This window comes from Salvelinus namaycush, chromosome 19 (assembly GCF_016432855.1).
Source record: "Salvelinus namaycush isolate Seneca chromosome 19, SaNama_1.0, whole genome shotgun sequence".
NCBI classification, from domain to species: domain Eukaryota; kingdom Metazoa; phylum Chordata; class Actinopteri; order Salmoniformes; family Salmonidae; genus Salvelinus; species Salvelinus namaycush.
Window position 1 is genome coordinate 38,913,403 of NC_052325.1, and position 72,089 is coordinate 38,985,491.

General features: G+C 41.3%; 1 protein-coding gene across 4 annotated transcripts; it reads left to right on the top strand.

Annotated features, from left to right (window-relative positions):
- Positions 1-3,518: 3,518 nt before the first annotated feature.
- Positions 3,519-46,410, top strand: LOC120064407 (growth factor receptor-bound protein 14-like). Of its 4 annotated transcripts, XM_039014968.1 has the most exons (15): positions 3,519-3,649; positions 4,072-4,286; positions 5,799-5,931; positions 29,336-29,492; positions 39,482-39,603; positions 39,759-39,833; positions 40,064-40,201; positions 41,681-41,791; positions 41,968-42,063; positions 42,167-42,226; positions 43,378-43,494; positions 43,626-43,695; positions 44,276-44,363; positions 44,535-44,628; positions 44,708-46,410. In XM_039014968.1, exons 2-15 carry the CDS (start codon positions 4,099-4,101, stop codon positions 44,852-44,854), a joined length of 1,596 nt encoding a protein of 531 aa, XP_038870896.1. In that variant the 5' UTR covers positions 3,519-3,649; positions 4,072-4,098; the 3' UTR covers positions 44,855-46,410. The 4 variants fall into 4 exon arrangements, with proteins under 4 accessions (XP_038870896.1, XP_038870895.1, XP_038870898.1 ...); XM_039014967.1 differs by having other exon boundaries at positions 3,519-4,286; XM_039014970.1 differs by lacking the exons at positions 3,519-3,649; positions 4,072-4,286; positions 5,799-5,931 and adding an exon at positions 23,995-24,075.
- Positions 46,411-72,089: the final 25,679 nt, after the last annotated feature.

Here is a 72,089-nt window from a genome sequence, read left to right on the forward strand (position 1 = left end):
CATCTTTACCCGGTCTCCTCCCCTTCATCGACACTGATTTGAAGTGGATTTAACAGGTGACCTCAATAAGATTGCATAGCTTTCACCTGGTCAATTTGTCATAGAAAGAGCAGGTGTCCTCAATATTTTGTACACTCAGTTTATATTTGTATTTTAACACAAATGTTTTTCGACCAGTGGACAGCCAGTGAAAATTGTGCTCTTGCAACCGCTGCATAGTGCGGATAAAAGTTTGAGGGATTTCCTCCCTTCCTCTGTGGTATTGTGCTCCACATACTGTCAAAAACAAGTTTTTATTTATGAAGACCACAAGTCGGGCTTTTATTGCTCAATCTAGTTCGTGCTGATAAAAAAAAAACATAGGCCAAACAGACACATGCTCAAACTCGCACACTTTTGATAGACTTAAACAGCTGCAAATTGTTGAGATATCAAGGTGACACCAACAAAAACGTTAATGGTCCTATAGAAAATGCAGCATACGGCATTCATCTTTCACATGCAAATAGCACTTATCGGTAGTGCTCAAAGCATGCAATCCACGAGAGCAGCATTTATTTTTCAACTCGACGCAATGATAACAATCACTCCTCCATGACAACAAAATCCTTAACAGGGTAGGCTAATAAGCTTTTAGTTTGAGTTATGCTCAGGTAATTTTGGGCTAAGCTATATTTCAAAATCCTTTTCTTGAAGATCAAGGGGTATTAAATTAACTGGAATGACTGGAAATCTGACCGACTTTGGTTTTTAATGTAAAGATATAACCTAATAGTATTAGTATCTGTATTGTAAAGCAATGGGTTAGAAGAAACCTACATAAAACCAACCCATAAAGTAAAATGCAACATCCATTTATGGCCACCTATGTAAACTCTAACATTGATTTATCTTGTAATATATGTTGTTCAATTGGTAATATTAATGTTTTTCTTCTTCTAATGCTTCTCAGGGGGAAAGTAATCTAAAAGTAACAAAGTAATCTGATTACGTTACAGAGTTTGGGTAATCCAAAAGATATGTTACTGATTACAATTTTGAACATGTAACGGCAAGTAGCCTAGTGGTTAGAGCGTTGGGCCGGTAACCGAAAGGTTGCTGGATCGAATCCCCGAGGTGACAAAGTAAAAAAAATGTCGTTCTGCCCCTGAACAACTGTTCTGAGGTTGTCATTGTAAATATTAATTTGTTCTTAACTGACTTGCCTAGTTAAATAAAAAATGAGTTACTGTAACGGATTACATTTAGAAAGTAACCTACCCTAGCCATTAGTAACCCTAACATGTAATCCATAGATTTTTATTTTTAACAAAATATTGAAAAGTATGTTAAAAATATATATATTTTTTAAAGTGTTATATTCTCGTTCACAATTGTGACTGATGGGTGTGCTTATAATACAATGAACGTACATTGACCTCAATTCCTCAGCCCCAATATCTATATACCACAGCCCACTTACCCACACACCTAAACCCAATTAGCCAAACACCCCATGCCCTGACCCTAACACCCACATGCCAATTCCCTAATATTGATACAATCAAGTACTGATACACCCATATCATAGCCCTAAATGCCCTATTTGTTACTCATAGACTCCAGTTCCTTTTCCAATACTCTTCGTCCCTCATAGACTCCAGTTCCTTTTCCAATACTCTTCGTCCCTGATACCCACTTTCCTTAGGCCTGTATTCCCCAAGGGTAACATATCCAGCTATTTGCTGCACACCCAAACCCTGTTATTTGCATATCATAGTCCTGTGATCTCTGACCTGTATACGCTAATCATTTCATTGATAAACTCATAGTATAACACGTGCCCCATTTTTTTCCTACCACAAACTTGTTGCCAGAGGATTTGAATTGGCAATAGACGTCCGTCCAGACCCAGCCATATGAGCCTTGTGTATTTCTACACTCCATTATTCATAAACCAGGTAAATCCATGGGCATACTCGTATATAAAACAGGTGTGCCCAAGCCTCAACATTCATACAAACAAGGTGTACAGTTGTACTTTAGCCCCAATATTCTTACAGACCAGGTGTACACCTGCATGTGTAACCCCCATTTTCTTTTCTTTTTTAACAGGTCTACTGCTACGTGTCAGGCCCAATTGTCAAAAAATAGGTGTACTTCTCCATTTCAGCCCCAATATTTATACAAACAAGGGTACACCTGTAATTCAGCTCCAATTTAAATATCTACAAAGTCTGCACCTGTGCTTGAACCCCAATAGTCAACTAAGCCAGGTATAAACATGTGCCAAAGCCTGAATACTCATAAACTGAAAACCAGGTCTACACCTTTTGACTGAGTCCCAATGTTAATATTAACCAGATCTACACCTTTATATCTCAGCCCAAATAGCCATACAAACCAGGTTTACACCTGTGGCTATGTCCCAATGCTCTGATACCAGGTCTTTCCCTTGTGCAAGAGACACTAAACAAACCTACTGACATTCAATATTTGTTACATTATTACACTAATTCAGTTTATGTATCTATACATGGCCAATTCCCCCTGAAATGACAAAATACGACTTTCTACTGTCAATCAAATTAAACATACAGCATGTAAAGGCTAATGGATAATCGTCTGTAAGATCGTCTTGATGAAGTATATCCATAACCCAACTCGACTTCAATCTACTGAGAAAATCAAGACTCTGCTAAGATGAATGAGTTAGTGCCACTGTATTTTCCCATTGGTCACACGTGTGACCACTAAAATATGTCCATATACCTCCAGCATCATTGATTCCATGAATTGAAAATGGAAGGGAGATATGTAAACTAGACCCTTTTAAACATATTTACAAAGAAAATATTTTTAAATGCCAACAATGTGTTTGTTTTTTAAGCTGTTGAATACAGACTTCTGGTGCCAAATGTCTGTAAAAGTACACCTTTGAGATTTATGCTTGAGGTCTCGAGACCATTAGAGAAATCATATTAAACTTCTCTGAATCATACTAGACACCTTTTTACTAATGCATAATATATGACTAATTTGTTGATCTTCTCTAGAGCCTGTAAAGTACAAACATTTCTTTCCACTATTGTGACCGATGGGATTAAATGGGTTAATAGCATTTGCCATAATTATTTGTTATTGCAATTTTAAGTAGCTTTTTGAAAAGTTGCTCCCATACAGATAATGGCCACTTTTCAGTTTTGAAGCACATAACATTAATAATCACCCTCAGCAGCCAACAACAAATTCATGTTCAATGTCTACTTACTAATAAAGTAGAAATTGGAGTTAGAAACATTTGCAAAGGTTTGTATAGAATGAAGTTCTGCCATCTGGATTTCTGGTACTGCAAGTAAACTGGTACTGCGACCAGATGTTACCATAATGACTGCCTGCATGTGATTATCTACAGTAGCCTCTCAGCCCCAGCCCAATCTCTGTTACACATTACCTTTCAGATAGATGTTATCACGCCAACTATCGCCCCACATAATGCTTGGCTGGCTGTCACAGAATGACATAACCTACCACACCACAGCCCACTACATCATGGCTGAGTCATGGCTTGGATAATCTCCGCTTCTACATTCATCCAGTCCAGCACAGGGCTCAGTTTTAAAGTGCAGTCGGGACCTCAGTGCGAAGTCTTTGACAAAAGGAACAGTTGGTATTACAGTCTGGTAGCCATCCAGGACTCATAACATAGCTAAGTTACATACTAACAACCCTTTGCGTAGGTGTGCTTTCTGTGCAGGTCTGCTTTCCAGGAAGTGGGAGAGGAAAAAAAGAAATAGAGGGAAGAATTAACAACTAAAATCTCAGAGTTGGTGCATGCATTTTAATACACCACTGTGTCAAAGCCAGGGCTCATTTGCGAGTCATTGAGTTAAAAATAACTTTATTGTGGTGGATCATGTTTTGCCCCACTGGGCCAGTCGCACGGGCAGCAGATGAGCCTTGCGGAGAGGCTTGTGTGTGCTGTGAGCAGACAGAGGATCCCTTCCAGCTCTTGCTCCTTCTCACTGTGCTCTACTCTGCTACTTCCCTGTATACTCCATTCCAACAGCTCGTCTCTTTTCTCTGCTCCAGATGATGCCTTGGATATAGCCGGCCCCCATGAGTGATATGAATAACACACTGGAAGACGCACACACCTCTGGCAGCCTCGGAGAGAAGGCAGAGATTTTTGGGAGTGGGAAGGGTAATGTGAGTGGCTTTTCCAGCCCATCCCTCATCCCTTTGCATGGTCCTTTACAACCACCAAATGCCCAGCTCTCCAGGAATGCTGTCTGCCAGGGGAATAGGTATTGTTAATTTCTCCTTTGGAATGGCTGGTGTGAATGAATGTGATTTAGTGTCACATTTTTCTTTTTAGTCATAGTTATGTTTTCAATGAACAGTCTAAAACACAAACCTTGTGTTGGTAATATATATCCCCAAATTTCCTCCAAAAGTCTCAGCGTATCTATCTTACTTTATACTGTAACTCGCGACTTGAAGTTAATATTTAACATATGTGATTAGTGCGCTTGTACAATGTGCTTTCCTACAGAGGAATAGTACACCCTTTGTATTCGCAACAGCAGGGCACAGAGGTCCCAGTTGAACAATTGCCGTAGACTTTGTACCGGTAAATGCAGGACTGTCTGCGAGAGAATAGTTTTACCCAATTTTGAGAGTACGCTGAAAGAACTGGACTCGACTCAAACACCTGTTACTTTGATGCTTGTAATTAGTAACTTAGTAACTGCTGTGTGTTTACATAGCAGTAAGGAAATGTCAATGTGAGCCACCTTTTACCATTCAAGGCCCTCAAATGTATTTGTCAAATGCGCCGAATACAACAGGTGTAGACTTTACCGTGAAATGCCTTCACATATATAAACCATGTTAAATCTCAATTTCATATCTTCTCATGATACTAATGGCAAATGTGGTGATCGTTTTTGTCAGGCCGGTCTTTCCCACACGGACAGGGTTGCTTTTTCTGCTCGTTTTTGTAAGAACAGATTAAACGGACACGCTGGCTGAGTTTTTGTGAAGTAAACAGCGTAACGGCCATCAGGGCCTCTCCCTCATACAGACACGACCAGAAATCCATGTCAGATAAACACAACGATCATAGGCCTGTATTTCCGTTGTGGATTCACTGCATGAACGGGGTGACCCGGCTCTACAGTGTGTAGCCTGTAACGTATAGAGGTTAGCCAAACTCTGTCTTAAATGATGTCAAGTTCGAATGTTCTTTATGCTGACTTAGAGCGAGCTAGGCTCCAAGTGCTCTTTCTAAGCTGCACACTGCTGAGGTGGAGGGTGCATCGTCTCGTCAAAAATCAGTTTGTCCCTCTGCTTGGTGTGTCTTCTGACTGGCTGAGAGCGGGGGGGTCACACAGTCGCAGACATGGCTAGTCTCACTGTCGGTCAGCCATGTCTGTGTCTGTCTGGGAGTATCAACTGTTCAGTCCTACTGACCCCCTCGAATGTACAGAAGACACATTATTCACAACAGAGGCACTAACAATAGCTAGGAGGTGTACAGTAGAATCTGGCAATACACATGCTTCAGTTTGGGTATTGACAGTGATATATGATGTCTCAGGTAGAGGCTAAGGAGATCCCATGACTGGCTGTAGGCTCCTAAAGCTCCAGGCATCTAATATCTGATATATCATTGCGATGACATTACCATGAATGCTTATCTCTCCTCATTCCAGATGGAAAGACTGCCCGACAGACAGCATGTTGTTTGTGTTAAGAGTCGAGCTCAGCGGTTGTCAGTATAATGTTTTATATACTTATTCTTTGCCTTTCTCCAGGAAAATTGAAGAGGGAGAGGAGTCTCTGCTGGCTGCTCCTGTTCCAAGCCTTTTCCCAGAACTCATTCCCTCAACCGTCTCATCCCTCGTCTCCGATTGTTTATTACCCTCGACCAAAAGTGGCGCAACTCAGGTGAGCAGATATTTTATTTTACATAGACAAATAGAAAATGCAATGTCTCCCTGTAATGATTTCCAGTTGACATCCTCGGGCATTACATGTGATCCTAGAAGGGATGACACTGCCAGAAATAAAATAAAATAAAAACCAAGCCGCAAGACACGTGTACGTTCAAATTCTCGCATGACTCGGTCATACTTGGCATGAGCTAAAAGTCTAAAACTGCAGGGCGTGAGGACGCAGAACCAGTTGTGTGAGTATGCGAAGCACACGCTGCAGAGAAATCGCAAAGAACATGTGACTGTGAGATCCTGACTTTGTAGCTAGATTCTGCATCAGCAATAGCGTTGCAATGAACAGCGCACTTGTTCTAATGGCACAACATGTACAACCGAAGAGCTCAGACAAGGGTCGGTGACCCAGTATTTATGTAGGCCTATGTGGTGGTGTTGTATCTGCATGCTGTTCTTCACCCTGCCATGGTCCGCATCCCAAATGGCATCCTATTCCCTATATAGTGCACTACTTTTGACCAGCTCTGTAAAAAAATGGGGGGTGGGGGGTGGGGGGAGAAGAAAGCTGTCACTGGATCAGTGTTCACTCCTCACTGGACCCTGGCTCTGTTCTGTTCTGCTTGATCTCATCATATGGAGTTCCTGTGCTTAAGTGAATAACTTTCAGTGCATGCTTGGGTAACACTGTTAAATGTAAAGTGAAAATGTAGATATACATTCGCACATCCAAGTCTTCTCTTGAGTTGGGCTCGGGGATGGAACAACTGTTGAACATCTGATCTTGTGGTGTGTGTGTGTGTGTATGTATCCCACATCTGTTGCTATGGGGTAATGATGTTGGGGAAAATACAGGATTAATCACAATAATTGCTTGCCAAAATTTTATTTTTGTAATGCCAATCCTGGTTATAGGTAACATTCCTTCATATGAACTGCTGACATTATTGAGCATATTATTCGTTAATTGTGGAGATAAAGTAAGATATGCAAGATTTTTTTGAATATATATATATATATATATTGTATACAATCGAGGTGAGCGCATTGGAAATGCTTTTGGCAGTTAATCTGCTTCTGTTCTGTTCTGCGTGATCTTTTTAAATGATTGGTCCCAGTCTCTCAAAGGCCCTAGAAGCCAGGTGGACAGGGGTGGTCTGCCAGTCACTGGGACAACAGTCCAACTTGGGATGGGGGGAGGTTTTAGCAGGTGGAATAGTGGAGAACAATTGGAGGTTTACTTAGTAGCAGTGAGAATTCCATGGTATAGCTATATGGACACAATCATTATGGTGTTTTTATGGTAAGTTTACAAACATATATATATTATGATAAATAGAATTGAAACTTGTATTTCATTATGGTGATATAAGTATAGCCAATTATAATTGTAATGGCTCAGCAGATAATGAGAAAAGATGATCAGTTTTTACCTGGCCAAAAGAAAAGGAATATAGAGTGCCTTTGGAAAGTATTCAGACCCCTTGACTTTTTCCACATTTTGTTAGGTTACAGCCTTATTCTAAAATTGATTAAATAGTTTCCCCCCCGCAATCTACAAACAATACACCATAATGATAAAGCAAAAACAGTGTTTTTTTTTGCTAGTTTATTAAAAAAAAAATATATATATATATATAAAATTTCATTTACATAAGTATTCAGACCCTTTACTCAGTACTTAGTTGAAGCACCTTTGGCAGCGATTACAGCCTCAAGTCTTCTTGGGTATGACCCTACAAGCTTGGCACACCTGTATTTGGGGAGTTTGTCGCATTCTTCTCTGCAGATCCTCTCAAGCTGTGTCAGGTTTGATGGGGAGCATTGCTGAACAAGTATTTTCAGGTCTCACCAGAGATGTTCAAGTCTGGGCTCTGGCTGGGCCACTCAAGGACATTCAGAGACTTGTCCTTCACCCGTCTGAGGTCCTGAGAGCTCTGGAACAGGATTTCATCAAGGATCTCTCTGTACTTTGCTCCGTACAGCGTTCCCTCGATCATGACTAGTCTCCCAATCCCTGCCGTTGGAAAAACCTCCCCACAGTATGATGCTGCCCCCGCCATGCTTCACTTTAGGGATGGTGTCAGGTTTCCTCCAGACGTCACGCTTGGCATTCAGGCAAAAGAGTTCAATTCTGATTTCATCAGACCAGAGAATCTTGTTTCTCATGGTCTGAGAGTCCTTTAGGTGCCTTTTGTCAAACTCCAAGGCTGACATATACCTTTACATGAGGAGTGGCTTCTGTCTGGCCACTCTAACATAAAGGCCTGATTGGTGGAGTGCTGCAGAGATGGTTGTCCTTCTGGAAGGTTCTCCCATCTCCACAGATGAACTCTGGACCCATCGGGTTCTTGGTCACCTCCATGACCAAGGCCCTTCTCCCCCGATTGCTCAGTTTGGCTGGGTGGCCAGTTCTAGGAAGAGTCTTGGGGGTTCCAAACTTCTTCCATTTAAGAATGATGGAGGCCACTGTGTTCTTGGGGACCTTCAATGCTGCAGAAATGTTTTGGTACCCTTCCCCAGGTATGTGCCTTGTCCGTAGAGCTCTGAGACAGTGTCAATTCCTTCGACCTCATGGGTTGGTTTTTGCTCTGACATGTACTGTCAACTGTGGGACCTTAAATAGACCTGTTTTACCATTATGGGAATTGTGAGTAGATTGAGGAATGTTTTATTTCCTCCATTTTTTAATAAGGCTGTAACATAACAAAAAGTGGAAAGACAAGGGGTCTGAATACTTTCCGAATGCACTTTATAATAATTTATCAAGCCTACAAGCAATACAAGACCCTATTATTATGGTGGGAGATTATAATATGGTTTTAAATACCTCAATGGACCGTAAAGGAAATCGCACTGCAAACGATCACCCTTATGCACTTAAGGAAATCACGAATATAATGGAACAAGTGGATATATGGAGGCTTAAATATCCTGACCTAGTGAGATATACAGTTGAAGTCGTCTGAAGTTTACATACACCTTAGCCAAATACTTTTTTTTTTTTTTTTTTTAATTATTTTTTTGCATTTTCCAATTAACAACATTCAAGACAAACGTGAAAAGATATTAGACAACAATAGGACAAAGTGACAATAACAGATGAGCATAACAAAGAAAGAAAAAATAAAACAAATTATAATTATATATACAGACATACAATAAATAAAAATGTATAATGAGACATTGGATCATATGGTCACCTGCCGTAGGCACACGTTACGTGTGAAACATTATATAAGGATAATATATAGATTCATTCAATGTGATGTGGGGGGAGATTCTCCATATAGTCAATAAAAGGTTGCCAAATTCTGTAAAATGTATTTAACTTATTCCTCAAGCGGTAAGTAATTTTCTCCAGTGGGATACAACTATTAACTTCTGATAGCCACATTGCAACTGGCAGGGGGGAATCCATTTTCCATTTCAAGGCAATCGCTAGCAATATTTCTGTTAGCTTTATAGTATGGCTTTGCCTAAGATTGGTGTTAGTAAAGTTGCCCAGTAGACAGACCTCCGGGTCTAGAGGGAATGCAACCCCATGAATTGAGGATATGGTATCGCATACCCCCTGCCAGAAACCGTGTAGTTTTAGCCAAATACTTTTAAACATTTAAAGTTTTTCACCATTCCTGACATTTAATCAGAATAAGAATTCCCTGTCTAAGGTCAGTTAGGATCAACACTTTATTTTAAGAATGTGAAATGTCAGATTAATAGTAGAGTGATTTATTTCAGCTTTTATTTCTTTCATCACATTCCCAGTGGGTCAGAAGTTTACATACACTAAATTAGTATTTGGTAGCATTGCCTTTTAAATTGTTTAACTTGGGTCAAATGTGTTGGGTAGCCTTCCACAAGCTTCCCACAAATTTTCTATTGGCTTGAGGTCAGGACTTTGTGATGGCCACTCCAATACCTTGACTTTGTTGTCCTTAAGCCATTTTGCCACAAATTTGGAAGTATGCTTGGGGTCATTGTCCATTTGGGAGACCGATTTGCGACCAAGCTTTAACTTCCTGACTGGTGTCTTGAGATGTTGCTTCAATACATACACATAATTTTCCTGCGTCATGATGCCATCTATTTTGTGAAGTGCACCAGTCCCCCCTGCAGCAAAGCACCCCCACAACATGATGCTGCCACCCCCTTGCTTCACGGTTGTGATGGAGTTCTTTGGCTTGCAAGCCTGCCCCTTTTTCCTCCAAACGTAACGATGGGCATTATGGCCAAACAATTGTATTTTTGTTTCATCAGACCAGAGGACATTTCTCCAAAAAGTACGATCTTCGTCCCCATGTGCAGTTGCAAACCGTAGTCTGGCTTTTTTATGGCAATTTTGGAGCAGTGGCTTCTTCCTTGCTGAGCGGCCATTCAGGTTATGTCGATGTAGGACTTGTTTTACTGTGGATATAGATATTTTTGTACCCGTTTCCTCCAGCATCTTCACAAGGTCCTTTGCTCTTGTTCTGGGATTGATTTTCACTTTTCGCACTAACGTATGTTCATCTCCAGGAGACAGAACGCGTCTCCTTCCTGAGCGGTATGACGGCTGCGAGGCCCCATGGTGTTTACATTTGCGTACTATTGTTTGTACAGATGAACGTGGTACCTTCGGGCGTTTGGAAATTTCTCCCAAGGATGAACCAGACTTGTGGAGGTTGAATTTTTTTTTCTGAGGTCTTGGCTGATTTCTATTGGTTTTCCCATGATGTCAAGCAAAGAGGCCCTGAGTTTGAAGGTAGGCCTTGAAATACATCCACAGGTACACCTCCAATTGACTCAAATGATGTCAATTAGCCTATCAGAAGCTTCTAAAGCCATGACATAACTTTCTGGAATTTTCCAAGCTGTTTAAAGGCACAGACAACTTTGTATTTTAATTTCTGACCCACTGGAATTGTGATACAGTGAAATAATCAGTCTGTAAACAATTGTTGGAAAAATTAATTGTGTCATGCACAAAGTAGATGTCCTAACCGACTTGTCAAAACTATAGTTTAACAAGAAATTTGTGGAGTGGTTGAAAACGAGTTTTAATGACAAACCTAAGTGTATGTAAACTTCCGACTTTAACTGTACATGGCGGAGACAAACCAAGCTAGTTGTCTTGACTACTTATGTCATTCTTGCTGGCACTGAAAGTAAAATAAATTGTTGATGGGGACAGAATGTGGTCGGACCATCAAATAATTGGCATATAAGTTACTCTTACATAATTTCCACGTCGGCGAGGATATTGGAAATTTAATCAAAGCCTACTGGATGACAACTTGTTTTTAACCAGGACAGCAGAATTTATAACTGACAGCAGATCACCTTATTGTATGGGACACTTTTAGATGTGCCTTTAGAGGCCATGCAGTTCAATGCTCATCTTTAAAACAAAAGCGATGTAAGTCAAAATAATTCATATTAAGAAAGGAAATATAGGAGCAGAATCCGTTAGAGGAAAAACAAAGGAGAAACTTTTTCAAGAAAAATCAAGTGTAATGTATTTTAAAAATAACGCGAAATGGATAGCATATGGGGAAAAATGCACTTTCTTTTAAATGTTATCTTCAACATAGAAATTCTACCAAAAATAATTTACTGAAACTTGTTACAAATGACGGCGTCACCCATGATTCACCAAACAATATTTTGAACAAGGAAGCAAAGTACTTTAAGCATATGTTTTAGTTTGTCTCCTCCATCTCTACTAACCAAAGTTAATTGTAAGTATTTGTTTTCTATTAATAATGTACAATTAACAGCTGTACAGAAAGACTTATGTGAAGGCTGAATTACAGAGGAACTTGGAAAACTCCAGGGCTGAATGGCATACCAGTGGAGGACTGTTATTAGCATTTTTTAACCACTCCTATAAAAATGGTAGATTATCACATACTCAACAAGGTCTGATTTCATTAATACTGAAACGGGACCCAAGTGGTAAATGTATAGGTCCATTAAAAAAATTGGAGGCCCCTTACACAATGCAAACTGCATAGCGCATAGAATTAAACAGGTTTTGTCGGATATTATTCATCCTAATCAGACAGGTTTTTTACATGGATGATACATTGGATCAAATAGAAGACAAGTACTGAAAACAGTATAACACTATGAAAAATCTGGAAAACCAGGGCTGTTTATGATATCTGACTTTTTGAAAAGGCTTTGGATGAAGTACCACTGCAATTTATAAACTCAGCAAAAAAAGAAACGTCCTCAATGTCAACTGCGTTTATTTTCAGCAAACTTAACGTGTAAATATTTGTATGAACATAACCAGATTCAACAACTGAGACAAACTGAACATGTTTCACAGACATGTGACTAACAGAAATTGAATGTGTCCCTGAACAAAGGGGGAGTCAAAATCAAAAGTAACAGTCAGTATCTGGTGTGGCCCCCAGCTGCATTAAGTACTGCAATGCATCTCCTCCTCATGGACTGCAACAGATTTGCCAGTTCTCGCTGTGAGATGTTACCCCACTCTTCCACCAAGGCACCTGCAAGTTCCCGGACATTTCTGGGGGGAATGGCCCTAGCCCTCACCCTCCGATCCAACAGGTCCCAGATGTGCTCAATGGGATTGAGATCCGGGCTCTTCGCAGGCCATGGCAGAACACTGACATTCCTGTCTTGCAGGAAATTACACACAGAACGAGCAGTATGGCTGGTGGCATTGTCATGCTGGAGGGTCATGTCAGGATGAGCATGCAGGAAGGGTACCGCATGAGGGAGGAGGATGTCTTCCCTGTAACGCACAGCGTTTAGATTGCCTGCAATGACAACAAACTCAGTCCGATGATGCTGTGACACACCGCCCCAGACCATGACGGACCCTCCACCTCCAAATCGATCCCGTTCCAGAGTACAGACCTCTGTGTACCGCTCATTCCTTCGACGATAAACACGAATCCGACCATCACCCCTAGTGAGACAAAACCGCAACTCGTCAGTGAAGAGCACTTTTTGCCAGTCCTGTCTGGTCCAGCGACAGTGGGTTTGTGCCTATAGGCGACGTTGCCGGTGATGTCTGGTGAGGACCTGCCTTACAACAGGCCTACAAGCCCTCAGTCCAGGCTCTCAGCTTATTGCCGATGGTCTGAGCACTGATGGAGGGATTGTGCATTCCTGGTGTAACTCGGGCAGTTGTTGTTGCCATCCTGTACCTGTCCCGCAGGTGTGATGTTCGGATATACCGATCCTGTGCAAGTGTTACACGTGGTCTGCCACTGCGAGGATGATCAACTGTCCGTCCTGTCTCCCTGTAGCACTGTCTTGGGCGTCTCACAGTACGGACATTGCAATTTATTGCCCTGGCCACATCTGCAGTCCTCATGCCTCCTTGTAGCATGCCTAAGGTACGTTCACGCAGATGAGCAGGGACCCGGGGCATCTTTTTTTATGTGTGTTTTTCAGAGTCATTAGAAAGGCCTCTTTAGTGTCCTAAGTTTTCATAACTGTGACCTTAATTGCCTACCGTCTGTAAGCTGTTAGTGTCTTAATGACCGTTCCACAGGTGCATGTTCATTAATTGTTTATGGTTCACTGAACAAGCATGGGAAACAGTGTTTAAACCCTATACAATGAAGATCTGTATAGTTATTTGGATTTTTACGAATTATCTTTGAAAGACAGGGTCCTGAAAAAGGGATTTTTTTCTTCTGAGTTTACAATATTCTTGCAGCCGGTAGGATGTTACAGTACTAGTCAAAAGTTTGGACACAACTACTCATTCAAGGGTTTTTCTGTATTTGTACTATTTTCTACATTGTAGAATAACGTCAAAACGATGAAATAACAAATGGAATCATGTAGAAACCAAAAAATTGTTAAACAAATCAAAATATGAGGTTCTTCAAAGTAGCCACCTTTTGCCTTGATGACAACTTTGCACACTTGACATTTTCTCAACCAGCTTCACCTGGAATGCTTTTCCAATAGTCTTTAAGGAGTTCCCACATATGCTGAGCACTTGTTGGCTGCTATTTTTTCACTCTGCGGTCCAACTAATCCCAAACCATCTCAATTGGGTTGAGGTTGGGTGATTGTGGAGGCCAGGTAATCTGATGCAGCACTCATCACTCTCCTTCTTGGTCAAATAGCCCTTATACAGCCTGGAGGTGTGTTAGGTCATTGTCCTGTTGAAAAACGAATGACAGTCCCACTAAGCGCAAACCAGACGGGATGGCGTATCGCTGCAGAATGCTGTGGTAACCATGCTGATTAAGTGTGCCTTGAATTCTAAATAAATTAGACCAAGACACCAGCGAAGCCGCATCCACACAGTCTCACCACCACCTCCATGCTTCACGGTGGGAACCACCCCTGCGGAGATTATCCGTTCACCTACTCTGTGTCTCACAAAGACAGCGGTTGGATCCCCACATTTTTGGGGGGACTCATCAGACCAAAGGACAGATTTCCACCGGTATAATGTCCATTGCTTGTGTTTCTTGGCCCAAGTAAGTCTCTTCTTATTATTGGTGTCCTTTAGTAGTGGTTTCTTTGCAGCAATTTGACCATGAAGGCCTGATTCACGCAGTCTCCTCTGAACAGTTGATGTTGAGATGTGTCTGTTACTTGAACTCTGTGAAGCATTTATTTGGGCTGCAATCTAAGGTGCAGTTAACTCTACCTCTGTTGCAGAGGTAATTTACCTTTCCTGTGGCGGTCCTCCTCAGAGCCAGTTTCATCATAGCGCTTGATGGTTTTTGCGACTGCACTTGAAGAAACTTTCAAAGTTCTTGAAATGTTTTGGATTGACTGACCTTCATGTCTTAAAGTAATGATGGGCTGTTGTTTCTCTTTGCTTATTTGAGCTGTTCTTGCCGTAATATGGACTTGGACTTTTACCAAATAGGGCTGTCTTCTGTATACCAACCCTACCTTCTCACAACACAACTGATTGGCTCAAACGCATTAAGGAAAGAAATTCCACAAATTAACTTTAACAAGGCACACCTGTTAATTGAAATGCATTCCAGGTGACTACTGTACCTCATGAAGCTGGTTGAGAGAATGCCAAGAGTGTGCAAAGCTTTCATCAAGGCGAAGGGTGGCTACTTTGAAGAATTTCAAATATAACACTTTTTGGTTACATGATTCCATATGTGTTATTTCATAGTTTTGTTCTATTCACTATTATTCTAATTATAGAAAATAGTAAAAATATAGAGAATCTCGAATGAGTAGGTGTGTCCAAACTTTTGACTGGTACTGTGCATATTTCCCCCAAATTTGGGTGATTTGGAAATGATGCAGGCAATTGCTTTGATGGAAGCCCCCACCCCCCCCAAAAAAATATTATTATTATTAGCATTTTCTGCCCAGCGTCCTCTGAGACGGAGATTCCATTCAAATGCCTGCTGACTTGTAATAACTTCAGCTTTAAGCATAAGGTTATTTCTTATTTCGCTCCCTATGCAAATGTGTCAGATTTCACATACTGCATCTCTGATGAGAGCAGAGAATGGCGTGCGAAGTGGGACAACCAGACCTGTCACGGAGTGCACAGCAATTGCTGTTTCGCCGTTCAGAGTGCTCTGTACACACATTCAATTCAGATTATTATTTTTTTGAATTCAGCTTGCACTGCGGCAAAAAATACAACATGGTCACACAACTGTTTTTGCAGTTCGTGATCTACAGAAATGAATTTGGAATTAGTGAAGTAAAACCAAAACAAATCTAATTTTGATTTGAATCAAAACATCTTCCTTTTCTCATTGCAGGTCAGGTGCAATGCTGTTTTTGTACTGCTCAGATTTAATTTGAGCCAATGTTTAATTTGTGATGTATGATATATACGAGTTTACATTTGCTAAAATGGGAGCGCACTCATGTTTCCAGCTAAAAATGATGGTTGTGCTTCAAGAAACGACTGAACGTCAGAATGAAAAGTTTTGATATATATATATTATCCCAGAGACTGTCAAGTCAGGCTGGCTGTGGCTTGTTCATTGACCACATCACCCATTCCCTGGAGGTGATTGGCTCCCTGCAGGTCTTAATTACACTCACACTAGGCATCTCTGGCTGGGGGAGGGGATGAGGCGAAGGGGGGGTTAGCCCAACTCAGACCTCTGACTCATGGTAAAGCCTGAAATTTCAGCGCTAACCGAAGAATATCAGCAGCGTTAAACCTTGCTCCTCAGCTTTGAACGAGTTGCTTTCAGCATATATTTACTATTCTCCAGTTTGTTCCGGTGCCCACCATTGTGCGATTTTAGAATACGTTGTGATTGTTTGTTCTCCTGTAGATGCCTGTAGTGCTTGATTATCTTCCCCAAATAAACTAAGCTGTCACTCTTCGCTTGTTATGGCAGTCACAAATGAGCCCTTTATACCCGATCCCCTTTCCACTTGACCCAGGATTCACACTGGAAAATCAGATAGTTATTGCAATTCTCTAATGCACCCCTGGCTCTATTGTTTATAAAAGTCCATGGGATTAGCATGGATTTGTCATTCTCTTTTGATTTTCGAGAGTAAAATTTTTCAATTTCTCAGCAGTGAAGAAGTAGAATGACACCTTGGTGACCTCAGGCTTGAACAGTGTGGCTCCTTGTTAGCCTGTCTCAATGTGCTCCTTATGTAACACCGTGATGAGGGCTGCATTCGCACCTGATTAGGCTGACAGGCTTTCACTCAGCCTTTTGAGCTTTGCCATTGTCAAGACAAAGGGACTATGTCAGACTGCCCAGCTGTTTATGTGTCACAATCCCCCAGTCGCAGGGTCACGACCCATCTTCACAAGCACTTGAGAAACCGGTGACATCACTGCCCTAGCCTCCCTATCCCCATAAATGGGTGTGCCAAGTCTGTCTTTTGAATCCCCCAGTCTGTCTTTGAGGGTAGTCTGTTTCTAGGCAAAACTGCTTACTCTCAACATGTAAAGCTGCAGAATTAGTGTCTATATGTCATCAGATTTCATGATAAAGTAATGGGAACGCTTTACTTGTGTTTGAAACACTTTGTCCCACAAAAAGGTGGTGGTAGTGTTAAATGATAAAAGATATAGGGACAGGGCTAGAGTTAGTAGTGGTGGTGTCTGCCTTGGTGCTAGTTGCCGTGGCAATTGGAGCAGCCAGTGTGCTTGTGCATGATTGGCCAGGTTTTGGTTTACTGTGGTTGGCCTGAATGCCTGTTCGGAATTATTTCCAAGGCCCTTTGCTTGACATGCCTTTGTTTTACATGGGCTTTAGAAGCTATTCCAGTCGTGAGAAAGCAGTTTGCCTGAGCCCCTGTCAACTGTGCGTTTTCATAAGAAAGTCTATTGTGTATATCATTTGCCCTTGTCCATATCATTTTTGCTTCTCTGTCATATGTTTTATGCGAGGAACCAGTTTGGCCACGCATTGTTTGAGTTCTATCATCGTTGTCAACATTCAATATTAAATGTTCAACTGTTCAATATTAAAATGTTCTTCAAGCGAAATCATTAATATTGTATGAAGTATTATTTAGATGGGGAATGCCTGTGGGCGTTTAAATTGTTAGTTGTGTTTGTGTAGGGTAGACACTTTAATCACTGATTATTACAATCGAACACAGTATTTGATGTTTGGATATGTTACATACTGTGTAGTGACTGACAGTATATATGTTTAATCACAATTGTTCAATTATCATTTTCACCTTATGTGTGGGGTATTAACTCTGTGCATAGAATGTGCAAAATGTTGTCACTAAGAAAGACATAGGGGACATGGGCCAATGGCAGCCAGATGGGGTGATAAGGGGATTAAGTGAATCACGATCTGTCCTATACTACTTCTGCTCCCTCGGCCATATCACAGGTACTTCTGTGACTACCTTGTGAAATAGAATACTTATGCACTTTGGATCATAACTTCAAGTCAGATCCCATTGGCAATGCCAGGGACATGGCTCCTACCATGTCTTTGCAGCACCAATGGCCCTCTAATCCGTTCAAGGCTTTGCAAGGTACTGTAGGTGCTATGGTTGTTTGTGTGGTAGGGAACGAGGTTGTGCGGAGCCTACTTTTGGAAAATGAAACTCTACGTAAACCAAATTGTCCCATGACAGGCCTGCAAGTAGCTGTCATGGGACAATTTGGTTTACGTAGAGTTTCATTTTCCAAAAGTAGGCTCCGCACAACCTCGTTCCCTACCACATAGGAACTGAGAAGTGGTCTGTGGTCACCACCTGCAGAACCACTCCTTTATTGGGGGTGTCTTGCTAATGGCCTATAATTTCCACCTTTTGTCTATTCCATTTGCACAACCACATGTGAAATTTATTGTCAATCAGTGTTGCTTCCTAAGTGGACAGTTTGATTTCACAGAAGTGTGATTGACTTGGAGTTACATTGTGTTGTTTAAGTGTTCCCTTTATTTTTTTGAGCAGTGTATATACTTCTGTGTATTGATTTTAAGAAAGGCATTGATGTTTATGGTTAGGTACATTTGTGCAAAGATTGCTTTTTTCGGCAACGTGCTTTTGTTAAGTCATCACCCGTTTGGCGAAGTTGAAGTAGGCTGTGATTCGATGATAAATTAACAGGCCCCGCATTGATTATATGCAACGCAGGACAAGCTAATGAACCTAGTAATATCATCAACCATGTGTAGTTAACCCTTTCGCACGTACCATCACACGGGTGTGATCGTTCTACAGTGGTCCCTGACGCGTACGATCACACCCGTGTGATTAGAACGCTTATTTAGAACGGCCAGTTTCGAATTACGCATCAATCAACATTTGAACAGGCCAACTTTTTTTTTCTCAAACTATTTATACAAACAGTCCTTACAAAGTTATGTCCAGAATGTGAGCAGTTTATTTTTGGATGCAATGTTCAGATATTCGCTTGAAGTATCTATAGCATAACACAATCATCCAAACCGGAAAAATGTAGGCTACATTTGTCCTAGCGCTGAGGAAAGATTGACGCAACACAAGCTGTCATATTTTTTTAACTCTCGGCTGACAAACTACTATGAATTAGCTAATAGCAATTACTGTTTATAATTAATCACATCACGGGTAAGCAAAATAATTGATTAAAACATTTTCTAGAAATCGAAAGTAATCTGAATATAAGTTTCAGTGCGCCACCATGCTTTTTTTCTTCACAGAAACCAAAGATAATAAGAGAAGACAAGATGAGTTTGGTCTGTCTGCATGTTGAAGGGGTGTGTCGTCTACCATTGTTCACATCCCACCGTTCTCAAAATGAGTGAACTCTTTTGAGCACGATTGTATATAACACCATAAAGGTTATGTAATGAGTAACATTACCTCGCGTGTCAACGGTTATAAGGAATATACACATTTATTATGCCATACACACAGTGAGCTACAGTAGAAATGTTATAACACGACATACAGAAACTATTATAACGTAATAAGGCACTTTGATAGAAACGCAGTCTGGATTTGAACCTGGGTGTCTGTAGTGACGCATTGTTTTCCAGAGCTAATAGAGGAATGTAGCTATTTACCTAAGCATCGAGTATAACACCATAAAGGTTATGAAATGAGTAACGTTACCTCACGTGTCCGCGGTTATAAGAAATATACACAAATATTATGCTACAGTAGAAACGACGACACGACATGCAGAAACTATTATAACGTAATAAGGCACTTTGATAGTAATGCACACATTTCCAGTTATTATTGGTAACGAAAACAACTATGACTGCGATGCAGGCAACAGACGGTAAATGTGAACGTGTGGTGATAAGCCTGCCACGTAGTTTCCCATTATTTTTATATTATGACATTTACCAGTAATCCCCAGTCACATGTTTGTTTACAAGCAAACAACAAGGAGAGACCGGAGTCTTGTGAGTCACTCACTGTTTTGTAGCACACGCCAGGGTGATCTAGTGACGGTATGGGATTTAGCTAGTTCTCTAATACCTATTCAGTTTGTTTTGTACACTGCTGCTACTCGCTGTTTTATTATCTATGCTTAGTCACTTCACCCCTACCTACATGTACAAATTACCTCTAACCTGTACCCCCTCACACTGACTCAGTACCGGTACCCCCTGTATATAGCCTCGTTATTGTGTTACTTTTTAATAATTTTTTACTTTAGTTTATTCAGTAAATATTTTCTCAACTCTTCTTGAACTGCGCTGTTGGTTAAGGGCTTGTAAGTAAGCATTTCACGGTAAGGTCTACACTTGTTGTATTCGGCACATGTGACAAAGTCTGACTTTTGATTTAATATTGCAATCAAGCCCCTCTTGGTAACAACAGAGGATCCCCTCCTGGATCAAGAGCCTTGCTGTCTAATATTGGTTTTGTGTGTGCAGAAAACTGCGAGGAGAATTTGAGTTACTTGTATAACTTTATGAGCTGGGATGTCTGTCCTGCAAATAGTTTTGAAAATAGCTCCCCTTGTGTTCAGTGCCAGTATTACTAAATATCCTGGGATGGCACAAGGTTGGTATGACAATCTGGGTACCGACAAAGCCTAGTGTATACATGTCTAGGTGGACGATTTATACTCTTATGATGTTAGGCCCGGCACAGTCAAGTCAAGCACCAGTGAAGGAGGATATGAGAATGGAAATGGGAATTGCTTTTATGTAATAAAATAATATTAACCAGTGGTGTAAAGTAACTAATTAAAAAATACTTTGATGTACTACTTAAGTAGTTTTTTGGGGGTATCTGTACTTTATTATATATAATTTAGAAAAATTGTACTTCCTCCACTACAATCCTAAAGAACATATGTATGTTTTACTTCTGTACATTTTCCTTTTAAGTACTTGTTATATTTTGAATACTCAGGCCGGACAGCTATATAGTCTAATTCACGCACCTATCAATATAACGTGTTGTCATCCCTAAATGTCTGAGTGTTGGAGTGTGCCCCTGGATGTTTAAAAACATAAATAAAAATTGTGCTGTCTGATTTGTTTAAGGAATTTGATGTATAGCATTTACTTTTTTACTTTTACTCATGTATGACAAATCAGTTATTTTTTGACCACTTAAGGCGCTTCAGAGAAACGGATAGTAATTTGTGTGCATAGAATGGAGTCATGAGTGCATTTCCTTCACAAACGGGCTCATTCTGTTCAGAACAACCCACGGTATGACGCCATGTCGTCCTTGTAACTGTACATCAAACATGGCGATCATAAACTTTTGTTAATGTAAATTACATGAATATTATAATATGGAAATGTGAAGCGCATATTTGGACTCACGGGTGTGTGGTTTGCTTATATGACATCAAAGCTCTATTTATTATAATCCTCAACGTCTCAGCTTTCAAAATATATCGCCTACCATTGATATACAGCTTTCCCCACACACAAACAAAACATTTTTAAAAGTAGCCCAATCAGCGGGAGGGATGGGGCGCATCTTCTCCTTGTGCTTGGTGCTCACATTTAGAACTGCTGTCAGTTGAATCCCATACAGCGCTGTAAAGTGGAGAACCTGAGCTCTGACATCATGTATAGTATGTTACTGTACAGCCACTGCCGTTTATCAGTGTCCAAATCTGCCATTTTTAACCCGTATACGGGTACGCGTGTATAAAGGTCTACGAGCACATAATACACTGTTGTGATATGGATTGAGAATATCTATTTGAATGTACTGTACAGTGTACTGAAGGTACAGTTGAAAGAAAGGAGTACAATGATAGCTGTGTTTCTACTCCCAGACCTCTCAACAAAGGCATTCATGCATAATTGTAGACCTGCATTTGCCAGAGTTTGTTTTATTTGCAGGCATGTGGGGTCAGAAACAGTTCCTCCTGCCCTGCTGTGTGTGATCCCTGCTCTGACGGAGCCTGTGAAAGGGTCTTGTTTGAATCGAGCTCTGGTCAAGGACAGAGTGTCTGGAGCAGGCTTTGTTATGAGAGTTGCGGAGACTCCGTTATCAATTTGGCTCCATTAATACAAATTCATTTTTGCAGTCCGATAACTAGCAGCGTCTGCTTGTCTGTGCGATTCACAACATGTTGTGCTGCGATTCCAGATAAACTGTAAGCTTGGGATGGACTCCTCCTCTGTTCTCATGAGGGAAGCTGTATGACAGTCACCGCTATGCTGCCTGCAAACGCGCCCCCCCCCCCCCCCCCCCCCCCCCCGTATGGTCTGGGAGGGAAGGGAAAAAAGAGTATCAGGAGAGAGGAATCCTCCCACTGCTACAATGTGTCCAGATTTAGTCTAAACTACAGTACATGGTCTGATTCTGACCTGTATACTGTGTTAGTACATTTCATGCACTTTTAATGACATATTAATGTACGTTAAGCCAGATAATGTGTTTTCTTGCTGAATTCATTCAAATGCGTACCGTTATCTGCCCATAGAATGTTGTTGATTAAATCATTTATCGGCCCTTCTGTAAAATAATACTACTAAAAAAAAAAAAATCTGGTCTCGTTGTTTCTCATAATAAAGTCAGTGTAGTATTTTCTCAGCTGAAGTTGCCTCCTCTGCTTGACATTTTAAGATTAATAGGAGAGCTTTGGCTCAAATGTTGAGCTTTGCCCTGCACTTGGAAAGACAGAAATATGTAGCAGAGCGGAATTGGCCTGTGCATGGTGTGTATCTAGCAATGCATTTCTGGTCCCTTTTCAACTGTGACCCATTATAGGGCATAGCTAATTGCATAACTGCGTTTTATGAAAAGAGATCTAGCACTCTTGGATGTTTCTAGTTTCCTGTGTCCAAGGACATGTTTCTGCTGTCCTTTTTAATAAAACATAAGAAACACTTGTGCTCTCCAACAAAAACACCACTATTCTCATTATCAAATTCCCTTTTTTTTAATCTCTTCCTTGAACCTTTTATCCAAGTTGAAGCTTATCAGCAGGAACATATGGCAGAATAGCCAAGGGAGATAATATAATTGTTTAGCGTTGTCAGAATTAAAATCGAGGTTTTGTCAGGGCCAAATCCTCTTTTACCATTGACAAAAATGTATTGAGTACATCTTTATTTGATGTGTAACTCGTCCTTATCAGACCATTGAGTGACTTTCACTATTACATCATTAACTCTAATGCATACTGTGTGAGGCTGCTCGTTTCCGAGACTTGTTTATCCTTACAGTAAAACAGATGTAGATGATGAATTGTGGCAATTGTCGCTGTGGGAACAACTTGGCGCAGAGCTATTTTGAAGCCCCCAATTTATACAGTCTCCCAACCTCCTCCTCCCGTCCCCCATTCCTCTTTGCCAACCACATCTTTTCCTTGCTGTAGTGTCGTATAGATATGAAATCAGCAATGCACTATTGTCCATTGCCTATACCTGTACTTGACTTACATGCTTTTTACGATACGAAATGTGGAGAAATGTAAATATGTAAATTCATCTCAAATGTGATTTGCCAGATATTCTTGTGGACATATTTGCAAAATACATTATTCTAAAGTTGACAACATTTATACACTTCACATTTTGATAGATTGTAGTACAATGATATTGTTGAATAGACAAACATGTTCTGGTAAAGGGGGAAAAAAAGAGGTGTCAATTCTCCGCCTAAATTACTGGCCATCGACTACGTCAGTTTTCCCTTTCAGACATTTTTTTTTATTTCATGTTGCTTTTGTACCAATGGAAAGACATTCTCAGGGCTGTTAGAAATGGGCAACTATATTACTATAAATAATACACCTACTCACTTTTGTGTCAGATGTTTAATCTTGATTTTTAGTCGTTTTAGCTTTCTGGCTTTCTCTGAGCTTCTGCATTGTAAACTGTAGTCCTTCTTGGAACTATTTTTATCAAGACTTGTTTGTGGCTTGATAAAGTGGCTTTCTTTAAAAAAAAAAAAAAATATTTTTAGATTTCCAAGGACAAAGGAGGAGTTTCTTATACAGCGATGACTTCTCTGTCTCACACATTCATTGTGCACGACCTCAGTGTAGAGATATATACGATACAACGTGCATTCTATAGCATACTTAGAGAAGAGTCACTTAGAGAAGAGTCTTCTGCATATTAAGGTAATATACTAAGTATGACATTGCGTGTTTGATTTTTCTAAAATAATCTATACAATACCAGTATTTACAACTTAGATATATGGATATTATTTATTTTAGTTGTGTACTGAGGAAAGAAGCATGAACTTCCATGCGAGAAGAGTCACCTTGCCTGCCATTACTCCACTTTGTCTTCAGAAGCGGGTAGGAAACGTGCTTGTAATTTCCTCTTTGCCACACTGTGCATGATTTCTGCTTTCTTTAACTGTCCTAATAGTGTGTCTGTGTTAAATCGTACAATGGGATTCAACTAAACCACTCTGAAACTAGAAGTGGAAAAACAGTTTATTCATCCACTTTTCTGAACCAGTTTGGCCTGGAGTTCAGAAAAAAACTCCAATCCAGAGATACAGTAGTTTTTATTTGATCCTTTGGATTGTGCTTCAGTATTTATATCAGTTTCCCATCAGTCATCACGTTTGCTTTTTTTTTTTACATTAAATTCATAGATTTGTCTTCAGTATGTTTTCCCCTTTACTGCTGAGGTACAGTAAATGGCAGTCATTGGAGTAGCTATGCTTCTTCTGAGGTTAGCTAGCCTCGTGTGTGTGTGTGTGTGTGTGTGTGTGTGTGTGTGTGTGTGTGTGACAAGCAGGCCTATATTTTTCACCATGCGCTTCCCTGGATCTTTCTCAGTAGCGTGTTTACAGTAGCAGCTTAATAGAAATGTGATACAATTTTGCAGTCGACGCACTTATTAAAAAGTGAAAAAACAATGGTTGACATTAAAACACAATTTTGTCCACGTATTTCAGAAGACTCTGTGAACTCAGACTTGGACAGCTTAATGCCATGATGATATCACGCTAAGGATAAATGTAGAAGTGATTTGGAATACAAAACATCTGACCGGTTGAAATATGTGTCTGTAACGGTCTATAAACCTGTTTGGCAAAAATGACACGAGTGAGCCATTTCAAGGTTCTATGTAGCACCTATAACTGCTGTGTCCAGACAGGCAGGGAGTTCAAGCATGTGGAGGAGTATCATGGCTAACTGAGCTTATCCAGTGCTTTGCTGTAGTGAAGGGCACTGTGGATGTATGGTTGTTACACGCCGAGCCCAGGGCTGAGGCCACTGCTGTGGCGCTCACAGATAGAGCTGCAGCTGTGGGAGTGGAGTTCAAGGTAAAACCAGCACACGCAAATTAGTAAACCGGTGTCCGCAACCCTGTCCTTGAGATAAAGAGAACTTTATAGCGTTTGTTAGCAAAGCATAGACAAATCTATATTTAGGCCAGCGCTTATGTCTGTTTGGATTTTCCATCCCATTTCTGTCTCAATTGGAGACCATGTTCCTTTCCTCCCAGAGTTTCTGTTCAATTTGTATGTACAACCGTGTGGCCATCGACGGGGAAGGCCGGGGCTAAAATATGGGTTGCAGTTAGTACTGGTTCAAAGCTCGTAGCGCTGCTTAGCTCTGTCATCAACATTATCACTGTTGGCCAACTCTTATCTTATTTCCCTCAGCACTCTCCCATGTCAGTCCCTGCACAGTGTATGTCATTGTGTTAAGTTCCAGAACGACTGATTATCTAAACTTAAATCGCGAGCACACTTCACATTTACTTTGGACTGAAATGCACTTTTAGTATTTAGTTGCACAGGCCAGGTTACCTGTATGTGCTCTGGACTACGATTTCACGTCAACTGAGGCATTAAGCAGTCCTTATGTGTTCACCCTCTTCGGGTTTTTTGTGATATTTGAGTGTTGTCTTTGAACATGGTATAATGAAAGAGAATATAAAAATTGGTAGAAAACTGCAGCTTTAGACTTTATCTATCTTTCTAGGAAAGCTTTTTGTAAAGCATCCACAGTAACTATATAATGACACTTAAAAAAAGGGAATTTGGCTGACGGAAATGGAGCTGTGAACTAAAAGCAGGTGGGCACATGGAGCAGCATGGCTACCTGATGAATGCACGTCTTTGTGCTCATTGATACAGAAAGCAGCAGTTCACAGCAGCATTTTATCTGGCTTCGCCGTTCATTTGACTCCCTGGACCAAGTGATTTATCATGGATACCGAGGCCAGTCATTTCAACCCTAGTTGAAACATCCCAGCATGCTAGGAACAATGATCAAATCGATATAGGCGAGAGGCGGCGCATGTAGGAGCTAGTGTGGGCTCAGTCTGAAGGATTCATTAGAACGAATTATGCACGTTGTGTTTATCGTTCGTTAGTTGTGAACTTTTTGCTGTCTGCAATCTTGTATCTCCAAATACAGAATGTAGGACACCGAATGAGCACAGAATCAGCAGATTTTTATTGCAGTGTTGAATGCATTTTCAAGAACCTCACCAAATATTTGTCCAAACCTCTCTGAAGTGGGTTAACATAGATATTAGTCAAGAGATATAATCTGTGTGCATATCTAGCTTTGCGGAACACTCCAATAAGGACATACGGGCCATATTTGTTTTATTGCTAAATATAAAGAGACCGAGGGCTAAAGGGAGCATGCACAACGCCTCGATCACACATACAGCGTCTTTTTGCTAAATGGTACGCAGTATAATCTGGATATGTGTGCAACAAAAGTTCAACAGTCACCTTCTGCTACCATTTCTGTCAAGCTGTTACGCATACAATTTTTATGTGTACATTCGATAAATCCAACGAATTCACCACCCAGAACGCACTGCAACTGCCTCTGCCATGCAATGCTGCGAGGCAAATGCAGTATTCCATTGGAAATTTTAAAGTACGTCTGGTGTACCAAAACGCAATGACGCTGTCGGTGTGATCGAGGCGTAACACTACAGTACTTCATAATACATGTCGCATTTTCATGAAGCAATTTCTCAATGAGTACATAAATGTTCTGTCATCATTCGTTTTGGGTGTTTTGTTGAAAAAGGTGCACTGTACTGGTAGTCATAGAACTGTTTCCTATCAACAAAAATGTAATTCATGTTGTATTGCACTGAAACAAATGACAACAAACTATAATTTAAAGAAAGTTATAATGGGATTGTGATTGGGGTGACAAAACCCTACAAGGCAAAAACCTATAGGATTACTTTTGATTTCCAGTAGGAAAAAAGTAGTCCAAAAGGACTGATACAAAATATTTTAGGATTGCGAGAATCCTATAGGATCCAATATGATTACTTTTGATTTCCAATTGGGGGAAAAAGCAGTCTAATAGGATTCTGAAAGAGATGGAACAAAATCTTATCGGATTGTGAAAATCCTACAGGATTCTATTGGAAACATTTTTTTTTTTGACTAGGGTTTTCCTATACATATATTAAAATATCTTCCTGATACACAAATCCTAAACCTTGTGTAATATAGCATCATGTCCAGTGTATTTTTGTGGAGGAACTAATGTCAACCCGTCATCTGCAGGAGTAACGCAGTAAAAGCTGTTTCACCCCCTGACAAACCCTGTTCCTCCATGAAACACGATCCTTTTGAGATTTGATTTGGCAAATTCTCAGGAAGTGACTTCCACAGAGGGACACAACTGGATTCCTGCCTAGATGTTTTTTTCCACAGCCTGATTTAGAGGCTCCTTCACACTGTTCATCTTTTTTTCTTTTTTTTTCTTTTCTTTTGTCATTTCTACCCCATGAAATACATTGGATGCAATGTAATGTTTTATACAGTAAGTGCTCTGGGCTTTGAGATGATCATCTTCGGCTTTCTACTTCAACCTCAGTGACTTCAGTGTTACTGCAATGTATGAGATGATTAGTGTGTCCTTATTAGCTTGTCCGTCCGTACTGTACGGACAACTCACCAAAAGGACTTAAAGTAATCCCAGTAATGCAGTCCTTTGGCTTTTGTTAGGTACCCGCAAAGGGGGATCCTTACATGTTTTTTGGGTCTTGTAAATCTCAGCGAAGACTGATTTTTAAAAACTAGATTTTTTTTTACTTCATTGAGGGGTGACGTCATAGTTGGTGGTTGTGATTCGCTGCGGGCTCCTTAAGGGCGCTGACCCCAGCTCGGCTGGAGAACTGTGGCCTCGTTTCACTCCACAAAAGAGGGCTGGTGCGTCCTGCCCCACGATCCGCCTTAAACCAAGGCACAGAGACCCATGCACACAGAAAGAGGCAGCCAGTTGGTCTTTACTGTGACTCTCTTCCTCCCTTCTCCCCGCCCACCCCTGTCAACTTTAGACGGAGTTGACCCAACTAGCATTACATTTAACCAGCACCTTTGTAATGGCTTTAGAGCTCACGTAGGGCTTTATGCTAAGATCTCGAATTGCCATGGCTGTGTGAATAGGGAGGGGGAGCGAGCCTTTTGACTCTTTTCTCCTCCTCCTGGGCTGTGTGGAGCAGAGCAGGCTGATCCTGGGCTCTTTTACTTGGGGGGGAAAAGGTAGCAGGTGATTGGGCCATAGCCCCGGTGACATATATCTGTGGAGTCAGGAAAACGCTGTGCTCAGAGGCAGCTCTTTCTAATTAGCTCATTTCTGCCCCACTGCAGTAAAGAGAGGAGAGAGGGAGAGCGGGCTCTGCTTTCCGCTTCCCAGCTGATACTTACTCGCTACTCGGCTCCTGTTCTGTTCTGTTCGGCTCTGCCTGTCTGATGCATGTTTCCATGTTCCTCACTAAAAGCCTGGTTTACAATGCTGTGCACTCAGCCCTACATAGGCTGCAGAGTTAGCTCAAATTCACAAGTCTTGTCTCCCAACAGAAAGGTAAGTTGTGATGTCAGATGATTTGTTAGTAGCTTGTTTTGTGTTTAATATTGCATGACTGTTGAGATTCTCAGAGAGCTTTTTAATGCAGAACTGTAATATACCTGCTGTGAAGAAGGGAAAAAAAGGAAAGGGTCATTGGAGCAATAGACTACGCAGTAGGCACGTTGATGTTTGTCGTGTCTTGTCCTGGAGGCAGGACTGGTCGCTTTCCCATTTTAGATAGGCAGGCTGCAAATTCAAAATATAAATGTATGAAAACAAAAATGGTTATCTTAAGTTTAAGTAAGGGTTAGGCATTAGGGTTAGCAGTGTGGTTAGGGTTAGGTTTAAAATGTTCTGACTTTGTGGCTGTATCAGCTAGTGACCACTCTGCAGAGCTGTCTCCAGAACAAGATTTATGATGGAGTAGGCTACTAGGCTACTTTGTTAGGGATACATTTATCAACTTTTGGGAGAATTTGGTGCTGTTGTGTGTGGGTTGAATGATTATGGGGTAGAATTATCGTGGACTTTGACAAAGATGAGATTTGACATACCTAATATCCTATAAGGCTTGGAGAACATTTGAAAATCCCATGTTTGAAATCTTCTGACCACTATTTCTTGCCTAGTTGGTTATTTGTAAAGTTTGATGTATATTTAATGTACGTATGTGGTATGTATTTTAAATGTACATATAAAGCAAGCTCTGAACTTTTCTGATACATATGTTGTTCATGTCAATGTGTTTGTTTCGCTGCAGGTAATCAAAGTGTATAATGAGGACAATACAAGTCGAGCAGTAGAGGTTCCCACTGACATCACAGCCCGGGACATATGCCAGTTGTTTGTCATGAAGAATCATTGCATTGACGACCACAGCTGGACTCTGTTTGAGCATCTCACCCATCTAAGCATAGGTAAGATTTAAATTCAAAACTACTTTATTTATCCCACCAGGGGCAATTAAGTAAGACAAAGACGTTTTACAAGTACAGTATCAAATAGACACAAAATCCTCCACGTAAATGTTTTTATACAACCTTAGATTACTGTGTAATAGTGATGAGGATGTGCACACGATTCGGTTTAGTGAGTGCATAACCCTAAACCGGACCCAGTTTATTTGTATTTTTTTATTCTTTCTGTGGCACACTGCAGTGTGATTCTGCTCTTTGAAAAGATGCCACAAGTTGATCAGCAAAGAGTTAATCGTACAGCAACAGTGGCTCCAATCTTCCTACAGGTGTAGCCTTACCATTTCTCAGCAGCTTACATTGCATAACTTATCCATCTGTTCTGTTCGTTATTTCATTGAGTCTTTAAAGCATTGAATTTGCTGTAAACGTGCTCTTATCATTCAACCAGTTTAGTAAGGTGTGTCCTAAAGTCTGCAGTGTTGCTCTGAGTCTCTCCTTTTCTCCTTGACTTTATTGGCATGACTGTAATGTGTAATTATATTTTTTTAAGTGTTCATTTCAGATGAGCTTAACTGAACAAAAATATAAACGCAACATGTGAAGTGTTGGTCCCATGTTTCGTGAGCTGACGTAAAATATCCCAGAAATGTTCCATACGCACAAAAAGCTTCTTTCGGTCAAATTTTGTGCACAGATTTGTTTACTTCCCTGTTAGTGAGCATTTATCCTTTGCCAAGATAATTCATCCACCTGACTGGTGTCGCGTATCAAGAAGCTGATTAAACAGCATGATCATTACACAGGTACACCTTGTGCTGGACATAATAAAAGGCCACTCTAAAATGTGCAATTTTGTCAGACAACACAGTGCTGCAGATGTCTCAAGTTTTGAGGGAGTGTGCAATTGGCATGCTGACTGCAGGAATGTCCAACAGAGCTTTTGCCAGAGAATTGAATATTAATTTCTCTACCATAAGCTTCCTCCAACGTCGTTTTAGAGAATTTACCAGTACGTCCAACTAGCCACACAACCGCAGACCACGTGTAACAACACCAGGACCTCAACATCCGGCTTCCCCACCTGCGAGATTGTCTGAGACCAGGCTCCCGGACAGCTGATGAAACTGTGGGTTTGCACAACTGAAAAATTTCTGCACAGTCTCGGGAAGCTCATCTGCGTGGTTGTCGTCCTCACAAGGGTCTTGACCTGACTGCAGTTCGGCGTCGTAACCAACTTCAGTCAGCAAATGCTCACCTTCGATGGCCACTGGCACATAGGAGCAGTGTGCTCTTCACGGATAAATCCTGATTTTAATTGTACCGGGCAGATGGCAGACAGCGTTTATGGCGTCGTGTGGGCGAGCGGTTTGCTGGTTTCAATGTTGTGAACAGAGTGCCCCGTGGTTGTGGGGTTATGGTATGGGCAGGCATAAGCTATGGACAACGAACGCAATTGCATTTTATCGATGATAATTTGAATGAGCAGAGATACTGTGATGAGATCCTGAGGGCCATTGTCGTGCCATTCATCCGCTGCCATCACCTCATTCAGCATGATAATGCACAGCCCCATGTCGCAAGGATCTGTACATAATTCCTGGAAGCTGAAAATGTCCCAGTTCTTCCATGGCCTGCATACTCACCAGACATGTCATCCATTGAGGACGTTTGGGATGCTCTGGATCATCGTGTACGACAGCGTGTTCTAGTTCCCGCAATATCCAGCAACTTTCCAAAGTCCACAATCAACAGCCTTAAGTCAATATGAAGGAGATGTGTCGCGCTGCATGAGGCAAATGGTGGATACACCAGATACTGACTGGTTTTCTGATCCACGCCCCTATCAATTTTTTTTTTAGGTATCTGTGACCAACAGATGCATATCTGTATTTCCAGAAATCCATAGATTAGGCCTTAAGGAATTTGTTTCAATTTACTGATTTACTTATTTGAACTGTAACTCAGTAAAATCTTTGTTGCATTTATATTTTTTGTTCGGTGTATGCAGAAAAGACTAAATTAATCCCTAAATGGAAATGACCCTTTGGAAAATAAACTTGTGAAAAGATTGTCAGCTAAAACATAACCTCTTTTATTCCAATAGTCAATGGTTTCCTGTTGATGAAACATTGAGCTGTTGTCATTATAAAGAGGCCATAAAACTATAAAGAACTAGGGTTCCAAAATTCCCATGTTTTCTGGAAATCCCGGTGGGTGGATTCCTTGATTTCCTGCTTATTCACTCCTAAATCCAGGCATATTCTAACCTGGGTTTCTGGAAAACCTGGTAACCAGTATTTTGCAACCCTGTAAAGAACCTTACATATGACTACATTGCAAGGCATCTCAGCATCTTTTTTGATATGTTATATCATACTGACATAAAATATTGCTTTTCCAGTGCCTGTATACAGGCATAGGTTGTGTCCCAAATGGCACCCTATTCCCTTTTACAGTGCACTACTTATGACCAGGGGACATGGGGCTCTGGTCAAAAGTAGTGCTCTATATAGGGTGCCATTTGGGATATACTAATTAGTTCCTCTCGACCTTTTAGAGCCCTTTGAACCTCTAACAATCTCTGGCCTGATTCACTCATCTTGGTCAAGCCAAATAAAGCTTGCACTTCAAACTACTTCTCTAACAGAAGCACATCTGCTTTCACCAAGTTTGTAATGAAGTGCTACTCGACTTAGATGTACAATTTTTGCATTATTCATTCTCTAAGCCTTTTCAGCGCTTAATGCAGTGCTTATGTGGCGATGAAATGGTACCTTTTTTCTCCTTCTCTAACGATACTAAACAGACATTGCTGTAATAGACCCTGACGAGGATTTGGGTCTGATGACCATGCGGCAGCCCGCCTTGCCCCGGCTGTGGTTATACTATGGGAATAACTCGGCCTCAAATGGCTGTGCAGCATTCCAGATGACTGCCTCCAAACCGCTGCTTTCCATTGGAACGATTAATATGCATTTGAGGTTCAAACGTAATGTTCGATGATAAATTGAAATAATAAATATAGCTGTGAGCAACAATGAACGGGGTTCACAGGATGACTGAAATTGCACATGATCCGTTGGATAACAAAGTTCCTACATGAGAGATTGCTATCTACCTTTATGTACAATCAGCACGACCATGTTTATCTCTCAATACCACAAGGATGACACAAGTGACGTTAAGTCTAGTGCTGTAGGTTGCATCTTTGAATGCAGCAGGTCATTATTTTTAAATGCATTACTTGATGTGTTGAGTTTTTATATATTACATGCGCAGTCAGCGTATGTAATATATAAAAACTCAGAGGCAGGACTTCCGGTTTCAAATTTTCCTAAATAAAATATACCCTTTCCACTACGTTCAGACCATATAATGGGGCAACAAATTATATACTAATCACAATGTTTTAATTAACAGATTTTGAGCATTAGTGTTACATATGAAAATAAGTATTTTATGTTTTTTGAGATACTAAATTCAGTGTGGTTCATTTTAGGGACGTCCATGATTGCGATTTCAAGTTGATAGGCAGCTGTGGAATGGATTTACAGGGCTTTTAAATGTACATTTTTGACCAATCCCTTAGTTTTCCCAAACAAAGTTTAGGCATGAACCATGGACCTATGTTCCACATTTTGGTGTCATTTGGACTTATGGTTCATGACATTTTTTTACCTTATATTTTTTGTGCATTTATCTACTGGTATAGTGCGGCCATCCTTTGAATGCATCAACGTATGGAGGGAATCTGACTTTTTATAGAATGGGTGGTTTGGAATTCCCATTGTTAGTCTCATGCCCATGATATACTAGACAAACTGTACACTGAGTGTACAAAACATTAAGAACCCTTTCCATGACGGACTGACCAGTTGAAGACAGGTGAAAGCCATGATCCCTTATTGATGTCACTTGTTAAATCCACTTCAATGAGTGTAGATGAAGGGGAGGAGACGGGTTAAAGAAGGATTTTTAAGCCTTGAGACAATTGAGACATCGATTGTGTGTGTGCCATTGAGGTTGCATAGGCAAGACAAAAGATTGACGTGCCTTTGAACGGGATATGCTAATAGGTGCCAGGCGCACTGGTTTGAGTGTGTCAAGAACTGCAACGCTGCAGGGTTTTTCACGCTCAACAGTTTCCCATGTGTATCAAGAATGGTCCCACCCAAATGACATCCAGCCAATTTGACACAACTGTAGGAAGCAATGGCGTCAAGATGGGCCAACATCCCTGTGGAACGCTTTCGAAACCTTCTATAGAGTCCTTGCCCCAATGAGTTGAGGCTGTTCTGAGAGCAGAGGGGGAAATTCATAAAAAGTTGCATTGTTTGTCGTTACCTAGCAACGCACTACTACTTTTACAGATCCACTGTCTCATCTGCCCAGCCATGCAACTTATAAACTTGATCTCCACTGTAAAAGCATCTAGGCGTTCTCTCCGACATTTGAAATATTGAAATTAGATCTCCACTGTGTCCCATAATAATGTTGTCGGGACAAGATACAGGCAGCTTTCCTCAGCCAGTAGAAATTATGAATCTGCATCATTTTATGGATATATATATATAAATTAAATGTCAATAGAGAAACAGGTCAAATGAAATGCAGCTAGTTTGCGGTCTTTCTAACTGAAGTGATTGTGTTAGCTGTGTAATTGGCTTGCTAGCAAGGGGGAAGAGCCTCCAAAGCAACCATTTTTGTTTGCCATAGCAACCTGCAAAGTTCTGGAACTATCAATCAGCGCTTGGGTAGTTTTTGACAGTCAATTTGAATAGAACTAATGACCAGAGAAGCCCAAAAATTGCACTTGACAACCAGTGTTAGTGAATGTAGCATCACGCTCTGTTGAAATATGTGTGGTTTGAGAAAGAATCTTGCTTTTTAATCCTGGCAACCCATTGTATAACAGCAATAATACACTCGAGTCCATGTGTTATAACATTTTTATCATGGCTGTGATGTGGTCTAAGTCACTCGGCGAAAAATGCCATAACACATAGCCTCGTATTATTGCTTAATTAGTCCTTGAGAATAATTTGTATGATTTATTTTAAGCATTAGTGGCCATTTTGTCAAAGTGAATTCTTATTAGTTTCCTTATTTTTTAAGTTATCCATGCCAAACTTAAATCATCTTATCATGGTAATGTCTTTGATAACCCTAAAACGATTCAAGTTGATAGGTCATTGTGGATTGGATTTTAAATGGACACGTAAAATCAGATTTCTTGATTCATCAATAACTCAGCCGTCTCTTAACCAATCCCTTAGCTTTTGTCAAACTAATTTAAGAGATGTACCGTGGGTCTACATTGGCGTTATTTGAACTTATGGTTCATGAGAATACGTTTTCAAAGGTTTTCAAAAATGTCTAAGATAGAGGAAAATCTCTCCCAATTTACCTTATGGGTCCTTGAGGCAAATTTGTTCAGCATGAGGAAAGACACACCTACATAAAAATGTCCACGTCTCTAGGTCAAACAAGGCGATGGATATGAGGGTTTAAGTAAGACTGCTTATAACAATAGGTGCCTTTTTCTTTACGAAGTTACTCATGGCCTCTTTTGGTGTGCCAAATTAGAAAAAAAGTGACCAATCTATGCTTGAGTTATTTGAACATGGCAAGGGGAAAAAAAGCTAAATTCAGACAATAATGTGTTTGTTGTCTTTGCTGTGAACTTCTAATAACACCCACAGAGCCAGGACTCAAACTGTAACTCCCACCTTAGATTAATAAATAACTTATCTCTAGATAAAGTGTTAATAATCAATCTGCACGGTGTAACGTTTTTAAAGGTAGCAAAACACATTTGATTGTACTGTATGTGGGCCCTGGGCACTAAATGTGTTTATATTGTGGTTATGATTATGAACAAATAACCACTAATGTACTGTATGTGTAACGTGGTTAATTGTTTCCACTTGCCACTGCATAAATGTGTATTTTAATGTTTTATGTATCTAATAGGTTGGTTTAAGTTAGATGTCAATAAGAGGTAATGTCATTGGCTACGCTTGCAGATGGGGGGAGATTGCAAACATCAATTATTCCCAGTCGGATATTGACATGCAAGCGGTAGGTCACATTCTGAAATACTGTATTATATTTAAGCAATTAAGGCCCAAGAGGGTGTGGTACAGTGCATTCGGGAAAGTATTCAGACCCCTTGACTTTTCCACATTTTGTTACGTTGCAGCCTTATTATAAAATTGATTAAATCATTTTTTTTCTCATCAACCTACACACAATACACCATAATGACAAAGCAAAAACAGGTTTGTAGAAATGTTTGCACTTTTATCAACAAAAACCCCCGGAAATATGACATTTACATAGGTATTCAGATCCTTTACTTAGTACTTTGTTGAAGCACCTTTGGCAGTGATACAGCCTTGAGTCTTCTTGGGTATGATGCTACAAGTCTTTCGATGTTAAGAATGATGGAGGCCACTGTGTTCTTGGGGACCTTCAATGCTGCAAAAAAAAAATTGTACCCTTCCCCAGATCTGTGCCTTGACACAATCCTGTCTCTGAGCTCTACAGAGAATTCCTTTGACCTCATGGCTTTGTTTTTGTTCTGACATGCACTGTCAACTATGGGACCTTTTATATACAGTACCAGTCAAACGTTTGGACACACCTACTCATTAAAGTTTTTGGGGGGGTTTTGTACTATTTTCTACATTGTAGACAAACTATGAAATAACACACATGGAATCATGTAGTAACCAAGATTCTTCAAAGTAGCCACCCTTTGCCTTGACAGCTTTGCACACTAGCCATTCTCTCAACCAGCTTCAACTGGAATGCTTTGCGAACAGTCTTGAAGGAGTTCCCACATATGCTGAGCACTTGTTGGCTGCTTTTCCTTCACTTTGCGGTCCAACTCATCCCAAACCATCTCAACTGGGTTGAGGTTGGGCGATTGTGGAGGCTAGGTCATCTGACGCAGCACTCCATCACTCTCCTTGTTGGTCAAATAGCCCTTACACAGCCTGGAGGTGTGTTGGGTCATTGTCCTGTTGAAAAACAAATGAGTCACACTCAGCACAAACCAGGTGGGATGGCAGATCGCTGCAGAATGCTTTTGACTGATACTGTAGACAAGTGTGTGCCTTTCCAAATCATGTCCCATGAATTGAATTTACCACAGGTGGACTCCAATCAAGTTGTAGAAACATCTGGATGGATGATCGATGGAAACAGGAGGCACCTGAGCTCAATTTCGAGTCTAATAGCAAAAGGTCTGAATTCTTATGTAAATAAGGTACATTTGTGCACGTTCAAGACCGAAAAACATGTATCGTACGGAGAACAGTAGCAACATTGGGGAGCAATGGATGGTCCCGTTCAAAGTTATCAATCCCTCACCGAAGCCAGTAACAGTGAGACGCAATGCCAAGATAGCTGAGGTTTTTCCCTGTATGGCATTGGAGGACTTTGACACTGACTACTTGGATGGGCCTGCTGTCTCCCTGGGGCAGCAGGTGGACAAGATAGATGACAACCCCAACTGTGGCAGTGCTAGTGCAGATAGCTTGACTATTGACAGTGACATCAAGCTGCACAGAGCAACAAGTGAGGTGCTGCAGGAGTTAGGGCTAGGTGACATTGAGTCCACTCCGTTGTCGCCATAGTATAAGGCCAAGCTAGTTCAGCTTATAGACCGCTACGAGTCCATCTTCTCAGGGCACAAGCTAGATTGTGGGAAGGCTACTGGATATGTACATCACGTCCAGAATCGGTGACGACAAGCCGCTCAGTCTGCCTTACCTTAGGCTCTCCCCTAACGATTATGACCAGCTCAGACAGGCCTTGGTTGAGATGGAGGAGCGAGGGATAGTCGAAGTCCCGCAGTGAGTACGCCCCCCTACTCGTGGTGTTCTGGAAGAAGTCCGGTGACCTGAGACTGTGCAGTCTTCCGATGGCTTAATGCTCGCACCATCCACGATGCTCACTCTCTGCCTCACCAATCATTGGACCTGGGTATCAATGCCTTTTCCACTATGGATTTGACCTCGGGCTACTACAATTTGGTGGTACATGTAGACGACAAGAAGTTCACAGCCTTTACTTCCCCTTTTGGCATATATGAGTATTACCGTCTCCCACAAGGCCTCTGCCAGAACTTGGATTGAAGTGCTGGGACAAAGACCCCATGCCATGGGAAAGGCAAGAAGAAGCGAAAAATACATGGAAATCTCACAGCAGCAGACTGGACAGAAGAGTGCAAACGGGCCTTCAGTCAGTTAAAACAAACCATCCTCGATCAGGTCATGCTAGCCCACTCTGATTTCAACAGTCTTGACGCTGCCTTGGAGACACCTGATACAGGAGACAGTGAGGATCAGAGTAAGGAGACGGAGGCCTCATCCATGAATGACATACCAGACATGGACATGGGCGAGAGGACTAGTGGGTGGGTATCAGCGCTGACCACTGAAGAGGAGAACCCGGACATGCAGAAAGATGTGCCACTGGTAGGTGACCATCGGAACACACCACATTCTGAGGGTGTCCTCTGACACGCTTGGTTGTGCAAGCGTGTCAGAGCTGACCTTTAGATGATAAAGGTCAGAACCCTCTGAAGAGGAAAGTCATTCTGAAGAGTCCGCTGGGGCCACAGGCTCCAGCAGCAGTAGCAGAACCCTTGACCTGTGGACAGTGACCCCCCCCCCCCCCCCCCCCCCATGGTGGTTGTAGTCGAACAGGATGACTGTAATGATGGCTGTTAAGCCTCTCAAGTCTGGGGCTGGTTCAAATTAGGAAACCACCAGTGAGCCTCATAGAGACTATGCAGACACAGAGGGTGTTTCATAATGAGTTCATTAGAGTACCTGTGTGGGTATAGGATGGGACTCTAGGTTAGCTTTTAGATTAATTCTAGGTCTTAAGCTCCCTCCCCAAAAGTATTGCTTTCAGGATGGCCCTACGGGGTTAATGGGTCAGAGGTCAAGTAGGCCCAGGTTTTTCTTTTCTTTCTATGAGGTAACCATTTGTCACTGAGTGTACTTAACATGTAACCTGCATGTTTGCCTATGGGGTCTATTAATTTATTTTTAATTTCACCTTTATTTAACAAGTTCCCCTAATTCCCTTTAGAGAATAGTCTATAGACTGGAATATTTGGTGACATTGCAAGGTATTGCATTCCTCATATTTTGTTTATAGTGTGCAAATGGAATTCAGCAGAGGAGAAATGTGTATTTTAATGTTCATGTTTTCTAATTGGTTGGTTTAAGTCAGAAAAGATGTCAATTAGCTACGCTTGCACGTAGGGGGAGATTGCGAACGTACATTCCTCTGTCTGTTTTTGACATGCAAGCAGTAGGTCACGTTCTGAAATACTGTATTTTAATTTATAAACTGGGTGGTTTGAGCCCTGAATGCTGATTTGGCTGACATCCGTGGTATAACAGACCGTATCCCACAGGTACTACAAAACATTTATTTTAACTGCTCTAATTACGTTGGTAACCAGTTTATAATAGCAATAAGGCACTTCGGAGGGTTGTGTGATATGGCCAACATACCACGGCTAAGGGCTGTGTCCAGGAGAATAGCCCTTAGCCGTGGTATATTGGCCATATACCACACCCCCTCAAGCCTTATTGCTTAAATGTACAATGTGTACGAGTTCACTATGTACATGTCCTGATGTTGGGGGCTTCCTGGATGTGCTTTTGTATGTTATTGCTGTAAGAGCGAGTTAGCTTCCATGCTCTAAATGTAATGGTCACATTAGCCCCTGCTAATTCAGTTATTTCCATGCTAACAGGCTAATCACAAATCTACAGCCATCGACATACTGTTGTCCTGCACATCTGATGCGCTTCCTTATGTCTATCGTCAGGAACTTACGTTTATTGTATTTTTTACAATTTTCGCAATTGTTATGTTTGATTTCTCACTTTCCCCTCTGTCCATTTCTTTGTCTTTTTGTGGTCTCTACATTTGACATTTCTTTCTCCTGTATCCACCAGAAAGAATCATAGAAGACCATGAATCTGTGATGGAGGTGCTGTCCGGCTGGGCCATGGACACAGACAGTCGGTTATATTTCCGGAAGAACTATGCCAAATATGAATTCTTCAATAAACCGCTGGTAAGATGAGGGTGTGATATTAGCAAAGAAAATGGTGTACTCATGTAAACATTTATCCCGCCTGTTATCTTAATGCACTCTGCTGGACCAGTAGGTATTAGTTGATTTAAAGAGCATGTATGGTGTTATAACTGATGTTGTTTTCATGTTGATAGGATTTTTTCCCAGATCACATGGTGTCCATATCAAGTGAAACCAACGGGATGATGAACCATTCTCAGCTAATACAGGTATCCATCAAGCTACATTCTACATGTACAGTATCTTCACTTTAAAGGGACAGATTTGAGTCCAGTTTCCTGGACACGGATTAAGCCAAGTCCTGGGCTAACAAGCCCTTTCAAAGGAGATTCTTCAGTGAGTTTGCTTGCAAGTCCAAGATCAGGCTTAATCTGTGTCCAGGAAACAGCCCTTCAGTGGTGCTGCTAAAGTATTTACGGACTGTTTTCTGTCCAAAAAGACTTTTCTCAACTCGAGCACTTGTCCAGAGATCCATGGGCACCTCCATGCCAAAGAACAAGGCAGGAAGTCTTGGAAGAAGTTCTACTTTGTCTTGAGGAGGTCAGGTCTCTACTTCTCCAACAAGGGGACATCAAAGGTCAGTCAATATCATTGATAAATTAGTGTGCATTCAATAAATGTTTCCTAAGTATCTGTCAAGTTTTCCAGATTTCAATATAACATGAATTCATTACAATATGAATGGAATAGATTTCCTTCCCAAAATAATGATGTATGTTAAAAAGCAAAAAGTATGTTTTTGCAAATAGATTTTAGGAGATAATTGAACTTGTTTTTACTGGCTGCTCTATGGGATCATTTGATAAGTCTGTGTCAATGTGCCAGAGTGGTGTGGTGTACAGTAGGGGACTAGCTCGCTCTTGTCTCCTGGCTGCTTTGTGTAACTGGTTGAGCTAGATTTCCCTTAGCTCAGCTGGCATGCCACTGCCAGGGACTGAGCCCTCAACACCCACCGCTGACAGGTGAGGCTTAGACCTGCACAGCGCTGTGCCAAGCCAACCACTTCTCCCTCTCCCAAAAACAGAAGACACTAGAACACAAAAAGACCTCGGTTTGCTATCTCAAATATAGGTGACGCAATTAGAGAAGTAAGATCTGACTTCATTCTTTTAGTTTGAAATGAAGGGATTTATGATGTGTAAATTGGTTTTGGCCCTACACATTGCCAGTCAATCAGACAACACAAACACAGACAACTATAGCTACCCGTTCTTTACACTGTGCCACAGAAGTGAGAATGTTGTGTCGCAGTCCCACCAAGTTTGAACAATGGTTTACTTTGTGCTTCTCTGCTTGGTAAATCTCTTTTGCCTTGGCTCCCTGACAGTGTTCTTATTGTATAAATAGAGCTCTTATCACTTTGTCACATATTTGGTCCTATGTCAAACACTAGCCACACCTACAGTATAATGGATAGGGCAGTATTATTTGCTTGACAATGTTGAAGTGTTCCAACCTCGTCCCACCTCTCCATTTTAACGAGTCTGCAGCAAAAACAACAAGCTCTTTTTATTCTGTGATCACAATGGACCAGGTTGATGGGATCTTTGTCCCAAATGGCACCCTATTCCCTGTCCAGTGCTCTTGGACTCATAGGGCTCTTGTCAAAAGTAGTTTGCTGTAAAGGGAGTAGGGTGCCATTTGTGATGCAGACAAAAACTCCAAGCTACTCCCTCTTTACTATTGTCACAGTGGCCAACATACTACAGACTGGCATTATACCACATGCCTTAACTGCTAGCTTTTCCTTACGATGACCGGCCCACTAAGCTCACACAGATGTACGTCTGTGTGTACATAATGGCCAAGAAGTATGACATTGTAGTCTTTATTTGCTTAGCATCTGTCTTCAAACTGGGCAGCCCTGCATTGTTCACATTTCTACCCTGATCCCTCACATAGTTAGATTTGTAATGGAACTTGAGTCTACTCTACAGTGGAATGCAAGAACCAACCCCTCGTTGCAATGGAGCATCGTCGGGTGGGGGGGTGTTCCGTAAAGGGGACACTGAAAGGCATGTGGAGATTTGAGACATTTCTTGTTTTCTATTCACAGGAACCAAGACATCTCCAGTTCATCGCCGAGTTCAGTGACGGCGACGTCTACACGTTACTATCAGCGAGAAAGATACACGGAGCGCCTACAGACTATGGATTCTGTGTCAAGGTACTTATTACTTTCTCTGTCTATAAACCTATATTTGATGTTTTCTGTAAAGGTTTTAACATGTTAACTTATTCAAGTCATTCTAACTTAATTGCCCCTGATGGGATAAATAAAGACAAGTCAGTTCCAAGTTATGTTTGGTAAACTCATGCTTTCTCTTCATGATGATCCTCCAGTCTACTAAGCGTGGCTCTCCACGGGACCTCAAGCTGTTGTGTGCAGATGACGAGCAAACCAGAACCTGCTGGGTCACTGCCATGCGCCTCTTTAAGGTAGTCACCACGCTGTGACCCCCTTATCACATCCAAACTTTGTCTAGTGTCTACACATCTAAAGGCTTGCCTTTTTGAAACGTGCTCATGTTTTGTGTTGCAGTATGGGATGCAGCTGTACCAAAACTTCATTCAACCACACCAGAAACAGAAAACACCTATGGTAAGTGATGTGTAGATACAATGTGCTGACACACTGTTTAACAGCACATGACACAGGACACAGTCAGTATTCATCCTGGATTGATTTTCCAGAATATTCTGAAATGTGTGTATTTCCCCCCTCAAATACGAGTATTCTGTATGAGTAAACACCTGTTCTATTTTGGGCATTGGAACATGTTCCAGCCTGTCTGCTCTAAAAATAACCGTAGATCAGCTGCTCTCAGACTTACCAACTCATCACCCCTGCTTTGCTGTCAGAAGAACGCAAAGAGTGGCCAGGCATGGGGCTGGGACCCTGAGCTCAGCGCTGCACAGGGAGGGGCTAGGATGCATCTCAAATGGTGTACCTTTTTGACCAGGGCCCTATGGGATACACTATGGTCCCTGGTGAAAAGTAGTGCACTATATAGGGAATAGGGTACCGTTAGGGAAACACTTAGACTAACCCTCTGGGAACAGGCTTGCGGAGGATATTAAGTTAGGGTACAGTCATGTTGCTGCTGAATCTCCTTTACCCTGGCATACAGCTGTTACAGCCTAGAGCACGACGTGCCGTTCGACTACGGACAAAGAATCAAATCACAATAAAACCAGTCCAAGGAAAGGAGCAATCAGTTTGTTTGCACAATGATGCCAGGGAGCCCCAGAATGATCTTTGCATCGCCTGAATAGACCCAGACCGGGGCGGAGAGTCTTAGAAGGATTGGAATGTTTCTATCCTTAGAGTAAACAGTAGTCACTTTGTGACGACTGCCCTTAAGGATCCCGAGGTTAGGGCTGATAGAGGGGCAAACCATGGCAATTTTAAAGGCTTCTCACTAATCCTGATAAGTATTTTCTTTTGTGTGTGATTTATTTAGAACCAGTGACTATGACAGCTTAAGGGACCATAATCAATTCTGTGTCATTCTATTCACATCCCGTCTAATCCCCAGTCACTGGCGCACATTCTGCTCGGAATCATTTAGAAATTACACTGTCAAACTCCTCCACACTAGATGGCAGCACAATACCACACACGAAAGCATGAATGTGCTTCTCCTATAACTTTTCACTCACTATCTCTATCCTTTTTTCAAACGTTTAAACCCTGTTACACTGTATACTCATAATAATGTATACTACCTCAAACACGATGTATATTTCCAGAGAAGTATCTCCGAGAACTCCTTGGTGGCCATGGACTTCTCAGGACACAAGAGCCGGGTGATTGAGAACCCATCGGAGGCGCTGTCCGTAGCCGTGGAGGAGGGGCTCTCATGGAGGGTAGGCCATTGGTTCTCTCTCTGACGTCATTTCTCTCTACTCAGCGAGTATAAGGTATGAAATGATGGTGCAGCCATGTGAAAATAGTCCTAACATGTGACACTTGAAATGCTCTTCATCTTTCCCTTTAGAGGAAAAGCTGCCACCGTCTGAGCTCCCATGGAAGCCCGTCCACCTCTCAGAGTCCCATGTCTAACATAGGTTAGTAGAAGGCCACTTTCAACATCCAAGCAGCAACTTCCATCGATACAGCCACATGACTCTCCTGACCAGATACACTGTGCTTCATGACTCAGCCACCAGTGTCGTGTCCTCTCCCTCCCTTTGACACATGGGTCGTATTCATTAGTGCACACCTTAGCAATACGATTTTGGCGGCAGGTAGCCTAGCGGTTAGAGCGTTTGTCTGCTATCCGAAAGGTCACTAGTATCCCCGAGTCGACAAGGTGAAAAATCTGTCTGTGCCCTTGAGCAAGGCGCTTAACCCTGATTGCTCCAGGGTTGCCGTAGATACTGGCAGAGCCTGGCCCTGACCCCGCTCTACAAAGGTGTCTCAAGGAGAGTTGGCATATCCCCCAAAAACATTTCCATATTAATACACACTTGTACGTGTATGAAATAGGACAAATATAAGCACTCACCAAATGTATTATTTTGCAACGGACAACTGAAACGAGCGTTTCTTTTTGGACAAGTTCAGCTAGTCACTCACTGTTTCTGTATGTTTTATTCCGTTTGGTGCCTAATGAACATCACCATGGTTGTCCTGTGTGTTTTGCAGTTCTCCATATGGCCCAGCCCTGGTTCCACAGCAAACTGTCCAGAGACGAGGCACACTGCTTAATCACTCAACAGGGTTTGATTGATGGGTGAGCAGCATCAGGCACTTTTCTATGCGTTTTTTGACACTGCAAGCTAAAGAGTTTACATATGGATTTTATTGTAGAGCAATTAACTTTTTTTCCCAGACAGAAATGTGTAAAAAAAAAAAAGTAAAAATTTGTTCCTGACGAAACTGAGAGACTTGTCTTTCTTTTCAGAGTATTTCTTCTAAGGGACAGCCAAAGCAACCCTAATACATTTGTACTGTCACTGTGTCACACACAGAGAATCAAACACTTTCAGATCTTACCGGTGAGTGTAACCTTTTGTCTTGGTATATTCTCTTCTCTTTTAGACAACATCTTGTTCAAGTTTGTGTTTTGTGTGTCAGGTGGATGAAGAGGGGGAATTGTTCTACAGCTTAGATGACGGTCACACGCGCTTCACTGATCTGATCCAGCTAGTGGAGTTCTACCAGCTCAACCGGGGAGTGTTGCCCTGCAAACTCAAACACCACTGTGCCAGGATCACCCTCTGAGGGGGAAGGGGTCTCCAAGGGCCCCATACATACAGAAGCACCTTTAATCACAGCCAATATCCCTCTGGAGAACCAACCACCCACGCATCCCTCCTTCCCTCCCATGCCATGGAAAGGAGACACCGAGAACACCTCCAGGCATAAGCAAACTGAAACCACTTATCACCTTCTAGAATCCATTCTCTTGGAGAAAACTGTGGTAATCAATCTTTTGTAATGACTTATGTTTTTCACAAAAATATTAAATGGGTGTTATGATGAAAAATACATGACGACATTGTGTCATACGTGACCATAGGTGTTGAGAAATCTGGCGTTGGAAAAAAGTGAATCTACTGTAGAATTGATGTGACTGAGGGCTCTATTGCGAGCCCATTGGTTGGCCCTGTATATTAGCCCAGGTGTGGTGACGAATCACAAACACCACAGGGACTCATGTGTCGAGTCCAAACTTCCGCTAATATACTGTATACAATGTGGATCATGTTTGCATTGTGTATCGGCTCACTTTACTACTCTCTATGGGAATGAACATTTACTGTAGCCAACGGTTGAAACCGTAGAGCGAGAGCTGATATTTGACAGTGTGTGTTCACACCTCGAGAGTAGAATGACCAGTGTGGTATAGCCATCAATGTGCAGTATCGGCATAGTTAAGCTGAACCTGGTAATTTGTCAGTAGAAGGGGATCACTGCTATCAGACGAGACAAGGCATGATGGGAAATGTAGTATGTCGACTCTAGAGGAGGCTGGTGGGAAGAGCTATAGGAGGAAGGGCTCATTTTGTAATGGCTGGAATGGATTAAATGAAACGGGGGGTGAACATGTGGTTTCCATAAGTTTGATACCGTTCCAATAATTCCATTCCAGCCGTTACAATGAGCCCGTCCTCCTATAGCTCCTTCCACTAGCCTCCTCTGGTAGGCTACAGTGGTCCTCTGGCCTTGGTCATCTCCTGGGTAAGCAAAGCTGTTTTTATCAAATCTCAAGGAATTCCGGTATATTTAAAATAAAAAAAACACAAAAAAAATAGTTTATTTTCTATTTTAGAGGTATGAGTAGCCGAGGAGAATTCAAAGTGGTTGCATGTTGTTTAAGCTGGACATTGACCGCTGTAGGGAGAGCATGCACAACAACATGCTTTACCAGCCTGCACTGTACATTTATTGGAAATGTATTGATTGCATTTGAGTCAATAAACGGTAGGCTGCTCCCTTTTTGTTATCACAAGACCAGCAGAAGAGATATTTGACTGATTTGAGATTCAAACCACAGTCTTAAGATAGAAATGCAGTATACTATTGTGATTTTTATTGATCAAAATCTGAATTGTTGTACATTGAAATGAATGTTTTATAGTCTTTTTTTTCTCTCCAAGATTCAGGTAAAGCATGTGCAGCACCTGAAATGGTTAAATTTTGATGTGAAGAACCATGACTTACATCATGTACTGTTTTGTTGCTTAATTTTGGAAATGGTACTGTAATCATGCAGCAATTTGTACAGACAGGTTTCACCAGTACAATATAATAAAACAAGGTGATACTTACTTTGATACAAGTGACAAGCAAGACATGTTGACAATGCATTTCACACAATATTTCTTTTTAACATAAAGAACAGTGCATTTAAACAGTAATGGATGTCATGGACTGCAATGTTTTATAAAGGAAACAAAATCAATGTCTACATGCACTGTATGATTTCAGTTGTATAATTATGTATTGAGAGCAAGCCACAAGGTAAATAAACACACAGTAGCTAGGTTTCCATCCAATTGGCAACAGATTGTCATATGAATATTCTCAAATCTGCATAAAAACCATGTCGGCATTTTCCCATGTTTTCATCAAATTGACTTTCATCAAATTCCGTGCATGATGACGTAATGCACATAAAAGTAACATATGTCGTTAAAATTCCTATGTACTGAATAAAAAATATAAGTTAATTGGGACTCACCGCTGTAATCGCTGCCAAAGGTGTTTCTACATCTATTGACTCGGGTGGGATATTTCTGTATTTAATTTTCAATACATTAGCAAACATTTCTAAAAACATGTTTTCACTTAGTCATTATGGGGTATTGTGTTGAGATGGGTGAGGGAGAAAAAACATCTATGTAATCCATTTTGAATTCAGGCTGTTACAAAAATGTGGACTAAGTCTAGGGGTATGAATACTGCATTACATTTATATTGCTATAGATAACCTGTTAATTGCACTGTAGTAGGTGAAACACGTAACACACATGTCTGATACGAATGGCCCAGCTAGCACATAATGTTCTGAGAACCATATACAGTATTTCTTAGAGCTTGGTGATTGTGTGGTTGCCATACGTTTATTTTGCAACCACCTTTCCATTAGGTTTTATCGTGGTTCTATTTAAAATAATGTTCTCAGAACGTTAAGAAACAACATTCTGTGCGAATGTCAGTACTTCAGCATAATGCTTTCTGCAGGTTTCCTCATGGTTCAATTTAGTCATGTTCTCAAATTGTTTAGAGAATGTTAAGAAACGACGTTCTTCTGTGGGAATTCAAGTACTTCAGCATAACGTTTTCTGCAGGTTTCCTTGTGGTCCTATTTAGTCGTGTTCTCAGAACATTAAGAAAAAGTTCTAAGAATGTTATTTAAAAAAACATACATTCTGTTCTCAGCATTAACAAAACTCTATCTTGTTAAGTGTGTTGGCCGTGCCCACTAATTGGCCACACCTGATTATAAAGAGTGCTTGTTTCCTTTAAAATGGGGGTCTGTTTGAATAGACTAAAATGAACTGCTTTGTAAAAAAGCATGGCATGGTACCGCCATCCTAGTGGACTAATTGGTGGACTAATTCCATGGATAAAGAGCAGAAGATCATAGGTTTGAATCTCACTGAAGCCATGCCACAATAAGAAAAAAAATGTGCTAGCTGGGGGGTTATGCAGACTGTTAAAGGGCAACTGCACTTCTTGATTTAGCCTTGTTTTAGATTTGGTTCATTAAGAAATGCTAGTGACTATGACGGAATTCAAACGCGAGTTGGTTTTGGGGTGTGGTTTTATGTGGGTGTTGTGTGTGTGTGTGTTCACAGTTGGGAACAGTTAGCCAATTAGCTTCAGCCGGCTGGTGTGCAACCAACTGTGGCAAAGTGGAGCGGCAGGTAGCCTAGTGGTTAGAGCGTTGGACTAGTAACCGAAAGGTTGCAAGATCGAGTCCCTGAGCTGACAAAGTAAAAATATGTTGTTCTGCCCCTGAACAGGGTAGTTAACCCACTGTTCCAAGGCCGTCATCTTAACTGACTTGCCTAGTTAAATAAAGGTAAAAACTTTGGATAGCCTATCGCTGGGGCTAGTTAGTGATGCTGATAAATTACACAATGTAAATGAGACAATATGTTCATTTTGTACACTTGAATTTCTAAAATCTATAGTTGGTTTGAGGTTTTATAGTCATTGTAATTTGGAGCTATTGGAATTTTAACATATTGTCCCAGGCTACATTGTGTATTTTTCCGATGGTCCCTAACTAGTCCCATAAGTCAACCCAAATTTACCACAAGTATTAGGATCGGGTCTTATGCAGCTGCACTCTGAATTGATGATTACTTGTGTCCTGCCAGCTGTGGGCATGTGGGCAGGATTGAAACAAACCCAACCTTAATTTAGATTGTGATGCAGTCACGACCAGCGCAGTGACTTTATGACCAAAATTACCCTATTTAAACTTTGTAGTCAATATTGACAGTAGAATACATGTTTCTGACTCGTACTCAAAGCCACATAGGCTGTTCTCGAAATGAGAAGTTTTTTAAGGGGCAGTTTCTCTTTAAGAACAGTTAGCTGCTTTAATTTTATACCACAGGAGGGTGGTGGCACCTTAATTGGGGAGAGCGGGCTTGTGTTAGTAACTGGAGTGGAATAGGTGGAATTGTATCAAATACATCAAGCACATGGTTTCCAGGTGTTTGATGTCATTCCATTTGCTCCGTTCCAGCCATTATTATAAGCCATTCTCCCCTCAGCACCCTCCTGTGTTTTATACAGACCTAAATAGCCCAGTATCTACATTATCTGAAATGACAATGTATATATAATTTGTCTTCTATAAAGCTTTCTCTGTGTTCACTATTTCTCTGCATCTGTCATCAACAGTCACCCATTGTCCTCTTTGGTCACATTTACGGTCCTCGCTAGTTACCACGGCCACAAAGTCATCAACCTGTCCTAGTCATCAGTGCCACGGTTGTACATGTTATAACCACTAGATGGCACTAAATGGCTTCTCTTAATCTCATCTTTACTGGTGGGTGTGATGAGATCCCTCCATTGAAGTCCATGGATCTCTGTGTCTTGCATAGACCTGTAATTGCTACTATTTGAATAATTTGAATAGGCTAATCAGTAATTTACTTGATACATGGATTAGAATTATGTATATTCCAGTCAGATGGCTGAGCGTTTTGACTTGAGGCGCTTCTTGCACACAACACGAGTAACACAACACATTCTCTAGTGAGATAAACAAATCACCCCGCCACATCCTGACCACAGCTATTTCAACGTCTCACTTTGAAAATGTGCTCACGACCAGGGTTGAGATGTGCACAGTGAAGTCTTAAATGCACCCCTGCTTCCAAGGTCTTCAGCTAAATGCTGCTCTGGGATGTATTCCTGCCATTGATCCATGTCTGGCTGCAGGGCTAGAGATTAGGGAGAGATGGCAGCTGGGTGGGACTCTGCTTCCCTTAATGAATTCATCCAGCTAGACAACAGCCCAACCAGCCCGTGGATTACTTCTCCTCCCAGGCAGGGAGGAGGGGGCTCACTGTCTGGGCCCACATGAGAACAAGAACAACTCCTCTACTGTACCTGACCAGAAGGAGAGCAGCAACCCGGGCCTGTATTGAGGCTATGTGAGGGTAGGTGTGGACTGTAAGGGGAGTGGATGTGCGATACCATATCTGTACTGTCCGTGACCCAACAATGTGTCAGCAGGAAGCTGGCTCCCCCAGCAGGGCAGCTCTACTGCTGATGCCACTGTGGTCCGAAAGGAACAGCACGGTCACTAAGGTAAATGGGCAAAATCTGAATATCACTGTCCTTTTGTTTTTTTCAGCCTGTTTTGCCTTTTGTCCTTGTACTTTCTAAACAGCAATAAAAAAAAATGTTTATATAGTACAGATGTGTAAGAAATAATATTCAATATAAAATCAACTAGGGCTCTTAACAGGAACGTTGCCTTTAAAGCTGAAGAATCTAATATTTCAGCTTTACAGACTGAATAGAGCCCTGGATTGAGGTAAGGTGTATCTATTGTTTGCATTGCAGCAGGATGTATTGTATTAGAACGCATTACCACAATGCCATACCTCAGAACATATCATTTTTTCTCTCAAATGCTTTTACCCACTAAACGAATCCACGGCCATTTCCTCATTGCAACACGTATAGTATTTCCATCCACCTAGTGATACACACACAGATACACATACGGTAGTTTAAAATGAGTGATACATTATTAACGAGCATCCTGATTGAGCAGCTGATTTCTTCTGTCAAATGCCAATCATATCTGTCCATTTATTTAGAGATTGAATTGCTATTATACACTGAGTTGAACAACAGGTGTAGAAAACAAATAGCATTAGCTCAACAAAGAAATATATTAAGACGGCGGGTTGTAAATGCAGAGTTTAAGCACATTGATAATAAGAGTATGTGATATTTTGTAACATCTCAAGTCAACATTTTAGTTGTTTAGCAGACACTTATCCAGAGCAACTAGGGTACATTGACAGATTTTTCACCAAGTCAGCTCAGGGATTCAACCCAGCAACCTTGCAGTTACTGGCCTAACGCACTAGGCTACCTGCCAGTACTGAGGTAAAGGTTGGATTTTGTGCTTGTATCAACCTTAAAAAATAAAATAAAATAATTGCACTTCCAGATAAAGGAAGGACATAATTGAATAAAGATACATTTCTTCATGTATTTAAAAGGTCTAGTTTGGTGGTAAGATGAATAATGGACAGCTATATTTGCATGTCCTTTATGCTTAAATTATCTCATTTTACTAGACTTTTTCTAAAGGTGGTTTTCACCTCATATTTTTCTGATATATTGTGTCACGGCTAATTGCACAGTTTCAATGTTGGCTTCCTAGTCTGCCTGCTAACCCCACATTTCTTTTTTTTCCCAGAGGTCTTGGTACTGGAGAACGCCAAGTATCCAGGTTTGTTAATTACAAGGATAGCACATTCAGTCGTCAAATAATGGATGTGGTTTGCAATTTCAAGTTTTAATAATCAATTACTGGGAGTAATTCTCTGTGGAGTCACAGGAGAGTCATTAACTCATAAAACATATGTAATGTAGCTTTTTCTAAAGCCCTATTTTTAAATACATAAGGGAACAGGTTCTACTTCCATTCTACGCATGTCCTTCCCTTATTACAATCTAAAGTAGCTCAATTAGACCTGGACTATTCAGTTTCTACACCACACTAGTATATACTTTATCCATCTAGGTAATGAATGCTAAAATACAAATATAATGTAAGACGTTCAACACTCTTGATTAATATTGTACATCAAACGTATTGTTCTAAGCGATACATTAGAAATACAACCGATGATACCATGAGCCTTTGTCTCTGATGTGAAGGTTAACACACTAGGTTCAGGTGGATGTCTTTAGTTGTTTAGCCTCCTCAAACTTCGCAAACCAGTGGCAGTATCTTTGTCATAACAAACCATAGTGTTGTTTTCCACACCAGTAGTACAGTTGTGATTGTCTTCTCGGAACACATTCAAAGCAGCAGCCTTATAGAGTGATTTCTGACCTTGAGAAATTAACATGTGAAGAGTGGCTCTGAGGCAGCCTGGCGAGATGCCCCCCCCCCCCCCCAATACCTTTATATTGCTCGAAGGAGATAAAGAAACCACAGCAAGCCAAGTGTTTGTGTGATACAAACTGACGTGTAAATAATGCCTGTGCGATTACAGCAAAGAAGAGGATACTGCAAATATGTATAGGGCTCTAAGTAAGATCACACATTTAATCAATGATGATAACAGAGCTGATTCCGAGGGTTATTGGCTATCCTTGTACCCCTGCCTGTTGTCAGAGCTGGGCTGGATAGGTGCTCTGTGATGGAGAGAGAGAGAGGGAAGGCGATACAGAGAGAGGGGGGGGGGATAAGAGAATAAAAGAGAGAGCGAAGCCCCAGCAGCTCGAGCCTGGGTTGACTAACAGTGCAGGAGCTCCCTGTGTGGCTCAGTGGCTGACTGGCTGACCACCGACTGAGCAACATTAAGGCAGTACTGCATGTAAAACCTTCTCACTCCTCACAGAAACACTTGAGTTTGGCAAGCAGGCCGTGGCCCAGCGGGGAGGTGGGCACACTGGGAGGCAGAGAGAAAGAGCTGTGGACAGACAGCAGGGAGACAGCTTATAGAGGAGATGGACTGATGTTTTAGGTGATCAAAAGGATGGATAAGAAAGGGAAAATAACAGGGGTAAAAACAGGAGGGGGTCTCGCAGAGAAAACATTTGGATTTTTACAGGTATAAAAGAGCACAAAACTTGAAAGCCATAGCAAAGTTTAGATTTTTTTTTACAGCAGAATAGGCCTACTGAGAATCATATTACATAGTTCGTATTCAACTACAAAGTCATAAATTAGACATGCAGTAAAAGGAATACATCAATAATGCACATTAAACAAGTTGTACAGAAATCTAATTTTATCTAGTATCAATGTTTAATATTCAGTTAACTCAAATTTGTATTAATTTTCAGTGTGAAGAACAAAAATAGCTATATATTACCACACAGTACCAGTCAAAAGTTTGGACACGCCTACTCATTCCAGGGTTTTTCTTTATTCGTACTATTTTCTACATTGTAGAATAATAGTAAAGACATCAACACTATGAACTAACACATATGGAATCATGTAGTAACCAAAAAAGTGTTAAACAAATCAAAATATATTTGAGATGAGATTCTTCAAAGTAGCCATCCTTTGCCTTGATGACAGCTTTGCACACTCTTATTATGCAAACAAGCATTTTTAAAACAATTACTTTGAAATGCTTCAAGAAACAGCATGCACTCTTTAACAAAATAATCTTTGCGCCATCACTGAAAATAGGGAGTATTGTACGTAGTGACACACATAGTCTTGGCGTTTATAGAGAGCAGAGCGGCTGACACACAACATTGAATCTATTTACATTTCTACCTAATTTTTCTCTCTCATTTAAATGGTGTGCAAGTGACTCCTGAGCTAGGCAGGAAGCCTTGTGGAAGAGCTAGGAAATTGACAATTTCTCGGAATGCTGAGCAGTGGAAGCAGAGCAGCATATGTTGGGATTTGAATAGCCAATCGATGAATAACCCAAAGCAGTGTTTTTCTGGACGGACTGGTAGAACATTGCTCCGCGTTTGTGGGTTGGGTGGGGTCATCCTTCCCCAAGGTACCAGGCAGTAGTAGAAAATATTTGCAATGCCAGGAGGTATTTTGAAAGATATTTGGAAAAAAATCTAGAGCTGACCTTTCACAGGGCATTTGGCGAACGCTCACTCTCCCTATCTCCCCTGTTTCTGAGGAAGAGGAAATCATAGCACCACTTACACTGATTCTCTACTAAGAATATTCACGTACTCTTTCTGGTGTTTCATTTAGTTAACGTTTTGTCAAGAACAAAACTTTTATTGACTTTCCCAAGCCATCTTATCAAATGGTATGATTTTCAAGATGATTTGAACTGAATCCAAGTTTACTGTGTTTTAATATTGAGAGGTTTGCTGTGTTAAATTATTCACTTGATTACAATGTCTTCTTACATACAGTATTGCACTTACAACGAAGACTATAATGATACATTATCAGTTATTATTATACATTATTACATCTTTGGGATGCATCTAAATGTTTGTTCATCGAATCTTCATATGTGACAGTGATCTTTTTCCCAACTAAACACAGTTACAGACACAACATGCATACAATTAACTTTTCTGCTTGTCTTTACCTTAAGATAACAAATTACATTTTCGATTTCTATCCTGGTGAACTTACAGTTTGACAGATAACAGAAACTCTTCTGCCCATCCATCCCACCGCCCGTCCATCCGTGCCTTACAAAGTTAGAACACCACTAGAGGGCAGAAAGTGCCCAACAAGCAAGTCACATTAGAACAATCTCCAACTCCTTTCACTTTGTATTACTAAACACTAAGTCACATAATAACAGATTCTATTGTACTCTAAACTATATTATACTGTACTACTATATTATAATATACACAGTATATTATACTTTTTATTTTTGTCTGTAATGTTAAAATCCTATTTAGAACCACGTACTGAAACTGAAGAAATACATGTAAAATACAGACAGTACATCTTGTGTGGTGAAGAAACAAAGAACTCTGGTATCACCAAAAAACCTACTGTATATTATTCCATTGGAAAGATCTGAAAACAATTGACCCTTTATTTGATAAATGACTATTTGTGACCCCCATCTTGCCATGCTGCTTGGCGGTTGCAGCCTATTTTAAGATGCTAGAGAGGAACAGATGTCAAGATCACAGGCTCACAATGTTTAGTGGTTCTTAAGGGGATGGAGAGACTTTAGTTTGAACAAACAGCTTTATGCAGAACAAGCAGCCCCCCCCCCCCCCCCCCATTAAAAGTGTAATAGTGGCACATTGTTTAGATATACAGTACCATTACTCCAACGCAGGGAGAATGCATGTAAATACTTACCGTGTAAATGTGAAGTGAAATGTGTAATGAATGGTTGCGATTTTGAATAAATATATTTTCTATGAGTTTGAAAATCAAACAGTGGAGGATTTGTGCATTTGTCCTAATCTCTGTATCTAATTCAAAAACCTTAAAGGAAATGAGTAGGTAACATGCTGACCACACCGCTCATGTTATGTGCACGAGCGTTGCAAAATAAATGTACACATACATGTTATTCAATCATTGCATCCAAACTGCTCGTGCGCGTCACTTGATGCGCTGGAAGTCCCAGCTCTCCCATCTCTTCATTGGTTTTAGGAGCATATACCACGTGGGTGATTGAAAGATGAATTGAGGTCCATACTCCAGTCCAGTTGGTGGTGGTAATGCACCTTAAAGTTGGTTACTAGAAACAAACTCGGTTTACCCTTTTATCTGTGGATTAATTGTTGGAGTAGAGGGCAGCCCGATGTTTATATCCCAGGACAAATTAGCTAGCATCAGCAAGCTAGCTAGCTAAATTGCCATGAATGTTTAATGCGTTTCGACCTGTCCCCAAGTTAATATAGTTGGTTCAGAGTTCGTTTTGATATTTCAACCTGCGTGTCCTGATCGCGTCTGGTGTGGATGGACAAAGCGACCGGTCTAGTCAGCAGTAAGGCATATAAAAGGAAAAGAGGATACCAAGTCAGTTGCACAACTGAATGCATTAAATGACCCGATGTCATCGAATAAGTTTACATATTGGAAATTACAGGGAGTTTAGTCCACTCAATTAGAAAGAGGAAACTCAAAGTGACACTAAGTATAGAGGCAGCACTACATTCCTCTACTTTTGAGCCATACAGTCTCAGTAAAGCTCCAGCCAATGGGGCTCCTCTCTGACAGAGCCTGACCGGAGTGACAGATCACCCCCAATAGTGATCAATGTCCACTGGGGTGGATACTGTCCCTCAAGTGCTGGAGGAAAATGTAACTCATACATTACACTGGCCAATTGATTAGCTATTGTTTTCCTCCCAAAGACATGGTCTTGGACAACAGCCATCCATTGCCTGATCCATTGAATGGCTGTTAAGGGTGTTTTTGCTTGCTGCTACTTTTCTCTGTTGATGGTGCGCTGGAGGAGAGGTGCTTTGTTTCTGAGATTGGCTAAAGTGGTGGGTAATGTAAGAATGTTTTATAAAATGGACTGGAATGGTTAAACAATGTCCTCTATATAGTGTGCATGATATAGTGATATAGTCCTCTATATAGTGTGCATATGCATGATTTATATACTGTGAATATATAGCTAGAACAATAAAGGAAAAGATCTTACCCTCAACTTAAACATTTGTTTTTCCATTTTGGTTACTGTTATCATCCTACATTCTACAGTACTTCTACGGCTTCAAAACATGACAAGTGGCAGAACAACAAGTCTAATGTATTCTGTAACTGCCTAGAGAAGGGGAAGGATTGTGAAATGTGCACTGAAGTGAAACATGGTTCCAGACAGCATCTAACACTGTGTCGTTCAGCAACACAGATAAAACCCATTCGTCACCAAACTGCCTGCAACTTCTTTCTGTCCAACACGTACCACTTACACATGTCCAACTATTGAGAGTATGCCAAATATCATCAAAGATGTTATGTTTATACAAAAAAAAAGTGACTGCTGTGAGCTTTGTTGACATTGACTTAAACAAAGCCCATATCATACTGTATCTGATTGCTGCTAGTAGTTGTTGACACTACCCCCTTCAGCCTTTCTCCACTAGAACACATTTCCTATTAGATTTTCCCCTCCATCAGGTCCTCCGATGCAAGCTCAGGTTTGTCCTTCCTCCAGGAGATTTACGATATAGCTCGCAGACTTATTCAATTCATCAGACGGCCACAATGCATGCCCATCTCAGTGCTGATCCCTTGGACACTACTTAATCATAGTTGCCTTTGTACATTATTTCGCAATACCAGAAAATATGGGGGTTGATTCCATAAGAAAGTGGATTGGACTTGGACAGGGAATATTATTCGAGAGCATTCTATTTGTTTACTTAGCTCTTCTTTTCATGCTGGGTTGAATCGAGACTAACGTCAATCATACCTTTGGACCTCAGACTTGAATAGCTAACTACCTCACTTTTCCCCTTATTATCAGACAAGTTAATTGAATCTGAGTCCAATACGTCCCTCCAGATGCTCCTTTGTAAGGAGGCACAAAAGTGCTGGAGCAGGTGTAGCCACGTTAACACATTATTTCCATGGAAGATCAGATATGAGGAGGCAGCACGGAAGCAAGGCTGGAAGCCCGCAAGTACAACCCAAAAATTTCTTGGGGGGGGGGCTAAAGGGTAGTGTGGCGAAGTCAGGTAGGAGACCTGCGCCAACTTCCCGGGCTTACCGTGGAGAGCGAGAGTACGGGCAGACACCGTGTTACGCAGTAGAGCGCATGGTGTCTCCTGTACGTGTTCATAGCCCGGTGCGGGTTATTCCACCTCCCCGCACTAGCCGGGCTAGAGTGAGCATTGAGCCAAGTGCCATGAAGCCGGCTCAACATATCTGGCCTCCAGTACGTCTCCTCGGGCCGGGGTACATGGCACCAGCCTTACGCATGGTGTCCCCGGTTCGCCAACACAGCCCAGTGCGGGTTATTCCACCTCCCCGCACTGGACGGGCTATGGGGAGCATGCAACCAGGTAAGGTTGGGCAGGCTCAGTGCTCAAAGGAGCCAGTACGCCTGTACGGTCCGGTATATCCGGCGCCACCTTCCCGCCCCAGCTCAGTACCACCAGTGCCTACACCACGCACCAGGCTTCCAGTGCGTCTCCAGAGCCCTGTTCCTCCTCCACGCACTCTCCCTGTGGTGCGTGTCTCAAGCTCAGTGCCTCCAGTTTCGGCACCACGCATCAAGCCTCCTGTGCGTCTCCAGAGCCCTGTACGCACTGTTCCTTCTCCCCGCACTCGCCCTGAGGTGCGTGCCCTCAGCCCGGTACCTCCAGTTCCGGTACCACGCACCAGGCCTACTGTGCGCCTCAGCAGGGCAGAGTCGGCTGTCAGCCCAGCGCCGTCTGAGCCATCCGTCTGCCCAGCGCCTTCTGAGCCATCCGTCTGCCCAGCGCCTTCTGAGCCATCCGTCTGCCCAGCGCCTTCTGAGTCATCCGTCTGCCCAGCGCCTTCTGAGCCATCCGTCTGCCACGAGCCATTAGAGCCGCCCGTCTGTCCCGAGCCATTAGAGCCGTCCGTCAGTCAGGAGCCGCTAGAGCCGTCCGTCAGTCAGGAGCTGCCAGAGCCGCCAGCCAGTCAGGAGCTGCCAGAGCCGCCAGCCAGTCAGGAGCTGCCAGAGCCGCCAGCCAGTCAGGAGCTGCCAGAGCCGCCAGCCAGTCAGGAGCTGCCAGAGCCGCCAGCCAGTCAGGAGCTGCCCTACAGTCATGAGCTGCCCTACAGTCATGAGCTGCCCTACAGTCATGAGCTGCCCTTCAGTCATGAGCTGCCCTCCAGTCATGAGCTGCCCTCCAGTCATGAGCTGCCCTCCAGTCATGAGCTGCCCTCCAGTCATGAGCTGCCACTCAGTCCGGAGCTGCCACCCAGTCCGGAGCTGCCACTCAGTCCGGAGCTGCCATTAGTACAGAGTTGTCCCTCTGTCCTAAGCTACCTCTCTGTCCTAAGCTACCTCTCTGTCCTGAGCTACCTCTCTGGCCTGAGCTACCTCTCGTTCCTGAGTTGTCTCCTCTATGTAGGAGGGGCCTTAGTGAAGGTTCCTGGACCATGGTCGGGGGCGAGGGTCGCCACTCAAAGGACGCTAAGGAGGGGGACAAAGACAGTGGTGGAGTGGTGTCCTCGTCCACCGCCGGAGCCGCCACCGCGGACAGATGCCCACCCAGACCCTCCCCTTGAGTTTTAGGGGTGCGCCCGGAGTTCGCACCTTGAGGGGGGGGTTCTGTTTACTTAGCTCTTCTTTTCATGCTGGGTTGAATCGAGACTAACGTCAATCATACCTTTGGACCTCAGACTTGAATAGCTAACTACCTCACTTTTCCCCTTATTATCAGACAAGTTAATTGAATCTGAGTCCAATACGTCCCTCCAGATGCTCCTTTGTAAGGAGGCACAAAAGTGCTGGAGCAGGTGTAGCCACGTTAACACATTATTTCCATGGAAGATCAGTTTGCTCTGGTTAGACATCTGAGAGATGGGTCTATTTGGCTTTGTAAATACCTTTCATTTTGATCACACTGAGAAGTATTCCTATCATCCTCCATTCAAAAGCTTCCACTTTGACCCACATATAGCAATCTATTGATATAACTGAGAGAGAGGCCTCAGCCTCAATGTACAGTGTTAGTACAGTGGGACGTGGACACAAACATTATCTGCTAATGGGGATATGGGAAAAATGACCGTGACCTCAGAATCCACTGCATTTTAGGAGGAAAGAAATGTCTTTTTGCCAATAGCAGAGTGCTTAACAGAGGTCACAACAGATTTGTTTGTAGTGTCTTGCAGGGGTGGGAATTTCACAACATGGCAGTGATTGCAGTAACATTCCTTACCACTAAAGATGAGAATAGGACAATGTAATACAGTCCTCTGCAAAGGCATATTGTCACGTTCCTGACCTGTTTTCTGTGTTTTGGTATGTTTTTATTGGTCAGGGCGTGAGTTTGGGTGGGTAGTCTATGTTATGTGTTGTCTATGTTGGGTTAATGGGTTGCCTGGTATGGCTCTCAATTAGAGGCAGGTGGTTTTCATTTCCTCTAATTGAGAGTCATATTAAGGTAGGTGTTTTCACACTGTGTGTTTGTGGGTGGTTGTCTTCCGTGTCAGTGTATGTTCGCACCACACGGGACTGTTTCGTTGTCGTTAGTATATGTAGTCTGTTCCTGTTCGTGCGTTCTTCATGTTTTATGTAAGTTCTCTCGTTCAGGTCTGTCTACGTCGTTTTGTTGTTTTGTAAAATTATCAAGTGTTCTTCGTGTGTTTAGTTTCGTCTTGTTAATAAAGTTCATTATGTCATCATACCTCGCTGCAAATTGGTCTTCCGATCCCTCTCTCCTCTCCTCGTCTGAGGAGGAGGAATATGACGACTATCGTTACACATATGTTAACCATGGTAAGCAGCAGGTAGCCTAGCGGTTAAGAGCAGTGGGCCGGCGACCAAAAGGTTGTTGGTTTGAATCCCAGAGACGATTAGGTGCGCAATCTGCCGATGTGCCTTTGAGCAAGGCACTTAACCCTAATTGCTCCTGTCATGGTCTGCAAAATGATTAAAATGTATAAGTTCTTATAATACTGATTGATCTTTCTTGACACGGCGGTGCCCACACCATTTTGGGAAACCATAAATGCCTATTATAAACGGCTTGTATTAAAATCTCAAATGTTGACGAGACATTGAGTGGATCAGATCTGCTTACATACCCAGCTTACATAAGACATTTGTGAAAAATGTAAAGACAACTTAAGACGTCTTGAAATTGCAGCATCTTAAGTCATTTTATGATCACTGTATTCTCAAGACATAGCACTATTTCGATGAGTATCTTGAGACACCATGAAATGTCTTCAAAATATATCTCAAGGCCAGAGGAGGCTGATGGAAGGATGTTTAATGTGTTTGATACCGTTCCATTTATTCCATTCCAGCCATTACAATGACCCCATCCTCCTATAGCTCCTACCACCAGCCTCCTCTGCTCAATATTTACACCATTGTTTCACTTCAGTTCCCAATAACCTATAGTAATGTCAAGTTCACTTATTTAGTGTGTAGTAGAATATGATCCTAATGTCATGGTGAGGTTCAACCTCAATTCTAATACTGCCAGAAATATGATGCACTTAAGCAATGTTCATCATTACTTGTTTTATAGTCATTTTTGTTTATGGATGGACTACATTTCCAAGCTGCGGCCGCTGACATGAACTAAGCACTGTGAATGATCCATAGCCACCTAGCCAAAAGGTTATGCTGCTAGTACGTTCACCACACAGTGGTGTGGATCAGGACTTTTGTCAAAAGGCCTCACACTGGGTTTGACTTCCTCAAAATGTACTTTCACAAACATCACGGTACGTGAGCTATTTTCACACAGGCAACCTTAGTTGTGGAGTGGAGTCATTCAATTCTGAGATCATTTATCAGTCGAGCATGAATTGAAAGATGGCTGGAGACTGTGCTTAATTCTTGAACATTTCAGACGTATGAGAGATGGTGGGATTAAGGAATGCACTCTCCCATACTGATCCCAACGTAATGATAGTTCAGCTACTGTTTTGACATATTTTTATTTACTTAACCAGGCAAGTCAGTTAAGAACAAAATCTTATTTACAATGAAGGCCTACCCCGGTCAAACCCAGACGACGCTGGGCCAATTGTGTGCCACCCTATGGGACTTCCAATCACAGCCGGATGTGATACAGCCTGGAATCAAACCAGGGACTGTAGTGACACCTCTTGCACTGAGATGCAGTGCCTTTGACCGCTGCGCAACTCGGGCGCAGCTGTTTTGTTCTGTTTTGTTCTGACCACCGTTTATCAGAAGTATATTTAAACACATTTTATGGGTCTTGGAGCTCTATCAAATTACATAAAAACCCTGCACAATTACATTTGCTTGATTTACCCATTACCTAGATATCAAACCAGCTTCCTTGGAGATTCCACAAAACACACATTTATACAATAACTACCTTGAAAGTTTATGAATCCAAAATGTACCAATAAACTAATTGAATCCAGTTTTTCATATACTGTAAGCTGTTTAGGATTGAACATGGACATACTCCATTGGATAGATATGTTGTGTCCCAATTAGTGCCAAACCAAAACACACTTTCCCCTTAACATCAAATGCTAAGATGATTTTTATTGACCGATCTTTGATCCAGGAGATTAAAGACGACACTGTGTTAACGCTACAATGGAGAACCCTTAGGGTCAATAGATAGACTTACAGGGGCCAGGGAAGGAAAGGGAACCATCCCAGTCTGAGAACTACCTCGTGGAACTATATTCCACAGCAGGTAACTGATGCAAGCAGAAGAGTCAGATGAAAAAATACTGATAAAAATACACCTTATGCGAAACACACACAGGCACAGACACACACACACACACACACACACACATACACATGATAACACACGCAACTCTACACACGTACACATGGATTTTCTATTGCAGATATGTGGTAGTAAAGTATTGGCCTGAGGGCAAACACTTAATGTGTTGTGAAAAGTGTTACGAAATGTAATATTATGCCATATACACCCTTTGACTTTTTCCACATTTTGTTACATTACAGCCTTATTCTAAAATATATATTTTTTAAATGTACTCACCAAGCTACACACATACCCCATAATGACAAAGCAAAAACATGTTTTTAACATTTGTTTAAGATTTAAAAAACAGAAATACCTTATTTACATATGTATTCAGACCGTTTGCTATGAGACTCAAAATTGAGCTCAGGTGCATCCTGTTTCCATAGATCATCCTTGTGATGTTTCTATAACTTGATTGGAGTCCAGCTGTGGTATATTAAATTAATTGGACATGATTTGGAAAGGCACAAACCTGTCTATATAAGGTCCCACTGTTGACAGTGCATGTCAGAGCAAAAACCTAGCCATGATTGTGTCCAGGGACAGATCTGGGGAAGGGTACCAAAAAATGTGTGCAGCATTGAAGGTCCCCAAGAACACAGTGGTACTGTGTTTAGATTAATGAGGGGAAAAAAACATGTAATACATTTTAGAATAAGGCTGCAATGTAACAAAATATGGAAAAATCAAGTGGTCTGAATACCCTCCGAATACACTGTAACTGCCTTAATGCTGCTGGACCCCAGGAAGAGTAGCTGCTGTCTTGGCAGGAATTAGTGGGGATCCTTAATAAATACACATACAAAAGTATGTACGGTTGCTTGAAGGACAAGACTATAGGAATGAATGGACTTATACACTAAGTGTCCAAAACATTAAGAATACTTGCTCTTCCCATGACATAGACCGACCAAGTGAATCTAGGTGAAAGCTATGATCCCTTATTGATGCCACTTGTTAAATCCACTTCAATCAGTGTAGTTGAAGGGGAGGAGACAGGTTAAAGAAAGATTTTTAAGCCTTGAGACAATTGAGACATGGATTGTGTGTGTGCCATTCAGAGGGCAAGACAAAATATTTAAGTAACTTTGAACGGGGTATGGTAGTAGGTGCCAGGTGCACCGGTTTGTGTCAAGAACTGCAATGCTGCTGGGCTTTTCACGCTCAACAGTTTCCCATGTGTATCAAGAATGGTCCACCACCCAAAGGATATCCAGCCAACTTGACACAACTGTGGGAAGCATTGGAGACAACATGGGCCAGCATCCCTGTGGAACGCTTTTGACACCTTGTAGTCCATGCCCCAATGAACTGAGGCTGTTCTGAGGACAAAAGGGGGTGCAACTGAATATTAGGAAGGTGTTCCTAATGTTTTTTACACTCAGTGTATGTATTCATAGTTAAAGAGGGATACACACAGAGAGAGAGGGAAAGAGAGAGAGAAAGAGTGTAGGCATGCAAAAGCATGCACACATGTCTCAGAGTTAACTGTAAAACCAAGAATAAAGCAGACAACATCTGAATACCATAACACTTCATCTTCCAACTGTGAGAGTGAGTGCCCCAATGCTAGCTACAATCAAGTTTGTAGCTATATGACTCCTTGCCCCTATTTTCCCAACCAATCTTTGTGGTCTATTAAGGACCTTGTTTCAGAATTTTTAACAGATATTGGCTTTCATTAACTCTCATCCTCCTCATGTAAGTATGGAACACTTTACCAAGAGCACCCTGTTTTCCAAAGACTGAAGAGCCTTGTTATTGGAAATGAAATTCCAAAACATTGATATCATTTCCACCGAATAGGACACTTCTTGGAAATGTGAAGCAGTACTCGAGGACAAGGATAGCATTCCAGCACAATTGACGGAGAACCATTTACTCCCAAAGTGGAAGTACATACTTCATCACTCACCAGCATCCTAAACTTTATGGAGAATTGATTCATGGCACTTCATTGGCTTTTTGCTCTGTTGATTTGTTTAAAGACTCTTCATCAAGTCCCGGCACTCCAAGAGAATTTGAGGAGGAAACCCCAGTGATAGTTTGACTCAAGCGTAATGCAGACACTCTATAGAGATCCAGGGGATCTGAGGTCTCCAGAGAGTATTATGTATGCGTGTTTGTGTGTTCTTGCGTGCGTGCGTGCATGTGTCTGTTATCTTCCCAAATAAAAACAATCACTTTTTACGGGCACATTTTATAGTACAGAAAACTAGTCACTTAAAATGAATATATTGAATGGCCCATATTACTCAATAGTGGGACCATAAAAACATCCCCTTTCCTTTCTGATATCCCTCATTCTGTACCCCTCTCACAATGCACAGTCCCTGGTGTACACCTGGCCAGATCCCTGATGTTGAGAGAATTGAAATACTAGACATCAAAATTCTAAGCATGAGGCATCCATGATATAAATTCAGCACCCTCCAGATGACTGAATAATAACAGTAATGCCATTTTTACATTGACTAAAAGTCAGAGTTCCCCCTTCATTCATTTTACAGTCATTCTCTGGGATTTGGAAATGCCTAGCCATAGCACAAGTCTCTTCGGTCTCATGTGTGTCAACTCTAGCCTTGCCACATCCATTGGAATTATGAAATTGTAATTGCATCACAGAAGGTTGGTGGGACCTTAATTGGGGAGGACGGGCTCATGGTAACAGCTGGAGCAGCACTAGTGTAATGGTATCAAATATATCAAACACATGGTTTCCATGGTTTCCATGTGTTTGATGCCATTCCATTTGCTCCGTTCCAGCCATTATTATGAGCCGTCCTCCCCTCAGTACCCTCCACTGAATTGCATACCTTTCAAAGGAAGGTTGAGTTCTCTTTCTTTCACATATTTTGCTTACAAAGGTGCCATTCTTCCAGTACCAAAGGAATAGGAAATGTAATATGCTATCTGTCTATTGAATCTGCTATCATATCAGTTATCTATGTGTGGGAGTGCAGTAAATCAGAAGGCTTTACCGTTTCAGTACTGTATGCATAGGTGAACACTTTCTTTATCACAAAGGTTAAATGTTTCAGTACTGTTTCAGCTGTGCTAACATAATTGCAAAAGGGTTTTCTAATGATCAATTAGCCTTTTAAAAGTATACACTTGGATTAGCTAACACAACGTGCCATTGGAACACAGGAGTGATGGTCTGATAATGGGCCTCTGTATGCCTATGTATAGTTGAAGTCGGAAGTTTACATACACCTCAGCCAAATACATTTAAACTCAGTTTATAGTTCCTGACATTTTATCCTAGTAAAAATCCCCTGTCTTAGGTCAGTTAGGATCACTACTTTATTTTAAGAATGTGAAATGTCAGAATAATAGTAGAGAGAATTACTTATTTGAGCTTTTATTTCTTTCATCACATTCCTAGTGGGTCAGAAGTTTACATACACTCAATTAGTATTTGGTAGCACTGCCTTTAAATTGTTTAACTTAGGTCAAACGTTTTGGGTAGCCATCCACAAGCTTCCCACAATAAGTTGGGTGAAATTTGGTCCATTTCTCCTGACAGAGCTGGTGTAACTGAATCAGGTTTGTAGGACTCCTCGCTCGCACACACTTTTTCAGTTCTGCCCACAAATGTTCTATAGGCATGAGGTCAGGGCTTTGTGATTGCCACTCCAATATCTTGACTTTGTTGTCCTTAAGCCATTTTGCCACAACTTTGGAAGTATGCTTGGGGTCAATGTCCATTTGGAAGACCCATTTGCGACAAAGCTTTAACTTCCTGACTGATGTCTTGAGATGTTGCTTCAATATATCCACATAATTTTCCTGCCTCATGATGCCATCTATTTTGTGAAGTGCACCAGTCCCTCCTGCAGCAAAGCACCCCAACATCATGATGCTACCACCCCCGTGCTACACGGTTGGGATGGTGTTCTTCGGCTTGCAAGCCTCCCCTTTTCACTCCAAACATAACGAAGGGCATTATGGCCAAACAGTTCTATTTTTGTTTCATCAGACCAGAGGACATTTCTCCAAAAAGTACGATCTTTGTCCACATGTGCAGTTGCAAACCGTAGCCTGGCTTTTTTATGGCAGTTTTGGAGCAGTGACTTCTTCCTTGCTGAGCGGCCTTTCAGGTTATGTCGATATAGGACTCGTTTTACTGTGGATATAGATACGTTTGTACCTGTTTCCTCCAGCATCTTCACAAGGTCCTTTGCTGTTGTTCTGGGATTGATTTGCACTTTTCGCACCAAAGTATGTTTATCTATAGGAGACAGAACGCGTCTCCTTCCTGAGCGGTATGGTGGCTGCGTGGTCCCATGGTGTTTATACTTGCGTACTATTGTTTGTACAGATGAACGTGGGACCTTCAGGCATTCGGTAATTGCTCCCAAGGATGAACCAGACTTGTGGAGGTCTACACTTTTTTTCTGATGTCTTGGCTGATTCAAGGTAGGCCTTGAAATACATCCACAGGTACACCTCCAATTGACTCAAATTATGTCAATTAGCCTATCAGAAGCTTCTAAAGCCATCACATCATTTTCTGGAATTTTCCAAGCTGTTTAAAGGCACAGTCAACTTAGTGTATGTAAACTTCTGACCCACTGGAATTGTGATACAGTGAATTATATGTGAAATAATCTATCTGTAAACAATTGTTGGAAAAATTACTTGTGTCATGCACAAAGTAGATGTCCTAACTGACTTGCCAAAACTATAGTTTGTTAACAAGAAATGTGTGTAGTGGTTGAAAAACGAGTTTTAACGACTCCAACCTAAGTGTATGTAAACTTCCGACTTCAACTGTAGATATTCCATAGAAAAATCAGCCGTTTTCAGCCACAATATTCATTTACAACATTAACAATGTCTACACTGTATTTCTGATCAATTTGATGTTATTTTAATGGACAAAAACCACACACACATCTTCATGTTCTGGGTTTTGTTCTACAGGGCTGGCTTGATGAGAGCATTGCAATTGAAAACACATTTCTGCCTGGCATTGAATAAATATTGACTGGAAGTGGAATAGAAAACTAGATATATAGCCAGAGAATTTTCCCCTTTGTATCCGGCTGCATTGATGTAATCGTAGGTGTGAGATACAACCAAAACAAGATGTTTGAATAGAAAGTTGATATACACAAAAGGTTAATCACTGCTATCAAACAAACAAAAAGTTCTGCATGGAGAAAATCTATCCCTCATTCTCTACTGTATTTACACCCGATAAAATATCTGAATAGAAATGATAAGATATTTCCCTTAAAGAATACACAGGATGATCTGCTTGCAGTAGGATATGTGAATAGAAATGATATAAGCTTTGTGAAAAACAGGATTCTCTGCTTGTCCATATAGGACACTGGCTTACCGTCCAGATGCAATATGTATCAAGCATCTAAGAGCAGGAGTGCTGATCTAGGATCAGATCCCCCTATCCACGTAATCTTATTAATTGTGATTTAAAAGACCAAACGGATCCTAACTCAGCACTCCTGCTGCTTGATACAGTTGGCCCCAGACTAACTGCTCCTTGTATGACCATAAGACCATAAGATCTGCAATACCTCTAAAGCCTCCAAATGTTATTCTACAGAATGGCCTTATTCCCCCTGAAGGAAGGACTGGAGCTCAACCTGGGCAGTGGTGTAAAACCCTTAAGTAAAAATACTTTAAAGTACTACTTAAGTAGTTTTTTGGGGTATCAGTACTTTATTTTACTATTTATATTTTTTACTACTTTTACTTTTACTTCACTACATTCCTATAGAAAATAATGTACTTTTTACTCCATACATTTTCCCTGACACCCAAAAGTACTCATTACATTTTGAATGACTAGCAGGACAGGATTTTTTTTAAATTCATGCACTTATCAAGAGAACATCCCTGGTCATCCCTATTGCCTCTGATCTGGCGGACTCACTAAACACAAATGCTTAGTTTATAAATTATGTCTGAGTGTTTGAGTGTGTCCCCTGGCTATCCTAAATTTAAAAAACAAGAAAATTGTGCCGTCTGGTTTACTTAATAAAGGCAATTTGAAATGATTTATATTGTGCTTTTGATACTTAAGTATAATTAAAACCAAACACTTTTAGACTTTTACTCAAGTAGTATTTTACTGGGTGACTTTCACTTTTACTTGAGCAATTTTCTATTAAGGTATCTTTACTTTTACTCAAGTATGACATTTGGGTACTTTTTCCACCACTGAACCTAGGTCATATCTTGTTTAAATCAGTTTAGGGTCTCATATGCTGTGCTGATTTCCATGTAGGCCTTAGCATTCTATATAGAAGTGACCACCTTCCACCGATGCCCCAAGGATTAAACAGGGCAGGCTGTCTCTCTCTGCGTAGCCTCACCTCTACCATTGTAGTCAATAAATGACTAACCAGAGAAGAATGAGGCGTTGGGAGAATCAATCTACAGGAAGCCTCCCCACAGTTTTCTCATCATTCTACGTGTCCTAGTTTGTGAGATGGTTTCTGTGCCGGTCAATGTTAGGAAAAGCTAGAGTGTGAAAGGGATTTTGATTCAGTGGAAGAATGGATGTTTTACTAAAGGAGTTAAGTGGTGTGTGTAGCTACTGAGTGTTTCCCAATCAGATGAAAAGCAACGTTGTAAAATTATCATCAGAAACATAATATTCAGACGGACAGCTTTCATTGAACAATGTCATTGAGGTTTGTAGAGTGTACCAGTGAGTAAACACACTCGGTGTGTCCAGCTTCCAATCTGCTGATGGGCAGATTGGACTGTGGGGACCACAACCCACTCAGCATTATTGCATTGTAATCAATAGTTGCGTTTAATGCTGACACTCCAAAGAGTTCTTTAGTTCAGTAGTCAAATTCCATGCAACTATTGCAGCCTATTAACCCCTCTCACATCACACAGGGCACTGAGGCATTCAAACAGGTTGTTTCCTCATTGTTTCCCTATCCAAATAGACATCTCCATGGTTACCTTTTCAACCGCAGGATCAATCCCATTCTATTTGCAGGAGAAAACATGCCACAAAATGTTGTCAAGAATTTTTAACTTAATTAAAGGAATTGGATGTACGTGACTGAATGAAAATAATATGCACATAGTGTGTTCTTATAAACTCAGTAAATAAACATTATTTTCAGAGGTGAATGAGAAGTTAATTTCTACACACAAAAAAAATGCATATCCTTGGAGCATCCTTTTCATGATGTTCAAGTGTGTTTCAATGGACACCTCCGTGTCTATCCTTGTGTTTCCATATACACATGCTGATGAGGGTTTATCTTTCACTCCACTCAAGCTCATTGAAAGCCTATCTCTAAGTCTTTTCACAACCAAAAGGGGAAAACATTCATTTAAAAACGGTAGCCATATATGGTATCGAGAGACCATGTCAGAGGGAAAATAATGAGATTCATAACAGACAGATACGAGACGTTCCTATTACGCTTTTTCCCATTAATTTGTTAATTTACAGATGACTTTCACAAAAAGGTATCCACTCAAGATTGTTACTACTAATATGGCCAGAAAGCTCTCAGACATAACATACAGTATCCACTTCTTAAATTGGACTTTGCCTGTCCCTTCAGTCTAGTCTTCTTAAGCCCCCGGGCTTTGAACAAGTAGATGATAAAGTCTGGGATGAAATGACTAAAACAGACAGCTTTCAGAGTAAAATGATGTCCCTCAGTATTATTTTTTTTATCTGCTGGAGATTCATTTGAAGTTTATATTCACAGCACCATGGCCATAAGATTATGTTTTAAAGTAAATGTGCAACATGAAAAGATGAACGCTACAGACTGGTCATTCATGAAGAAAAAAAATCTCTTGGTCTCCGAGATCCTCACTTCTAGCACGATACGCTTTGTCTTTTGCCTTCACTTCATCATTATAACTCCATGCCGCTTTTTGATTCCACTCTTTAAGATTGTAATGTGTAAATGTGAACAAAAATGTATAAACTATTATTTCAGAGCCAAATGGCATTAAAGACCCTTTAATCCTTTTCTGTATGTGAATGCTCTGTGGCTATTGCAGAGCAGTTAGTATGCTTAGTTCTAATCTAGAAACATTCTATATCAGGGGATGAAGCTGTCTGTTCGGGTGATTGAAACAAGCCCATATTAAGAGGTAGCTTTGGAAATTAGTCCGTGGAGACCCTCTGGAGCCGAGTAGGGGAATGAGAGCCGTCTCCGAGAGGAGCCATGCCTTTTGAACCCCACTCATTGGTATTCCAATGTGCGAGTGGCAAGCTGCTCTCTAAATGGCAGAGGCATCCAGCCTGGTACCCCCTCGACACGCTCCTGCGCAGACAGACCTTGTGGAGAGCTGCCAACATATGCAGTCCAGAATCCTCAAATTAAAATGGGCCCAATTAATAATCACATAGTTAGTTCATACTTCATACCTTAGACAGAGCTCTACGAAACAAAGTTTGCATCGGAAATGATGGAGTACATTTTCTTTTAGCATTCCCAAGCTTTACCTTAACATTTTGAACTTTCATGTTTTCCTCACCTCTGCATGCTGGATTTCTGGGTTCGTTAACGCTGTGGTACTGTAGGTACGAGACAGGCCATTCTTTTCCCATACTTTTTATTCTCTAATATGGACAGATTATGTAAATCCCATCTTTGAGGAGGAATACACTGCAAAAATATAAGATATATACATAGTGAAAAGTGATGTTCTATGTAAGTGGCTCATCGGAGATGGCACGACAAACATGGCATTTCAGATTTGCAGGATGATATATGTATTTTCTTACATCATGCTTGTCACCCTCCTCTGCAAGTATTGTTTAACCTTAAACAGTCATTCTTCATGTCCTACCTCTTAAAACAGCTCAATGTAGAACCCTATACAGCAGTCTTTCTGTTAACCTTAATGTTATTGAACGCATAGGGCCTACATTAATATGTTCGCTTCATCCATTTAGTCACAGTAATTTGAAAAAATAATATATTCCCTTTGAAAATCTATTTTGATAAACTAAACTGTGTGTGTATTCCCATGCCATGTGACATTAATCAGACTGTTTATAGTTTTACTATCATCAGGTTCAGTGTTGAATTACTGTGTGGTCTTATCACTGTCACTGATGAACATTTTACAGAAAAATAGTTGTTAATCAGATGTAAATATGCAAGGCATGTTCCCATGGGCTCTTTTTGAAATGCAAACAAAGGTGGGGTGGATGTAGTTCTAATGCACCAGAATCACAGGGGTGTGATACTCTTCATATCTCATTAAAATAGGAAAGACAGCAGTTCCCTCAGCCCTTCATTAATGGATTCATTGCAATTGGTTTTTAATTTGGCATTGAGGTTTGACATTATCTCAGTCCATTTTGTCATGCATGCATCAATCACCAGTGTAGGGGGATTTTAACATGACATACACAAACACCGCTTGAAATGTTGAGTTAACAGTATATACTTCAGATTCTATTTTAAATTGTTTTATTACACAATAAAGTTATATTTTTGAAATGACTGAAGGAGAATACCACTGTAAAAAATGACACTTAGAAAAGTCCATGGAGCGTACAGTACCAGTCAACAGTTTGGACACATCTACTCATTCAAGGGTTTTTCTTTATTTTGATTATTTTCTAGATTGTAGAATAATAGTGAAGAATTAAAATCTATGTAATAACACATATGGAATCACGTAGTAACCAAAAAAGGGTTAAACAAATCAAAATATATTTTAGATTCTTCAAAGTAGCCAGCTTTGCCTTGATGACAGCTTTGCACAGTCTTGGCTTTCTCTCAACCAGCTTCACCTGGAATGCTTTTCCAACAGTCTTGAAGGAGTTCCCACATATGCTGAGCACTTTTTGACTGCTTTTCCTTCACTCTGCGGTCCAACTCATACCAAACCGTCTCAATTTGGTTGAGGTTGGGTGATTGTGGAGGCCAGGTCATCTGATGCAGCACTCCATCACTCTCCTTCCTGGTCAAATAGCACTTAACACAGCCTGAAGGTGTGTTTGGGGTCATTGTCCTGTTGAAAAACAAATGATAGTCCCACTAAGCGCGTATCGCTGCAGAATGCTGTGGTAGCCATGCTGGTTAAGTGTGCCTTGAATTCTAAATAAATCACTGACAGTGTCACAAGCAAAGCACCCCCACACCATCACACCTCCTCCTCCATGCTTCACAGTGGGAGCCACACATGCAGAGATCAACCATTCACCTACACTGCGTCTCTTCTAAAGACACAACGTTTGGAACCAAATATCTCAAATTTTGGTCATCAGACCAAAGGACAGATTTCCACCGGTCTAATGTCCATTGCTCATGTTTCTTGGCCCAAGCAAGTCTCTTCTTCTTATTGGTGTCCTTTAGTAGTAGTTTCTTTGCAACAATTTGACCATGAAGGCCTGATTCATGCAGTC

What these genes read in the sequence shown, in the direction of transcription:
- LOC120064407 (XM_039014967.1), top strand. Translation starts at nt 4,099, where the DNA reads ATGAGTGATATGAATAACACACTGGAAGACGCACACACCTCTGGCAGC. An exon ending in AGGAGGGGCTCTCATGGAGG is followed by an intron (nt 43,495 to 43,625) that starts GTAGGCCATTGG and finishes CTTTCCCTTTAG; the next exon opens with AGGAAAAGCTGCCACCGTCT. An exon ending in GAGTCCCATGTCTAACATAG is followed by an intron (nt 43,696 to 44,275) that starts GTTAGTAGAAGG and finishes TGTGTTTTGCAG; the next exon opens with TTCTCCATATGGCCCAGCCC.